The following is a 71,545-nucleotide window of genomic DNA, read 5'->3' as shown; positions in this document are numbered from 1 at the left end:
CTCTAGGAGACCGAACACATCTCCTTCCTGAGCGGTATGACAGCTGCGTGGTCCCATGGTGTTTATACTTGCGTACTATTGTTTGTACAGATGAACGTGGTACCTTCAGGTGTTTGGAAATTGCTCCCAAGGATGAACCAGACTTGTGGAGGTCTACAAATTTTTTTCTGATGTCTTGGCTGATTCCTTTTGATTTTCCCATGATGTCAAGCAAAGAGGCACTGAGTTTGAAGGTAGGCCTTGAAATACATCCACAGGTACACCTCCAATTGACTCAAATGATGTCAATTAGCCTATCAGAAGCTTCTAAAGCCATGACATCATTTTCTGGAATTTTCCAAGCAGTTTAAAGGCACAGTCAACTTAGTGTATGTAAACTTCTGACCCACTGGAATTGTGATACAGTGAATTATAAGTGAAATAATCTGTCTGTAAACAATTGTTGGAAAAATTACTTGTGTCATGCACAAAGTAGACGTCCTAACCGACTTGCAAAACTATAGTTTGTTCGGTTCCCACGGGGGGCCAGTATAAACAAATATGTATTCACTAACTGTAAGTCGCTTTGGATAAGAGCGTCTGCTAAATGACTAAAATGTAAATGTAAAGTAAATGTTAACAAGAAATGTGAGGTGTGGTTGAAAAACGAGTTTTAATGACTCCAACCTAAGTGTATGTAAACTTATGACTTCAACTATACACACAGCCAAAAGTTTGGACACACCTACTCATTCAAGGGTTTTTCTTTATTTGTACTATTTTCTACACTACAATAATAGTGAAGAAATCAAAACTATGAAATAACATATGGAATCATGTAGTAACCAAAAAAAGTGTTAAATCAAAATATATTTTAGATTCTTCAAAGTAGCCACCCTTTGCCTTGACAGCTTTGCACACTCTTGGCATTCTCTCAACCAGCTTCATGAGGTAGTCACCTGGAATGCATTTCAATTAACAGGTGTGCCTTCTTAAAAAGTTAATTTGTGGAATGTATTTCCTTCTTAATGCGTTTGAGCCAATCTGTTGTGTTGTGACACGGTAGGGGTGGTATACAGAAGATAGCCCTATTTGGTAAAAGACCAAGTCCATATTATTGCAAGAACAGTTCAAATAAGCAAAGAGAAACCACAGTTCATCATTACTGTAAGACATGCAGGTCAGTCAATCCGGGAAATTAAGAACTTTGAACGTTTCTTGAAGTGCAGTCGCAAAAACCATCAAGCGCTATGATGAAACTGGCTCTCATGAGGACCGCCACAGGAAAGGGAGACCCAGAGTTACCTCTGCTACAGAGGATAAGTTCATTAGAGTTAACAGCACCTCAGATTACAGCCCATATAAATGCTTCAGAGTTCAAGTAACAGACATCTCAACAACAACTGTTCAGAGGAGACTGTAAATTAGGCCTTCATGGTCGAATTGCTGCAAAGAAACCACTACTAAAGGACACCATTTAGAAGAAGAGACTTGCTTGGGCCAAAAAACACGAGCAATGGACATTAGACCGGTGGAAATCTGTCCTTTGGTCTGATGAGTCCAAATTTGCGATTTTTGGTTCCAACCGCCGTGTCTTTGTGAGACGCAGAGTAGGTGAACGGATGATCTTCCCACTGTGACGCATGAAGGAGGTGGTGTGATGGTGTGGGGGTGCTTTGCTGTTGACACTGTCAGTGATTTATTTAGAATTCAAGGCACACTTAACCAGCATGGCTACCACAGCATTCTGCATCGATACGCCATCCCATCTGGTTTGCGCTTAGTGGGACTATCATTTGTTTTTCAACAGGACAATGACCTAAAACACACATCCAGGCTGTGTAAGGGCTATTTGACCAAGAAGGAGAGTGATGGAGTGCTGCATCAGATGACCTGGCCTCCACAATCACCCAACCACAACGGAGATGGTTTGGGATGAGTTGGACCTCAGAGTGAAGGTAAAGCAGCCAACAAGGGTTCAGCATATGTGGGAACGCCTTCAAGACTGTTGGAAAAGCATTCTTCATGAAGCTGGTTGAGAGAATGCCAAGAGTGTGCAAAGCTGTCATCAAGGCAAAGGGTGGCTATTTGAAGATCTTAAATATAACATACTTTTTTGGTTACTACATGATTCCATGTGTTATTTCATAGTTTTGATGTCTTCACTATTATTCTACAATGTAGAAAATAGTAAAAATAAAGAAAAACCCTGGAATGAGTAGGTGTCCAAACTTTTGACTGGTACTGTATATACACACACTTTTTATTTTATTTGTATTCATTTTTTACAAACAGCTGACTGAAGACAGGACGGCTGAGCATTTGAGTCAGTTTCTGCAGTAACATTGATTCTTAATAATGTGATGAAACTCTAGCTCCTAGCTGAAACAAGCAAGGTTTTGTAACAAATGAGTCTTCGGTTGCAGCAGCAGCACAAAGAAATTGAATGAATAGAACCGGTTTGGAACCTCCCTGGCAATTTGACTGGTAAACTCATGGGTACACAGTTTGTTTGCGTACACAGATTTACAGATGTTATCGCAGGTGCAGCGAAATGCTTGTCAGTACTATGGGTACACTCACAATGGCCGCCAGTCCACTCATTATTGACTTGAATGGGGACGCCCGTTCTATTCATTCTATTTATATGGCAGCACATGCAGTCAGGAACGGAGGAGAGGAGAAAATGTGCGTCCCCCAAAAAATGTGAACGTTATTACGGAGACCGGTCATTTGGCTGGCAATTACCGTCAACGAAAAATCCATGACCGTCACAGCACTAGTTGTTGCATCTTTACATTCCCCCTCTTTCCAACTGATTTTCTGTCACACATAGAACCGCTCGCATCAGGTGCGCTGTTTAGAATGGAGTTTTCCCACAAATTGCATTTTGGCAAATGTTTTGAAAATGTTGTTTTATTGGCTGCATTGTGATTTCTGTCTTTATTTTCTGTCATTCTGAGCACAGTGGGGGGGCTTGCGGATTGGGCGTTTGACACCACTATTCTACAGACTTGGTACTGTGAGGAACTTGATTCCGTAACGGTGGTGGTCGTACTCACCGACTCTTGCCGTACGATAGACTGGAAGCAGTGATACGTGCCGCGGTACAGAGGTCTGTCCACACTCTGAACTTGGAGTCGTACCTGAAAATGGAAGCCTCAATGTTAGTGAAAAAGCACAGAAGGCAATACCGCCACATTTAATAATATCATACACATTACACAACTACACATAAAAAACGCATAGAAAAAGAGAATATAAATAAACTTTACTATTGTGCAATGTAGTGTACTACAGTATAAGAGTTGAGTGGGGTGCAATTTGGGTAACAAAAAGGAGGGTGAAATTATAATATATTGTTTTTTTTGGTGCTATTTTGTAAATCTGGAGGATATTTTTCACAAAATAAAACAGGGGAGAAACAGAAGACCTTGACCGTACTTACTAGCCAGGTCACACATCCGTGCAGAGGTTGTATATCCCTCATCTACAACACAGTGACACTTATGCTGTTAAAGACAGCCCTCCCCATTCAGGGATAAAACCAACAGTGTCCCTCTCTCCACAACTGTATTAATATAAAAAACGATTATGAACACAAAAAAATATATATATAAAGTTCTGACTCAATTGTCAAAATATCATGTACAAATATCATGATACATGTGTTATAACTTGTATGCTTAGAAATTATTAAGAGTACACAGCAAAAATATTTGAAGATTTAGTGTCTGCAAATTACTGCTCTTAGAAGACTAATCGTATGAGAAGATAAACATTTCAGTACAAGCCTCGTAAATTGTATCTTTAAAACAATTAAACCTACTGATTATTAGTTTCCACAGCTATATAAAATAAACTGCATGAGAAAGGCTATTTTGAGGCTAAATAATGAGAACTTTATGCCATGACTGGTATAACTTTACTAGAAATTACCTTAAAGTAACAAAATGCATGTTCTTTAAAAAAATACCTTGCCCGCTGCCTTGGGAAAAAAAAATCATTTTACCAGCAGGTTGGAAGTAGCATCTTGTTTACAGGGGGATCCATAGCATTCAAAAATGCAAACCCCTAAAATGTGAAACGGAAAAACAAACACAGAAGAACACCTGCCGATACACTGAGTGTACAAAACATAGACTGACCAGGTGAAAGCTATGATCCCTTATTGACGTCACTTGTTAAACTTCAAAAATCAGTGTAGATGAAGGGGAGGAGACAGGTTAAAGAAAATGTTTTAAACCTTGAGATAATTGAGACATGGATTGTGTGTGTGCCATTCAGAAGGCGAATGGGCAAGACAAAATATTTAAGTGCCTTTAAAAACGGGGCATGGTAGTAGCTGCCAGGCACACCGGTTTGTGTCAAGAACTGCAACGCTGCTGGGTTTTTCACGCTCAACAGTTCTCTTTGTCGACTCGGTTCGACATCTCACTATGGGACACGCTCTCTTTTGCGGGTCATTGGTTGAAGCCTAATTCAATCACGCCTAACAGGCCAATCAGAGCTTTGTGGGTGTAAGCCCCGAGTGTCTATAGAACACCCTGCACTGCTCTGGTTTCCTCATTCTTCGCCTCTTCACAAGTCCATTTGGTTACGATCTGGTTACTAGCCCGTTAAGCAGCTTTATTCAGTAAACTAGCTCCCAACTTAACTGTTCCTTTCGGTGTGGGTTACCACCCCACCACATAGCGTGGAGTGGCTTATTTTCTATTTTTCAGGAATTCTGCTAACTTCAGCTTCACTTTACAGAGTGAAGTTACCTCAGTTAGCAGCTCTTTTGTCGTCAGCTAGCTACAGTACACCTGTTTCCTGGCCTACACACAATTGCTGTTGTTAGCTAGCTAACTGCAATGCTTTAGCATCCCACTAATAGCAGGTTCCCACACATTTTTGCTACTTCTACCCGGGGTTTCTAGCTCTCCGTCGGTTTGTTTGGCTAGCACGAGCGGTGCGGTTTCTTCAGCGTGTTACCCCCACCATTGAAGCGCCATCCCTTTTTTATTCCCCTGTGAAAGATAACCCAGCCGTGCGTTCTACCTCAAGTTACTTGGTTTACACACCGAGTCGGCACTTGGTATCTCACGCGACGGCTTGGCTAGCATCACTCAAGTGAAGACAGCCAGCTAATTAGCTAGCATCAGTGTTGGCTCTACTTTCACTACACCGAAAGTATAAAGACAGCATTTATTTCTCACCACCCTGGTAAATAAAGCTTTCGGTTTCTGCTTAACTGGCTTAAGCTCACGTTACCGTGTCTCTCCCGACTTCACATCGTAGTAGCAGCACGTGGAGTGGCTTGCTAGCCCCCCGGTAATTCCATTTGCTTTTGTCCGTCCGGTCGAAACGAGATGTCGACAGGCTTACAGGCCAAGTCATCAGGGAAGGTGGAAAAAAAGCAGCACAAGCCTAGCAATGCTCGCCCTGGCAACTGCAGGCATTACATGTCCGGGACGGATTCCCATACGCTCTGTACTACTTGCCTCGGCGTTGAACACACTATGGAGGCTCTCGTTGACCCCGCTAGTTGTGTGCATTGCGCTCAGCTGGGCTCCGGTGTCCTTAGACGTAGAGCGAAGTACATGGAAAGTATTGCCCAGGCTTCATACTTGCGCGAGGACAACTCCGTTGACAATGAAGTCCCAGAAGAGGAGATGCTAATTAGGCATCCCCTCCGTCTGCGCATCAGGCTGATTCGGGGGAACCCCCACTTTTCCCAGGGGGTGGACCTTATTTCCGACCAATCCAGAAGTGAGGATGACGGCATGTCTCTTGCCACATCAGGTAGCGCCCTTTGACCAGGAGATGGATTACGCCACTGAAGAATGTCTCCTCTCTGCTCAGTTTGTGCTACCCAGCCAGACTGAAGAGGCAGGGCAGGAGTCAATAACTGACCTCTTCTTCGAAGCAATCAGATGCGCTGCCACCAAACTGGATGTTGAGGATGCCACGCCTCCCCCACCTTCTGGGTGGGTCATGGCGCACGCGACCGTCGTCCAGAGAGCCCTCTGGCTGAACAACGCAAGGGTGACAGAGGGAGAAGGGAAAGATCCTGAATGGACAGATCGATTCCACCAGACTGCTTGTACCAGCCATATCGGAGATACAGGCCAGGTTCGAGTCTAAGAAAAAGGAGACTGAGGCGCTGGGCTCCCTGTTACCACAGAAACAAGCCCCAGAAGCCCACATTCACCCAGGTCGTCACCATGAGACCCCCCTCCCAGAACTGGAGGATCCCCAAGAAGTCTCAGCAGCCTTCTCCGGCTGCTCCGACCCTGGGACAGACAGTCCCCTCACCGCAGTGCCTCACGCCAAGCAACGAGCAGCGGAGACCCCCTTAGCGTCATCCGGAGGGAAGGGGAAGAAATCGGCACTTCCCTCCGGATGACGCTATGGGGGTCTCCGCTGCTCGTTGCGATGCCCTGAGGCACTGAGTTGCTGGTGAAGAATCGGCACACATAGCGTAAGGCGCGGGGGCTCGAGGAGCCGGCAGAGATCCTCCGACCTCAACGACCAGTCTCCTCGGGAGTCCTGCCTCAGGTCACACAAGCTCGTTTACACACAGCAGAGGTGTAGCACAGGAGTCCCTCCCCCCAGACTGCTAAGCCCTCGTTGGGGCGGGTCAACGCCACTGGGGTAGGTCAACACCACTGTTCCCCAAGTTCAGTTCTCAAATAGAGTTCCTATCACATCCAGGCCCACGGGCCGAGGGTTATGGTTCAGAATGTTCCCATGGAAAACAATCAACCTCTCGAGGGCGCAAGGCTTTGCAGGCCCCCGTCCCTTCCACGGGGCAGGTTGCCCACATGCAGAGTGACACCAGTGGGGCGACTGCCACAGGGGAGAGGCGGGATCCCTTGCTCCTCACAGAGAGCAGTGGCGCACGTGTGCAGTCTCCCCTTGGGTCCTATGCACCATAGACCAGGGGTACAAAGAACAATTCGCAGGGGTCCCCCCCCGCATTTCATGGGAATGGTGCTGTTAGATCGCAGGGGTCCCCCCCGCGTTTCATGGGAATGGTGCTGTTAGATCCGATTCTGCCGAACGAGTGGTTCGCCACAGTAGACCTCAAGGATGCTTATTTCCACAGAGTTTATCCTGCACACAGGAGATATCTAAGGTTCGCCTTCGAGGGCATAGCCCTCCCACGAATACCTCACCTTACCATTCGGTTTGTCCCTTGCCCTACGTACATTCACAAAGTGTGCCGAACTGCCCTAGCCCCCCTACGGGAGAGAGGCTTAATAGTCGACGATTGGTTGATCTGCGCGGACACTCGGGCTCAGGCAGCGGAGCACACAGCGCAGCTGTATTCGCACCTGCTTGCTCTAGGCTTCAGGATAAATCGGGCCAAAAGCTCGCCCTTACCGACCCAGCAGAAAATATTTTTGAGATTGTCTCGGTAGCCTGTCGAGCAGCCCTCACCATGGATAGAGCGACGTCTTTTCACCACTGACTGTTTTTCCCGGCAACATCAGTCATGAGACTTCCAGCAGTGGGTGACCTCACTCTGCTTGAAACTGTCCATCCACAGGCGCGTGCTTCTCTCTGCAAATTGTCTATCGGCACTTCAATGCTGGAGAAACACATCCCTCCTGACACGGGGCTGCCCTACTGGGACAGTCTTCACACGCAAAGTAGTGACAACGGATGCATCACTACAGGGATGGGGGGGAGCAGTCCACGAAGGGCGTACGGTGAACGGCGTATGGTCAGACTGAGTACAGCCCATATCAACGTTTGAGCTCTACACTGTTATTAGCCCTCAGGCACGTCTGTCCATTCCTACAGGGCCAACATATCCTGGTCAGGTCGGACAATACGTCAACGGTGGCATATATCAACCACCAAGGAGGAACGTGCTCCCGTCAACTTCACTCTCAGAGAGATCTTGCTATGGAGCAGCGAACATCTGTTGTTGCTCAGAGCAACACGTGCCAGGCAGACTAAACTCAGATGCGGCTATACTGTCGCGGGGGAACTCCCTACCAGGGGAGTGGAGACTTCATCCCGAAGTCGTCAAGGAGGTGTGGGGGCGTTACGGCAGGGCTACCGTCAATCTGTAAGCGTCGCAGGACAATGCGTACTGTCTCTTGTTCTTCACGATGAGAGATCACAACGCTCCTCTAGGCGTGGACGCGCTAGCCCACAAGTGGCCAGACGTGCTTCTGTACGCCTTCCCTCCAGTGGGCCTGATCCCCCACCTATTCTTGACAGTGAGAGCGAACGGGCTATCCCTCATCCTGATAGCCCCGCATTGGCCCAGTAAGCCATGGCAGGTGGAGATTGTACCTCTCCTGTACGCGCAACCATGGCGCCTCCCATCGCGCAGGGATCTGCTATCCCAAGCGCAGGGTGAAATATTTCACCCTCATCCCGAGCTGATGGATCTCTGGTCCTGGCCAGTGAGAGGTCCAACTTGCCACAATTCAGAGCGCCAGAGCCCCTTCTACAAGAGGTCTTTACGACCTGAAGTGGAGGGTATGCGAGAGGTGGTGTGAGAGACGAGAGTTGGTCTCCTTTCAGTGTTCCATCCCTGCCATTCTCTCCTTCCTACAGGAACTGCTTGACAAGGGCAAGGCCTTTTCCACCATTAAGGTCTACTTGGCGGCATTCTCAGCCTGCCATGCAGGACTAGGTGAGACTACGATCGGGCTCACATCCTTGTTCGTATTTTTTATGAAGAGAGCGTATCGTCGCCGTCGGGTCTCCAAGCCACTTGCCCCATCATGAGACTTGGCGCTGGTTCTAGATGCGATCACTTTGGACCCCTGGAGACAGTGGATCTTAAGACTCTGTCTTATAAAGACGGCTCTGTTGCTCGCCTTGGCCATGGCCAATCGCGTTAGCGACTTTCATGCGCTCTCGGTTCATCCTTCATGCACTCAGTTTGCCCCAGGCTACTCCAAGGTTAGGATACATCCTAACGCCGCGTTCATTCCTAAGTTCATTCCCATGACTTCTAGTAGTCAAGCCACCGCTCTCTTCTCCAGAGCAGCAGCACCTTAACCCGTTGTGTCTGGTGCGCACACTGCGCATCTACATGGACAGGACTAGGCCATTCCGGAGTTGTCACCAAATGTTTGTTTACTTTGCCAACCCTGCTCGGGGTAGGGCTTTGTCCAAACAATGCCTCTCCCATTGGGTAGTGGAGGCTATCGCCAAGGCATACAGTTGTCAGGGATTGCAGTCTCCACTGGGTGTCTGGGCACATTCCACTAGAGGAATTGCCATGTCATGGGCACTGTTCAGAGGCATCTCAGTCTGGAGATTTGTGCGGCGGCTAGTTGGGCTTCCCTCACACCTTGGTGAGGTTCTATCGCCTGGACTTTAACTGCGCCCTCCCTGGCACACACAGTCCTTGGCTCTGGAGCAGAGTAGGATGGATCAGGCACATTCCCATGTAGCACAACAGGCTTCTCAGGAAATAGGCTATTGGCAATCGGGGCGTTTTGCAAGTGTCCCATAGTGAGATGTCGAACCGAGTCTACTGAAAGAGAACGTTGGGTTACAGTATGTAACCCCGGTTCTCTGAAAGAGATGGAGACATCTCACCAGATTGCCCCTCTTGCAAGAGGAAACCAGAGCAGTGCAGGGTGTTATATACCCTAGTCATAGACAGTTCTCTCTGCTACCGCACGGCAAGCGGTACCGGAGTGCCAAGTCTAGGTCCAAAAGACTTCTCAACAGCTTCTACCCCCAAGCCATAAGACTCCTGAACAGCTAATCATGGCTACCCGGACTATTTGCACTGCCCCCCCACCCCATCCTTTTACGCTGCTGCTACGCTGTTAATTATTTATGCATAGTCACTTTAACTCTGCCCACATGTACATATTACTTCAACTACCTCAACTAGCCGGTGCCCCCGCACATTGACTCTGCACCGGTACCCCCTGTATATAGCCTCCCTACTGTTATTTTATTTTTCTTCTGCCCTTTTTTTCTCAACACTTTTTTTGTTGTTTTATTTTTACATTTTTTGTTAAAAATAAATACACTGTTGGTTAAGGGCTGTAAGTAAGCATTTCACTGTAATGTCTGCACCTGTTGTATTCGGCGCATGTTGCCAATAAAATTTGATTTGATTGATAGACACGCAGGGCGTACACCCACAAAGCTCTGATTGGCGTGATTGAATAAGGCTTCAACCAATGACCTGCAAAAGAGGGTGTGTCCCATAGTGAGAGGTCTCCCGCATCTCCTTCAGAGAACCGGGGTTACATACCATAACCCAAAGTTTCCTGTGCGTTTTAAGAATGGTCCACCACCCAAAAGACATCTATTTAACTTGACAACTGTGGGAAGCATTGGACTCAACATGGGTCAGCATCCCTGTAGAACTTGACACCTTGTAGAGTCCATGGCCCAATTCATTTATTTCATTTCATTTTAGTCATTTAGCAGACACTCTTATCCAGAGCGACTTACAGTTAGTGAGTGCATACATTTTCATACTGGCCCCCCGTGGGAAATGAACCCACAACCCTGGCGTTGCAAGCGCCATGCTCTACCAACTGAGCTACAGGGGACTATGAAGTGTATAACTCAACTGCTTATTTACAGAGCTTTCCAATGACCTATGCTGTGGTTAGCTCATAAGGTCAGCTCCAACCCATCATGTGGCTTAGGTGTTAGTCAGAAAGATATTTGGGTTATGCATACGAGTGTAGGGGTCAGCTGAGCTTGAGGCTATGCACTCACTCATACAAAAAAAAATAGAGAATCTTGAAATGTTAACTATAACAGACAGAAACCTAGCATGCTTCTAGATAAGTTGAATTGTTTGTTGTGCGCGCGTCTGACACGGTTGCTCTGCAAGCTTCAACATGCACTGCCAACATACCATGCATAGACAACAAACAGCTCTTTAGCTCTGGTCCTTGAGCTAACTGGGAGGAGCTGTCTGTTCCGTTCCAAGAACAGACTGTGTTGCAGTAAAGACACTGGGTTAATGCCATGTGCTCTACTTTTACAACAACAGTGGGTAGATATGACCCTAGGTCAGAAAAACTGCCAAAATACCCACGTTTGTGTGGTATGAAAATAAGTGCAGTCTGCTATACGCAAGTAGTAGCCGAGAAATGCGGTTCCTGAAATGTTGGGAGAGCATGCATATTTCATACTTTATCAAACACTTTGGGTCACGGATAACCTCATTATATTCAAAACGTGCACTTTAGAGGATCCTCGATAAACCCCACGGTAGCTAAATAAGAATGACATTTCAGTGCGATTTCTATGAAAAAGATACACGTGCCAGGCATTTGCCAACCAGATAAAACATAAACCCACCTTTACAGTGTCAAAAGGATGCCCGACCAAGACACCGGCAGCACCTGGAAATTACAAAAGATCAACAATTAGTCAGCATTTGCTTGTTGGAGGAGGTTGACAAGTAATGTGGGCTAAATCCATGTGAAACTGATGTAGTAAAACAATTACAAAACCTGACAACTTGGAGAAAGAGTGGTAACTAAATACAAGTATAGGTACAGTAGAGAGCATGGAGACGCTGTTTACTGTTCAGTCTATGAGCCACGACCTGATGCAAAGTTACAACACTGTTTCAGTGGCGGCGGGTGCATGTTTGAATATCAAGTGCATTACACAAAAAACAAACAGTCTTCTCTGGACTGCCCATCAGTTGTTCACTGTACTGTACCCGCGTCCTTGACATTGTTAGCGAGAAGAAAATGCAATACTGTGTCAATACTGCGTCTGACACCACCTGTGTGCGTCGCAGGACAAAACCCTGCCTAGGGTAGTTTCAGGTTAGGTGCACTTGTATGTGTTCTGGCTTGGTGTTTGAGTGAAGTGGTTGTGCATGCGTGTGATTCTCATGAAACCAGTTTTATATCACGAGTTACAAAACCCATGATGCATCTGCAAAAATCAACTATTATTCTGTGTGTGTGTGTTGTGTATTGTTGGGTCACTAACTAAGTCTCTCTGGATAAGAGCGTCTGCTAAATGACTCAAATGTAAAATGTATTAATGAACTGTTGGAGCTAGACACATAAGCATTCCGCTGCACCTGCGATAACATCTGCAAAATTTCATACGCAACCAATACAATTTGCTTTAAGATGTCTAGTTATTGGCAAAGTGTCTTATTTTAAATACATTTGCCTGAATTATTTTACATTTTCAAACCAAATTCTCATTACTGAAATTCATCCAGACTCAATTCTCAGGTCATTTTATAACATTTTACTTCAGAAAAACCTAACTTAATTGAATAAAACACAAAATATGTTGCTGTAGTTTGTCCAGAAATCACACTTTTTTTATGTATTATTTATTTTACCTTTATTTAACTAGGCAAGTCAGTTAAGAACAAATTCTTATTTACAATGACAGCCTACACCGGCCAAACCTGGACGACGCTGGGACAATTGTGAGCCGCCCTGTGGGACTCCCAATCGCAGCCGGTTGTGATACAGCCTGGAATCGAACCATGGGGTCTGTAGTGACGCTTCAAGCACTGAGATGCAGTGCCTTAGACCGCTGCGCCACTCGGGAGCCCTAATACTAGTTGATGTGTTACTATAATATTTATGTACAAACAGTGTCTCATTTTAGTAACGCTAAGTTCCTGTAAAAACTCCAATCAGTTTTGAAATAAAGTTTTATTCACCCATGATGCATCATCTAGAGGAGTTAATTTATTCGCTTATATGCCTTCAGAATGAGGTTCTTATTCTCAAATTCCGCCTTTACCCCACTTGGCCTTCTCATTAACGAAACGGCCAAATTAGGAAGTCAGATTCATTTAATTTAACAATAAATAAAAATAAACGCTGAAATAAAAAAAATGTGCTTACATCCCTGTTAGTGAGCATTTCTCCTTTGCCAAGATAATCCATCCACCTGACAGGTGTGGCATATCAAGAAGCTCATTACACAGGTGCACCTTGTACTGGGGACAATAAAAGGCAACTCTAAAATGTGCAGTTGTGTCACACAACACAATGCCACAGATGTTTTCAAGTTGAGGGAGTGTGCAATTGGCATGCTGACTGCAGGAATGTCCACCAGCGCTGTTGCCAGATAATTTAATGTTAATTTCTCTACCATAAGCCACCTCCAACGTTGTTTTAGAGAATTTGGCAGTACGTCCAACCGGCCTCACAACTGCAGACCACATGTAACATCCACATCTGGCTTCTTCACTTGCAGGATCGTCTGGGGGGGGGGCTGATTGTGTATTTCTGTCTGTAATAAAGCCAGTTTGTGGGGGAAAACTCATTCTGATTGGCTGGGCCTGGCTCCCCAGTGGGTGGGCCTATGCCCTCCAAGTCCCACCCATCGAATCCCAGTCATGTGAAATCCATAGATTAGGGTCTAATTTATTTATTTCAATTAACTGATTTCCTTATATGAACTGTAACTCAGTAAAATCTTTGAAATTGTTGCATTTATATTTTAGTTCTGTATAAAAAAAGATGTCAGTGTTATGTTTAACTCAGGCCTTTTCATTAGGGGAGCAATGTTAAAAAAATATTAGAAATTGATTTGTTTATTACTTTGTTGGACTTCGAAAACTGCTGCAGTAATGAGAATTGTGGAAATCGTAGTTAAATGCATAAAATCTGATCAAAATACATTAAATAGATCAGTACCGATCCCTATCTCAGTGATCCAAGAGGACATTTCATGAAAAATGACACTTGAGAATTTTGTCAAACGTCAGTTTCATGAGAATGACTCATTGCAGAAAGATGACCCTAAAGAACATTTGTCTGACCCCCACTTTCAAGACATTAGTAGCCGAGACAGTATCACAATAATGATAGTTTATTTATCAATAACAGTCTTTCTGGCTAACCTGACAACATTAATATCAATTGAGATGGGATTAACTAAGGCATTATAAATCTTGATAGGAAGTTAGGAATTGACTTCCGGTGGATAAGAATTTTAACAATGTTTTAAAATCAAAGAAACTGTGGTAAATTGCTACACAGGTCCTATTTCACAACGCCACCTAGGTTTAAAACTACACATGGTTTAGTTTAGGGGAGGGAGTATTCTTTGTACCGTGAAAAATCTGAAGACTACTTAGTCTGCTTTTTATATTCATCAGTTTTGACCATGTGAAGTTGAATGTCGCTAATATAATTGGTGCTTAAGAGGGGCTGCTCATTTTTAACACTCCTAGCACATGGTTTGGAATGAATGGAATTGTCTGGGTGTGAGCGTAAACGTTCACAAAAATATATTTTGTGATTCTAATAAACCAACAGGTTTAGCCTGCTAAGCACATTTAATATAATATTTTTCACAACAATGGGGGCACGAAAGCAGACTAGACACTGAACAGTACTCGGTATTTTTCCATTCATGAAACTTGCGCCATCACTAGGCACATTTCTGCATTGGCTAGCTAGCATTGCTAGCCAAACCACTGAATCATTCATTCAAAGCGTTTCCAACCTGATGTATTTTGCAAACCCTTTACATGACTCCGTGCTGCCACGTACCAAGCATTGAAGCAATCTATCCAAGGGTGTGCTTTCTAGCTAGTTTTTAACTTACCTCCTATGCATCCTGCTGCAAAGTCCAATATAAAGTCCATTCCCTCAGGAGTCTTTGAATTAGTCAAAAGCTAGCTATCAATGAGCCCGTATTTCTTCTTCGTAGCACAAGGGAGCTAGCTAATTCAAAGTTCTGGCTTGGTGCAAAAGCTAGCTACAATCTTGTATTGCTTCAAACTAGACGAATAATTTAGCTAACTATCAGTTTTCACCTGTAGTTTGATGGCTGCATCTGTAACGTTAAAGGATAGCTGAATTGCTAGCTACAGTAACTAGCTAGCTCTCGTCTCCTCCTGAATGAAAGCGAGTTAGCGAAGGGCTGTAGATGACACTACCCAAGTGAGCTCGTTAATAAGATAGATCGCTAAGTAGCTTAATGTGTATGATTAGATTATTGAATTGAGGCGCTACCTATCTACCCCCACCAGCTGTGTCTTCTTCCTTCTACACGTTGTTTCTATTTCTGACTGTATCGTGTGAAATTCAAAGCCCATTTTAAGCAAGCATTTAGCCCAATGAGATCACTGTGATGAAGACAACACCCCTACCGCCCCGCACGCTGATTGGCTCGAGTTGATTTTGCACCGGTTGTCTTCAAAACCTCTTGATTACAGTACTTTCTGCTCCAAACAACTGGTTTATGATCAGCTCTCCCCAACCTAGTATTTTATTTTATCTTTACTTAACTAGGCAAGTCAGTTAAGAACAAATTCTTATTTACAATGACAGCCTACACCGGCCAAACCCGGACGACGCTGGGCCAATTGTGCGCCGCCCTATGGGACTCCCAATCACGGCCGGTTGTGATACAGCCTGGAATCGAACCAGGGGGTCTGTAGTGACGCTTCAAGCACTGAGATGCAGTGCCTTAGACCGCTGCGCCACTCGGTTACCCTTTACTCCTAGTACCCAAGTAACAAAACCGACCCTGGACCAGATGTTAGGGGGAAAATACGGTAAAATATTAACCAAGACACATGCAAGATTGCAACATCTGTAGCATTTGAGACATTCTGAAAAAAAATAACATCTGGAAAAAAACCTCACTGTATGTTCAATTTCTATTTTTTAATGGTTATTGTTGCATTTAAATTTTTGGAGCTGCAAAAATATTTACATTGTAGCTAGTTTACATTTGCATATTCAGCTATATTCTTGAAAGTGGCCAAAGGTACTTACATTTTTTAGCTTTTATACTATAGTTTATTTATACTTCTGTATATCTTTGTTGGGTGTATTTTATCCATTGGGATGTTGAGGCACTGGGACATTTCAACAGTGTTTGTTTGTATACCTGCCAGACGTGTAATCCTTTTGGCTTACACACCTACAGTCTGACTTCTTGAGTCACTGATACCTGACCCTCCCCTGCTTGCCATGCCCATGTTTTCATAACTGTATCCTATTTTATCACGAGAGAGAGAGAGAGAGAGATATTGTTTTTTATATTATATTGTTTATTATCTATTTCACTTGCTTTGGCAATGTAAACATATGTTTCCCATGCCAATAAAGCCGTTTGAATTGAATTGAATTGAATTGAGAGAGAGAGAGACCCCCAAACTTTCCATAACAAAGCCATCACCTACAGAGAGATGAACTTGGAGAAGAGTACCCTAAGCAAGCTGGTCCTGGGGCTCTGTTCACAAACACAAACAGGCCCCACAGAGCCCCAGGACAACAACACATTTAGACCCAACCAAATCATGAAAAAACAAAAAGAGAATTTCTTGACACATTGGAAAGAATTAACAAAAAAAACAGAGCAAACTAGAATGCTTTTTGGCCCTAAACAGAGAGTACAGTGGCAGAATACCTGACCACTGTGACTGACCCAAAGGAACGCTTTGACTATGTACAGACTCAGTGAGCATAGCCTTGCTATTGAGAAAGGCCGCCGTAGGCAGACCCAGCTCTCAAGAGAAGACAGGCTATGTGCACACTGCCCACAAAATGAGGTGGAAACTGAGCTGCACTTCCTAACCTCCTGCCAAATGTATGACCATATTAGAGACACATATTTCTCTCAGATTACAAAGATCCACAAAGAATTTGAAAACAAACCCACAGTGTGCCATTACAGCAGCAAGATTTGAGACCTGTTGCCACAAGAAAAGGGCAACCAGTGAAGAACAAACACCATTGTAAATACAACCCATATTTATGTTTATTTATTTATTATATCTGTGCAAAACCTGGTTGAATCAATGTTGTTTCCATGTCATTTCAACAAAAACATTTAATGTGAAGTTGTTGAATCAACATGGAAAACTGATTGGATTTGCAATCACTCAACTTTGAACCTAAATCCATTTTTTTTGTTGATTTCAAGTTTAATTCACGTTAGGTGACAACTCAACCAAATGTAAATCAAAACTAGACGTTGAACTGACGTCTGTGCCAGCGGGGAGAGAGATGGAGATAAGGAGCGAGAGAGGGGTTCTCTGTGGTGTTCTTGGATCTCACCTATATCCACTTTGGAAAGTCCGAATATTATCTATCATATTACTAGGAACACTGATGAGCTATGTCCTTGCCTGTTGAGTAAAAATTGTTCTGCATTATCATGACACCTTTGGCATGAGTCCTGCTTTTTGCTCCCATTTGTTTGATATAGTGATTTGGTCAATGTCATCCTGGCCCTCTTTGAAATCAAGTAGGTCGATCCATTGCTCTCTTTTTATCTATAGCTCTCTTACAAAAACTCCTGCCATACTAGTGTTTGTATTTTATTAGGATCCCCATTACTGCTAAAGCAGCAGCTACTCAAATCAAATCACATTTTATTTGTCACATGTTTCGTAGACAACAGGTGTAGACTAACAGTGAAATGCGTACTTATGGGTCCTTTTCCAACAATGCAGAGTTAAAGATAAGATAAAAAATTAAATAAAACATTTGAAACAGTGGTACAGTGATTAACGAGTAAAAATAACATGACTATATACAAGGAATACCAGTACCGAGTCGATGTGCAGGGGTACAAGGTATTTGAGGTAGCTACTGTATGTACTATACATATAGGTAGGGGTCAAGCGACTAGCAGCAGCATATGTGGTGTGTGTGTGTGTGAGTGTGTGTGTGTGAGTGTGTGGCGTCAGTATGCATGTGTGTGTGCATGTTATGTGTGTGTGGGTGTATGTAGTGTGTGTGTATGTGTGTGTGTGTGTGTGGGTAGAGTCCTGTGTGTGTGCATAAAGTCAGTGCAAGAGAGTTAGTGCCTAAAAGGGTCAATGAAGGTAGTCCGGGTAACCATTTGATTAGCTATTTAGCAGTCTTGATTAGAAGTCTTATGGCTTGGGGGTAGAAGCTGTTCAGGGTCCTGTTGGTTCCAGACTTGGTGCATTGGTACTGCTTGCCGTGCGGTAGCAGAGTGAACAGTTTGTGGCTTGGGTGGCTGTAGTCTTCCTGGGGTCCACACAAAACATAAAACATGACAAATACAAAACATCAATAGACAAGTACAGCACAAGGACAGAACTACATACTTTTAAAATAAGAATGTGCGCTTTCATACATTTATGCTTTAGCATTCCATGCATCATGTTCTACGCTCGCTTCGAGGCAAGCAACACTGAACCATGCATGAGAGCACCAGCTGTTCCAACTGTGTGCTCTCGCTCTCCATAGCAGATGTAAGTAAGACCTTTAAACAGGTCAACATTCACAAGTCCACAGGGCCAGACAAATTATCAGGACGCGTACTCAGGGAATGCTGACCAGCTGGCAAGTGTCTTCACTGAGATTTTCAACCTCTCCCTGACCCAGTCTGTAATACCTACAGTTGAAGTCGGAAGTTTACATACACCTTAGTCAAATACATTTAAACTCAGTTTTTCACAATTCCTGACATTTAATCCTAGTGAAAATTCCCTGTCTTAGGTCAGTTAGGATCACCACTTTACATTAAGAATGTGAAATGTCAGAATAATAGTAGAGAGAATTATTTATTTCAGCTTTTATTTCTTTCATCACATTCCCTGTGGGTCAGAAGTTTACATACACTCATTTAGTATTTGGTAGCATTGCCTTTAAATTGTTTAACTTGGGTCAAACGTTTTGGGTAGCCTTCCACAAGCTTCCCACAATAAGTTGGGTGAATTCTGGCCCATTCCTCCTGACAGAGCTGGTGCAACTGAGTCAGGTTTGTAGGCCTCCTTGCTCGCACACGCTTTTTCAGTTCTGCCCACACATTTTCTATTGGATTGAGGTCAGGGCTTTGTAATGGCCACTCCAATACCTTGACTTTGTTGTCCTTAAGCAATTTTGCCACAACTTTGGAAGTATGCTTGGGGTCATTGTCCATTTGGAAGACCCATTTGCGACCAAGCTTTAACTTCCTTGAGATGTTGCTTCATTATATCCACATAATCTTCCTTCCTCATGATGCCATCTATTTTGTGAAGTGCACCGGTCCCTCCTGAAACAAAGCACCCCCACAGCATGATGCTGCCACCCCCGTGCTTCACGGTTGGGATGGTGTTCTTCGGCTTGCAAGCAACCCCCTTTTTCCTCCAAACATAACGATGGTAATTATGGCCAAACAGTTATATTTTTGTTTCATCAGACCAGAGGACATTTCTCCAAAAAGTACGATCTTTGTCCCCATATGCAGTTGCAAACCGTAGTCTGGCTTTTTTTGCCGGTTTTGGAGAAGTGGCTTCTTCCTTGCTGAGCGGCCTTTCAGGTTATGTCAATATAGGACTCGTTTTACTGTGGATATAGATACTTTTGTACCTGTTTCTTCCAGCATCTTCACAAGGTCCTTTGCTGTTGTTCTGGTATTGATTCACACTTTTCACACCAAAGTACGTTAATCTCTAGGAGACAGAACGAGTCTCCTCCCTGAGCAGTATGATGGCTGCGTGGTCCCATGGTGTTTATACTTGCGTACTATTGTTTGTACAGATGAACATGGTACCTTCAGGCGTTTGGAAATTGCAATTTATTTTCTGAGGTCTTGGTTGATTTCTTTTGATTTTCCCATAATGTCAAGCAAAGAGGCACTGAGTTTTAAGGTAGGCCTTGAAATACATCCACAGGTACACCTCCAATTGACTCAAATTATGTCAATTAGCCTATCAGAAGCTTCTAAAGCCAAGACATCATTTTCTGAAATTTTCTGGAGTTGTGATACAGTGAAATAATCTGTCTGTAAACAATTGTTGGAAAGATTACTTATGTCATGCACAAAGTAGATGTCTTAACCGACTTGCCAAAACTATAGTTTGTTACCAAGAAATTTGTGGAGTGGTTGAAAAACAAGTTTTAATGACTCCAACCTAAGTGTATATAAACTTCCAACTTCAACTGTACATGTTTCAAGCAGACCACCATAGTCCCTGTGCCCAAGAACGCCAAGGTAACCTGTCTAAATGACTTCGCCCCAAAACACAGATCGGTAGCCATGAAATGCTTTGAAAGGCTGGTCATGGCTCATCATCCCAGACACCCTGGACCCACTCAAATTCACATACCGCCCCAACAGATCCACAGATGACACAATCTCTAATGAACTCTACACTGCCCTCTCCCATGTGGACAAGAGGAACACCTATGTGAGAATGCTGTTCATTGACTACAGCTCAGCGTTCAACACCATAGTGCCCTCCAAGCTCATCACTAAGCTCAGGACTTCCTGACGGGCCGCCCCCAGGTGGTGAGGGTAGGCAACAACATATCCGCCATGCTGTCCCTCAACACGGGGGCCCATCAGGGGTGCGTGCTTAGTCCCCTCCTGTACTCCCTGTTCACCCACGACTGCGTGGTCGAGCACGACTCCAACACATCATTAAGTTTGCTGACGACACGGCGGTGGTAGGCCTGATCACCGACGACGATGAGACAGAGATGAGGTCAGGGAGGAGGTCAGTGACCTGGCAGTGTGGTGCCAGGACAACAACTTCTCCCTCAGTGTCAGCAAGACAAAGAAGCTGATCGTGGACTACAGGAGGGCCGAGCACGCCCCGATCCATATTGATGGGACTGCAGTGAAGCGGGTCGAGAGCTTCAAGTGCCTCTGTGTCCACATCACTAAGGAATTAACATGGCCCACACACACCAACACAGTCATGAAGAAGGCATTACAATGCCTCTTCCTCCTCAGGAAGCTGAAAAGATTTGGCATGGCCCCTCAGATCCTCAAAAAGTTATACAGCTGTGCCATTGAGAGTATCTTGACTGGCTGCATCACCGCCTGGTATGGCAACTGCTTGGCACCCGACCACAAGGCGCTGAAGCGACCCCCCAAGGCATAGACTGTTCTCTCTGCTACCGCACGGCAAGCAGAACCGATGCACCACGTCTGGAACCAACAGGACCCTGAACAGCTTTTACCCCCAAGCCATAAGACTGCCAAATATTTGACCAAATAGCTACCCGGACTATTTGCATTGACCCTTTTTGCACTAACTCTTTTGACTCATCACATACGCTGCTGCTACTGCTTATTATCTATCCTGTTGTCTAGTCACTTTACCCCTACCTATATGTACATCAGTGGTGGTCGGTGCCATTTAAGATGAGGGAGGGCAATTTTATTTTCATGAGCATGGCCTTATTTCTATTACAGCATATTGGATGACTCATTCATATTCCATTCACCCAGTTCAATGTAACATCGATAGGTTTAGGCTACTACATGATACTCGAATTTTACCTATATCCATCATGAGGTTGCTACAACCTAGCCTATGAATGAAAGTTTACAACATAGGTGCACACAGGTCGAGAGACAAATTTGAGGTGACAGACAATGACATTCAATACCGCCTTGCACACTCTTGCCTGCATCTAGCTGATATACAGTTGCAAACGAGAGTTTCTATTGGACAAATGCAGGTATGTTTATCCCCGTTTTGTTCCGTTTGCTTCTGTTTAAGAAACGTTTTTCAACAGAAACGGCGGTATGAAAACACCCCTGATCACGGGTAAACAGAGTTCATTCTCATAACAGCCATGTTGTATTCGCTTGTGGACTTCAATGCACAACAAATCAGCTGTATGTGACCAGGCGAAAAAACCTTTCCAAGCCAAACCTCTACAAACAGCCTACATCGTTGTCACCATATTAGCTAAAGTAACGTCCTAGTCAACATAGCTAATATAACTGGCGGCAGGTAGCTTAGTGGTTAAGAGCGTTGTGCCAGTAACCGAAAGGTCGCTGGTTCTAATCCCCAAGCCGACTAGGTGAAAAATCTGTCGATGTGCCCTTGAGCAAGGCACTTAACCCTAATTGCTCCTGTAAGTCGCTCTGGATAAGAGCGTCTGCTAAATGACTAAAATGTAAATGTAAAATGTAACTAATGCGTTAGTAAACCCACTACAATCATGCAGTAACGTTACAGTGTATAGTCAGTAAGCAGTTACACCAGTGTGCCCCGGTGGCAATAAATTATTAATACCAAAAGCTTACCTTGACTTGGAAGAGTTCCAGTGTTGTGTTACAAAGTCATAGCCAGCAAGCTAACATAGCATCCCTCTGTTTGAGCAGGGTGTTTCAGTAGGCTAAACTAGCTAGCTGCATTTGCTAGCTAAGTAAGTGAAACTGAAAGTGAAAAAAAACGAAATCTCTCTCTTGCCTCTAGTTCTCTCTTGCTTCTCCTTCAGTTTGGAATAAATTACTTTTTTCAAAACTGTTCAACTATTGTCTTTCTCTCTCTTTGAGTCAATTACTCACCACACTTTATGTACTGCAGTGCTAGCTTGCTGTAGTTTATGCTTTCAGTACTAGATTAATTTTCTGATCCTTTGATTGGGTGGACAACATGTCAGTTCATGCTGCAAGAGCTCTGATAGGCTGGAGGACGTCCTCCGGAAGTTGTCATAGTTACTGTGTAAGTCTATTGAAGGGGGTGAGAGCCATGAGCCTCCTAGGTTTTGTATTGAAGTCAATGTACCCAGAGGAGGACGGAAGCTAGCTGTCCTCCGGCTATAGCATGGTGCTACCCTACAGTGTGCTGTTGAGGCTACTGTAGACCTTCTTTACAAAATAGTGTGTTTTAATCTATTATTTGGTGACGTGATTATATTTAGTATAGTCTTATCTAAAAAGGATAACTTTTTTAATGTTTTCTCAATTTCTATTTGTATTAAATTCACTGAGGAGGATGGTCCTCCCCTTCCTCTGAGGAGGAGCCTCCACTGATGTACATATCTACCTCAATTACTTCGTACCCCTGCACATCGATTCGGTACTGGTACTCAATGTACATAGCCAGGTTATCGTTACTCATTGTGTATTTATTCCTCATGTTATTCTTTTTCTATTATTTTCCTATTTTTCTCTCTGCATTGTTGGGAAAGGCCCGTAAGTAAGCATTTCACTGTTAGTGTACACCTGTTGTTTATGAAGCAGGTGACAAATACAATTTGATTTGATACTCATTATAATGGCAATACTGCATACATTTATTTTCCCATAAACGATGTTGCGATGGTTTGCTCTTCTGTTACAATTGCTTTGTCTAAGCAGGTCCTGATATCCTAATCTCACAGCATCCTTGAATCCTGATAGCCTAAACTCACAGAACCAGTTGTTCTGTAAACACCATAGAGAATCTCACAACATCAGGAACCATCCGTGTCCTTCCTTTTGACGTCAATACTATGCATAATCATGTGATTCATAGATGCTACTGAATGCAAGTGCAACACACAAAAATGAAAATTGAAATGCAATAATCAGGTGGAGTTTCACCAAAGTCGTTAACTACTGCTCAGTTCCCCTGGTGTGAACAGAGCTACATATCATATATACTGAACAAAAATATAAATGGAACATGCAACAATTTCAACAATTTTACTGAGTTACAGTTCATATAAGGAAATCAGTCAATTAAAATAAATCCATTAGGTCCTAATCTATGGATTTCACATTACTGGGCAGGGGTGCAGCCATGGGGGGGCCTGGGAGGGCATAGGCCCACCCACTTGGGAGCCAGGCCACCCACTGGGGAGCCAGGCCCAGCCAATCAGAATGAGTTTTTCCCCACAGAAGGGCTTTATTACAGACAGAAATACTCCTCGGTTTCATCAGCTGTCCGGGTGGCTGGTCTCAGACGATCCCGCAAGGTGAAGAAGCCGGTTGTGGAGGTCCTGGGTTAGCGTGGTTACATGTGGTCTGCGGTTGTCAGGCCGGTTGGATTCGTTGGAACAATGAACAGCGAGCCATCGTACTCATGTATGATGTAATGAAAGAAAAACTTTGCAAGTTTGAATTTTGTAAAGTTAGTGTGGGAGAGGTGGAAAAATTATTGTTAGCGATCAATAATGACAAACCTCCTGGTGTTGACAACTTAGATGGAAAGCTACTGTGGATGGTAGCTGACTCTATAGACATTCCTATCTTTCATATCTTTAATCTGAGCCAAAAGGAAAGTCTTTGTCCTCAGGCCTGGAGGGAAGCCAAAGTCATTCCTCTACCCAAGAGTGGTAAAGCAGCCTTTACTGGTTCTAACTGCAGACCTATCAGCTTGCTGCCAGCTCTTAGCAAACTGTTGGAAAAAATTGTTTGACCAAATACAATGTTACTTCTCTGTAAACAAATTAACAACAGACTTTCAGCATGCTTATAGAGAAGGGCACTCAACATGTACTGCACTGACACAAATTACTGATGATTTGTTGAAAGAAATTGATTTAAGAAGATTGTGGGTGCTGTACTGGTATATTTCAGTGCAGCCTTTGGTATTATTAACCATAACCTGGTGTTGAGAAAACGTATGTGTTATGGTTTTTTAACCTCTGGATTATCGTGGATTCAGAGCTATCTATCTAATAGAACTCAGAGGGTTTTCTTGAATGGAAGCTTCTCTAATGTCAAACATGTAAAGTGTGGTGTACCGCAGGGCAGCTCTCTAGGCCCTCTAATCTTTTCCATTTTTACCAATGACCAGCCACTGGCATTAAACAAAGCATATGTGTCCATGTATGCTTATGATTCAACCATATACATCAGCAACCACAGCTAATGAAGTCGCTGAAACCCTTAACAAAGAGTTGCAGTCTCTAAAACTAGGAGCATTGTATTTGGAACAAATTATTCCCTAAGTTCTAGACCTCAGCTGAATCTGGTAATGAATGGTGTGGCTGTTGAACAAGTTGAGGAGACTAAATTACTTGATGTTACCTTAGATTGTAAACGGTCATGGTCAAAACATATAGATTAAATCATTGTGAAGATGGGGAGAGGTCTGTTCGTAACAAAGAGATGCTCTGCTCCTTTGACACCACACTCCACAAAGCATGTCCTGCAGGCTCTAGTTTTATCTTATCTTGATTATTGTCGTCATATGGCCAAGTGCTGCAAAGAAAGACCTAGTTAAGCTGCAACTGGCCCAGAACAGAGCGGCACATCTTGCTCTTCATTGTAATCAGAGGGCTAATATTAATACTGTGCATGCCAGTCTCTCTTGGCTAAGAGTTGAGGAAAGACTCACTGAGTCACTTCTTGTTTTTATAAGAAACATTAATGTTGTCCTTCTGGAATGTTCTCCCATCTCCACAGAGAAACTCTGGAGCTCTGTCTGAGTGGTTATCAGGTTCTTGGTTACCTCCCTGACCAAGGCCCTTCTCCCCCGATTGCTCAGTTTGGCCGGGCGGCCAGCTTTAGGAAGAGTCTTGGTGGTTCCAAACTTCTTCCATCTAAGAATGATGGAGGCCACTGTGTTTATGGGTACCTTCAATGCTGCAGAAAGTTTTTGATACCCTTCCCCAGATCTGTGCCTCAACACAATCCTGTCTGGGCGCTCTACAGACAATTTCCTCGACCTCATGGATTGATTTTTGCTCTGACATGCGCTGTCAACTGTGGGACCTTATATAGACAAGTGTGTGCCTTTCCAAATCATGTCCAATCAATTGAATTTACCACAGGTGGACTCCAATCAAGTTGTAGAAACATCTCAAGGATGATCAATGAAAACAGTATGCACCTGAGCTCAATTTCGAGTGTCATAGCAAAGGATCTGAATACTTATGTAAATATATATTTTTTTTAAATAAAATGTTCAAACATTTCTAAAAACCTGTTTTCACTTTGTCATTATGGGGTAGTGTGTGTAGATTGCTGAGGAATAAGGCTGTAACGTAAAAAAATGTGGAAAAAGACAAGAGGTCTGAATACTTTCCAAAGGCACTGTATGTATATATATATAAGCATGTGCAAAGCTGTCATCAAGGCAAAGGGTGGCTATTTGAAGACTCTCAGATATAAAATACATTTTGATTTGTTTAACACTTTTTTGGTTACTACATGATTCCATATGTGTTATTTCATAGTTTTTATGTCTTCACTATTATTCTACAATGTAGGAAATAGTAAAAATAAAGAAAAACCCTTGAATGAGTAGGTGTGTCCAAACTTTTGACTGTTAGTGTATATATATATATATATATATATATATATATATATATATATATATGGGGATTGGAAATGATGGAGACAATTACATTGATGGAAGCTACAATTTATCTGCAATATTAAAGCTAATCTACCCCCTAAAAAATGTAAAAATAAATAATAATAATATTAAGACTAGCTGTCGCCATTGCCGTCGGCTAATGGGGATCCTAATGAATCAAATAAATCAAATAAAAAGTATTGCCAAATTCTCTAAAATGATGTTGGAGGTGGCTTAGTGTAGAGAAATGAACATTCAATTATCTGGCAACAGCTCTGGTGGACATTCCTGCTGTCAGCATGCCAATTGCTCGCTCCCTCAAAACTTACATTTACATTTTACATTTTACTTGAGACATCTGTGGCATTGTCTTGTATGACAAAACTGCACATTTTATAATGGCCTTTTATTGTCCCCAGCATAAGGTGCACCTGTGTAATGATCATGCTGTTTAATCAGCTTCTTTATATACCACACCTGTCAGGTGGATGGATTATCTTGGCAAAGGAGAAATGCTCACTAACAGGGATGTAAACAAATTTGTACAGCAAATTTGAGAGAAATAAGCTTTTTGTGTATATAGAACATTTTCTTATTTCATCTCATGAAACATGGGACCAACACTTTACATGTTGCGTTTTTATTTTTGTTCAGTATAGTCTGGAGTTGCACCTAAGTTTCACCCCTGCTAACATCATTTATAACCTTTAGACGTGCGAGTTACAATACCCTGCCCTAGGGATGGCTAACTCTGGAAACCCCTTCGGTTTCCTCAGCTAGGTAAATCTGCTTTTAGTTTCTTTGCACCCCATGTATGGAATAAACTACAGAGTTCCCTAAAAATGGTGTTCTGATGCCTCTTGGGCAGTTCAAAATGTTGATTGAGAACCTCCTTGCTGAGGAATGTGATTGTTTTCCTTTCTATTATTTAATTGTTGTTGTTTTTAATTATTTACTATTTATGTTTAAATAATATACAACATTTATATTTTCCAATTAATTCAATAGGCCTATTACAGCTCAGTGATGTTAACTCAAACCCAGAACTTGGCTCAGGCTGTTTGTTGCACCACGAGTTAAAAATCAATGTGACACAATGCCGGTGTAGCATTTTGATGTTTGACAGTAGCTAGCTAGCATAGCTGTGTAGGTCGTCCATGGTCACGTTAGATTTCTATGTAAAAAGCTTTAGTAAACATTTTCTGATGCGACGTATACGTAATTCACCTGACAGTGAATCGACGAGGAGAATAATATATCATTATTAAAAAATTGAAGGTCATGACTCGTGTTATCTAGAAAAACATCATAGCTTACTTAACTGGCTCGCAGGCAGCCATCTAAATGAATTGAGTTGACCCCCCAAGGAGAAAAATATGCATTTGGCAGATTTCGTTGCTGGTTCCGTTGGAGGTGAGCTAAATAACGTTACTGTAATGTGTTTTTGTCTGGTTGTTATCTAAATCATTTAACTTATCATAGTTATATTGCTGAGAAATTTGGCAACATGTAACTACACAGGCAAGCGAAGCTATAGGCTAGCTTACAATGTGAAATAGGTTGAAACATTTTCACTGAGTTAGTTACATAATTTACGATGTGATGAATATTACTTGTTCCTACAGGAGCCTTTGGAGTGGCTGTGGGGTATCCTTTGGACACAGTGAAGGTATGTATCTTGTTATGTGAGCGAGCTTCATAAGTTGTCTGTGCGCATTTGACTAATGTTTAATAATGTGCAGTTATCAAATTCAATAACTTTTGACTCGATTACCTTTTGCAGGTGAGAATACAGACGCAAAGGAGATTCACTGGAGTTTGGCAATGCATTCATACTACATGGAAGACAGAGGGGGTGAGTGCCTCAGTGAGGTGTTGAAACCCCCATATGAAGCTCTGTAGTTTGGACTTGGGGCTGAAAGCTTTCTCTCTCCACAGGTGAATGGATTCTACAGGGGCATGTCCATGCCAGTCACCACTGTCTCCATCAGCTCCTCTGTAGTGTTTGGCGTCTACAGGAATGTCCTGCAGTGTTTACAACAACTACGATCCACCTCCACAGGTCTGGATTTTCTGCCAGCCAAAGTGGACTTCTTCTTGTCCGGGTTGTCAGGAGGTGTTGCACAGGTAGTCTACTTATAACTAGTATATTAGTCTACACTTGTTGCAACATTACATGACATGGTGCTTGGCATGGCCAATATTGGTCAGTTTCAGTGAATTGTATTAGGGGAACTAAAAAAAAAAGAATTTTCCTCTAAGCAAAACTGGATCATATTCACTAGGAAGCTAATGGGCCGAAACACGACCTTGATGACATCATACCACAACACCTTTGAGTAGTCTTTCCCTTGTCCTCTTTAAGGTATCTGTGATGGCACCAGCTGACATAGTAAAAGTACGGATGCAGTGCCAGATGGTACACCAAGGCTTGGACGCTCAGCAACCCAAGTATCGTGGCCCAATGCACTGTCTGCTGACCATCGCTCGTGAAGAGGGCTTCCTCGGACTGTACAAGGGAGCTGGTGCCCTCGCCCTGCGAGACGGCCCCTCTTTTGCCACCTACTTCACTATTTACCACGTTATCTGTGAGCAGCTGTCCCCACCTGGGAAGACCCAGCCAGGTAAACACATAGCACCTGGGAAGACCCAGCCAGGTAAACACACAGCACCTGGGAAGACCCAGCCAGGTAAACACATAGCACCTGGGAACACCCAGCCAGGTAAACACATAGCACCTGGGAACACCCAGCCAGGTAAACACATAGCACCTGGGAAGACCCAGCCAGGTAAACACATAGCACCTGGGAGGACCCAGCCAGGTAAACACATAGCACCTGGGAGGACCCAGCCAGGTAAACACATAGCACCTGGTAATACCCAGCCAGGTAAACACATAGCACCTGGGAAGACCCAGCCAGGTAAACACATAGCACCTGGGAACACCCAGCCAGGTAAACACATAGCACCTGGGAAGACCCAGCCAGGTAAACACATAGCACCTGGGAAGACCCAGCCAGGTAAACACATAGCACCTGGGAACACCCAGCCAGGTAAACACATAGAACCTGGGAACACCCAGCCAGGTAAACACATAGCACCTGGGAAGACCCAGCCAGGTAAACACATAGCACCTGGGAAGACCCAGCCAGGTAAACACATAGCACCTGGGAAGACCCAGCCAGGTAAACACATAGCACCTGGGAACACCCAGCCAGGTAAACACACAGCACCTGGGAAGACCCAGCCAGGTAAACACATAGCACCTGGGAACACCCAGCCAGGTAAACACATAGCACCTGGGAACACCCAGCCAGGTAAACACATAGCACCTGGGAACACCCAGCCAGGTAAACACACAGCACCTGGGAACACCCAGCCAGGTAAACACATAGCACCTGGGAACACCCAGCCAGGTAAACACATAGCACCTGGGAACACCCAGCCAGGTAAACACATAGCACCTGGGAACACCCAGCCAGGTAAACACACAGCATCACTCTGGAAGAATCTTCCAAAGCATATGCTTCTGTAACTCCGCTCATGTCATCTTTAAGTGTAAATGGTTGCTTTTACAATTGGTCATCATGATTCTTGATAATTTAGTGTTGATTATTTGGTGTCTTTCCCCCCCCCCCCCCAGAGTGGAAGGTGGTTCTGCTTGCTGGTGGACTGTCAGGGATGTGTGGCTGGTGCATAGGGACACCTATGGATGTGATCAAATCCCGTTTGCAGGTGGACGGTATGGGCAAGAGGAGATACAAGGGTTTCTTCCACTGCATCGCGCAGAGCATACGCACTGAGGGGCCGGGTGTTCTCTTCAAAGGCCTGGGCCTCAATTGCATACGGGCCTTTCCAGTCAACATGTCCGTGTTCGCCATGTACGAGGTGGTTGTGCGCCTCCTCCGACCGAAAACTTGAATTTAAAGGCTTGGGTCGTTCATTAGACACCCCATGGACTGAAATAGGGAGGAACTACTGGTCCGAGAACAAATTTGAATGTTCCGTTGCAAAACGTTTTTGACACGACGTGCACTAATGAATACAACCTTGGCTTTGAAGACTTGGGTGATGGGATTCTATTTTGATGTTTCTCAATGCAGTTTTCCATGACTAGAATAACGCACAATCCATTGTGTTCATGTTGTATCACCGTTCACCATTGCCTCAGTTGCTGCTATGTGATTTTTCTATAGTGCCATACTGCACTATAAGGGAAACTACAATTCCTCAGTAAGATTTGATATATTCCTGCATAGTATTTCAAGTGAAAATGCGAATTGAAAAATGAATACTGAGCTAAAACAGTTTTATTGTAGTTCTCAGATCGTTTAGCAATAGGGCCTAATAGTTGTCACCCCTTTTCAGGAATAGCAGTACAGTAACTTACTTCATTTGCACATTTAATTTTTTATTTATTTGAAGGGAGACTTACCTACTGTCTACACAACATTCCCTCACTGACCTTAACTTAACAGGGTTGGATTTTACACCGCAGGATCACTTGATTTTAATGGCTAGAACTGAAGCTGACGGTTATTAAGGAAAGTTACTTAGCGATCTTGTTGATCCTGCCCTAAGAATTATCCCACTGTTCATATCACTCCTGTCGCAGCTCGGAAACAAGTGTCTTTGAAATAGGGCCACCAGCCAGCAAACTGCAGTATACTGGGGGGTGGGGATGAGGGGGGAATCATCAGTATTTAGGAATTGATTAACTTCTGCCACAGGCTTTCACCTCACCTTCGTTATGAAAGTGAGCGAAGCCTGGGAGCCGAGGCTAGGACTTTATCAACGTCGCTTTGAAAATGTAATTGAAAAACTTTGCTTTGTTACTGGATCCAAGCAGTATCAATTCTGATATGTTCTTGACTTGGACGGTATTTTCAATAGTACTGTCTAAACTCCCAGTTCTCAAAATACTGCGAGTCATTTTCTGTATACCACATGTACTGATGATACTGTACTTGTGATTTGGTGTTTGAGAAAAACGAACTTCAAGGAATGCATCTGATTTTGGTGTGAGTGAAATGTATAAGGGAGTTTTAACGCACACAAACATTTCTGCAGTGTAAAAAAAAAAAAAAAATGTAATAAATTATTTAATGACTGAATAAAAATTCACAAGACAGACATTTTATTCATCCAATGGTATTGCTGTTAGCACAAACCAAAATAAGACTTCCTTTGTCCATGCTTAGTAAGTTTGATGTGAAGCCATATCAGAGTTGGTTAATCATTAGACATGAACTGTTCAGCATGGGGATATGTAGTTTTGACACATTTAAGTTAATGTTTCTGGTATGCCGCATGTGACAAGACCTGGGCCACATTCAGTAGGAGGTTGTGGAACATTGCAGATAGAAATGTAATGAATAGATTAGACAAGATTCCTTTATTCTACATGTCAGAGGCATATCTATTTTACAAAACATTTATATCTGAACGTTCCACAACGTTGTGCTCTGCTGAACGCTGCCCTGCTGAGTTTTGACATGGACGACCTCCAACATTGGGTCGGGACTTAGCACATGATTAAAACTGTCTGCGCACAGGCTAGAAATTGAAATCTAGAGGTCTCGGGGTCATGAACTGCTTGACGGTCTCGTCTGTGACCTGCTTGCGTCTCTCCTGATGGGATGTGATCATTGGCTGCAGGGTCTCTATCAGACTCTTCTTCAGCTCACCGGTTAGCAGCGCTCCACTGGCGTAGTCCTGGAGAGAGAGATACAGTACACCAATGAGTGAGATTATTACTTAGGACAAAATACAGCAAAGAACATCCTTTGTTTCCAGGAAATCATTAGCCTGGTGGTCCAGTCTGTTAGTGCTTTGGCCGCTCCTCTCGGCTCGTTCTTTGCCAGGCCAAACATAGCATGACATCAATAGAATAGATGGCTACAGCACATCATGGGAGAGCGACCAGGTAAGAACTCTAGCTTTGTTTCCAGGAAATCTAGACCGTTAATCATTCGGATAAGACTTTGACACACACAAAGCATCACAGTGTTAATTTGGAGAGATTTGCGTAAACAGATGTGAATCTTGTCTGGGATAGTCAAATGTCCCGCTCTGTCCAATAGTTTTCATACCAAATAAAAAACTTAGTTTGCTTATTTCCTATAAAGATCAGGTTATTTTTCACCTGTGGGGGTAGTCATTGATAGCATGGTTGTGTGGGTTAAAAAACACCAATTCAAAATGTAGGGCAATGTAGCTAGGTAAAAAAAAAAATGATATATTGAATGTAGGACAGTGTGGCTGTCGGTTAAAATAACACCAGCCCCTAAACCTTGACAGCAATACTGTAAATATGTTGAGCCATGTCTGTCTACTGTTGACGTCCAGGCGCATTGGGTTCTCTGACAGCTGTCCGGCAGCACGCTCCCCCACCTGTCGGATTTTCTCCAGCTGCTCATCGTCCTCCAGGAAGAAGGTCAGGTACATAAAGGACACGTCCACATCGGGGTTGCCGCCATATTTCCGGTGCTCCTCTACCGTGTCCTTTCCCCCGGAGAAGGCGTGCTTGTTCACCTAAGTGATGACAGCCACAATGACAACTCAACATGAATTACAGTTTTTTCCCCCCTCTCCTTTCGTGTAAAACATTCTGATATCAATCGATCAAATGTAATGTCATTTCCATTTCAGGTGACTATATTTGACTGCCATGTGGAACTAATAAAGTAAATGTACTGTATCTAGCTATAAAGCCCTGTTTTACGTTGTCAAGTGACTTCTTTCACAATACTAAACTGGGTAAACTGGACTGTACTGTACTGTGCCAGTCTGGTTAAGCATTCACTATTGCTAGAATCGTGCTGGAAGGTAAAAATAAAATATCTGAGCCAGTATAGATTGAGTGGGCAACACAGTGTAAAAAGGGTATTAGAAAGCTTCAGTGTCACCTTATTTTTGATCTGCTTGGGCGTGTCTGTGAGGAAGATGGAGGAGTTGGCATCGCTGGCGGACATCTTGGTCTGGGCCCCCTGCAGCGCGGGGAAGAAGGTAGAGTGCAACAGGGCAGGCTTGGGGTAGCCGATCCTGGGGGCCACATCCCGGGTCATCCGGAAGTAAGGGTCCTTAAGGGGTAGAGGAGGGATAAGTCTTCAAAACCGTTATAGTGCTCTAGATGTAACGCTACATTGCTTGAGTCCCTGTAAACTTAAACATATCAGACTGAATTTAACAGTTCTTTACCATCTCAGTGACATGCTGTCAGACCCTACTACTCAGATCCTTCTGTTTTTAACCTTGCAGGATTTTATTCTGGCTAAATATACAGTCCCAAGCATAGTGTGTAGAGAGAGAAGCTGAGGTTAATCAGTTACCACTAGTCAGAGCCTTGTAGATGATCAGTCAAAGCATCCAATTTCTAAAATGAACTGGTAAATATTTATCTTTCAGAAATCTTTCTCTGTTAAAAGTTAGCAGACGGTGTCCTGGTTGTTAAAGGTTAGCAGACAGTGTCCTGGTTGTTAAAGGTTAGCAGACAGTGTCCTGGTTGTTAAAGGTTAGCAGACAGTGTCCTGGTTGTTAAAGGTTAGCAGACAGTGTCCTGGTTGTTAAAGGATAGCAGACAGTGTACTGGTTGTTAAAGGTTAGCAGACAGTGTCCTGGTTGTTAAAGGTTAGCAGACAGTGTCCTGGTTGTTAAAGGTTAGCAGACAGTGTCCTGGTTGTTAAAGGTTAGCAGACAGTGTCCTGGTTGTTAAAGGTTAGCAGACAGTGTCCTGCTTGTTCAAGGTTAACAGACAGTGTCCTGGTTGTTCAAGGTTAGCAGACCGTGTGTCCTGGTTGTTTAAGGTTAGCAGACAGTGTCCTGCTTGTTAAAGGTTAATAGACAGTGTGTCCTGCTTGTTAAATGTTAGCAGACAGTGTCCTGGTTGTTCAAGGTTAACATACAGTGTCCTGCTTGTTAAAGGTTAATAGACAGTGTGTCCTGGTTGTTAACGGTTAACAGACTGTGTGTCCTGGTTGTTAGAGATTAGCAGACAGTGTCCTGCTTGTTAAAGGTTAGCAGACAGTGTCCTGGTTGTTAAAGGTTAACAGACAGTGTGTCCTGGTTGTTCAAGGTTAACAGACAGTGTCCTGGTTGTTCAAGGTTAGCAGACAGTGTGTCCTGGTTGTTCAAGGTTAACAGACAGTGTGTCCTGGTTGTTAAAGGTTAATAGACAGTGTGTCCTGGTTGTTAAAGGTTAATAGACAGTGTGTCCTGGTTGTTAAAGGTTAATAGACAGTGTGTCCTGGTTGTTAAAGGTTAATAGACATTGTGTCCTGGTTGTTAAACGTTAGCAGACAGTGTCCTGGTTGTTAAAGGTTAGCAGACAGTGTGTCCTGGTTGTTAAAGGTTAATAGACAGTGTGTCCTGGTTGTTAAAGGTTAATAGACAGTGTGTCCTGGTTGTTAAAGGATAATAGACAGTGTGTCCTGGTTGTTAAAGGTTAATAGACAGTGTGTCCTGGTTGTTAAAGGTTAGCAGACCGTGTCCTGGTTGTGGTGTGAGGCTTGACTGACCTGGTCTATGGCACAGGGAATGAGACACTGGATGTCTTTTCTGCCCTTGAAGATCTGAGGGAAAGAGTTACTGAACGACGGCGCGGCCTGGATGGCAGGGAAGGCGATCTTTCCTGGGGTGGGTGAGAGAGGGAGGAATACTTAGCTGTTCAAAAGCATTCAACTGTGCCGTATTCATTAGTGCACACCGTAGTAAAACAACGTTTTACAACAGAAAATGGAAATGAGCATTTCTTATTGGACAGTTAGTCCCTCCTTGTTTGAGTTTTTTTCCCCGTTTGGTTTCTAGTGAAAATGACCCTGATCACATTGTAGCAACACTATGCTAGTCAGAAAGAATTAATAGTGTTCATTCATAATGAAAGTGAAAGCCCAGCATTTGTATAATTGCTCAACAGGTGTTGACTCAATTCCTACAAGTCATCTCTCTTACCGATGCAGTCACTGTCGCCAAATCCGAAGATGCCTTTGACCTGGTTGAAAGTCACATGCTTCTGTATTTTCACCACATTCCTGTAGAAGTCTGGGGACGCCCTGTAGAGACAAAACAATCAAGAAGGTTAAGAACAATCATCAAAATAGGCAACATAGCTGACATGCCAACCTCATACCACTAGCAGGACTACGATGCACTTTGAATAAGTAAAGTATGTCACTGTGAGCTACTTCTATTGAATGACAAGCATCGGCTTTTAGTATCTCAGGCTGTTGAGAATAACCCACACAGCAAATAATTATGGTGAAGAATTATGATGACAGAAGGCTCCTGCGAGAGAGAGGTTGAGAGCAATGTAGCCTACTATCTAAATATTATTTTAAATGACTGCACTATAGCGCCACCAGTGAACAGACGTGTGATTAAGAGACATTAAAAAAATAAAAATAACTATTCTTTAGTATTCCCATGATGTATAAACGCTCAAAGAGCATGATGAGGGAATTCTGAAACGACTAATATTTAATAGTACTAAAACACACAGTAGTCCCGGCTCCTCTTAGGTAAACGAGGCCCGGGGCCCGTAGCCACAAAGTGTCTCAGAGTAGTAGTGCTGATCTAGGATCAGCTTTGCCTTTTAGATCCTAGCGAGTAACATGACATGGACAGAGGGGGACCTGATCCTAGATCCGCACTCCTACTCTGAGATGCTTCGTGGATAAGTGCCCAGAGACGTAGTGAGACAGAGGGGTCCGTGGTTAGTTAGGTACCCCATGTAGTCCAGGTCAGAGAAGATGAAGGTCTTGTTGACGTCGAAGCCACAGGCGATGATGTCCTTGGCGTTCTCCACGGCGTAGCGGTGACAGTCCTCCAGGGACAGGTCCTTCCACAGGTACTTCTCATCGTCCGTCAGCTGGATCACCAGCGGGATGTCAAACGTGTCCTGCAGCCACCTGGGAACAGGTGGAGCGCAGCCCTTTACTCTCAAATCTCACCTGAATCCATTTCCATACGACCCTCTGACCTGAATCCACTTCCATACGACCGGCCTTAAGCCACGAAGTCAGTCTAACGTAGACCCTTCTTCTACAAACCTGACTTGAAACGCTGGGGCTTAGGTGTTTTTGACATGATGCAGTATCTGTTATTATAGGCAGTTTGTTATACAGTATCTGTTATTATAGGCAGTGTGTTATACAGTATCTGTTATTATAGGCAGTGTGTTATACAGTATCTGTTATTATAGGCAGTGTGTTATACAGTATCTGTTATTATAGGCAGTGTGTAATACAGTAGGTAGGGTCTAGAGTGTTTCCTGGTCTGGGACAAGGTCTGGGATGTACCATAGTGTAGGGAGAATAGATGGAGTCTACTCAAATGTTTGAACTTTTGGTGGTTCTTAATAGTGTCAAGTCTATCCATCTCACTAATACTAATCAGGGTTGGGGTCAATTCCATTTAAATTCCAGTCAATTCAGGAAGTACACTGAATGTCCAATTCTCTTCTATGCTTTTCACAGGAAACATTAGTGTGGTTTACTTTCTGAATTGACTGGAAGGGAATTGGAATTGACCCCAACCCTGGCTACTAATACTAACAGAGATAAACAGTATACAGTGGGGAAAAAAAGTATTTAGTCAACCACCAATTGTGCAAGTTCTCCCACTTAAAAAGATGAGAGAGGCCTGTAATTTTCATCATAGGTACACGTCAACTATGACAGACAAATTGAGAAAAAAAAATCCAGAAAATCACATTGTAGGATTTTTAATGAATTTATTTGCAAATGATGGTGGAAAAAAAGTATTTGGTCACCTACAAACAAGCAAGATTTCTGGCTCTCACAGACCTATAACTTCTTCTTTAAGAAGCTCCTCTGTCCTTCACTCGTTACCTGTATTAATGGCACCTGTTTGAACTTGTTATCAGTATAAAAGACACCTGTCCACAACCTCAAACAGTCACACTCCAAACTCCACTATGGCCAAGACCAAAGAGCTGTCAAAGGACACCAGAAACAAAATTGTAGACCTGCACCAGGCTGGGAAGACTGAATCTGCAATAGGTAAGCAGCTTGGTTTGAAGAAATCAACTGTGGGAGCAATTATTAGGAAATGGAAGACATACAAGACCACTGATAATCTCCCTCGATCTGGGGCTCCACGCAAGATCTCACCCGGTGGGGTCAAAATGATCACAAGAACGGTGAGCAAAAATCCCAGAACCACACGGGGGGACCTAGTGAATATCCTGCAGAGAGCTGGGACCAAAGTAACAAAGCCTACCATCAGTAACACACTACGCCGCCAGGGACTCAAATCCTGCAGTGCAAGACGTGTCCCCCTGCTTAAGCCAGTACATGTCCAGGCCCGTCTGAAGTTTGTTTGAGTGCATTTGGATGATCCAGAAGAGGATTGGGAGAATGTCATATGGTCAGATGAAACCAAAATAGAACTTTTTGATAAAAACTCAACTCGTCGTGTTTGGAGGACAAAGAATGCTGAGTTGCATCCAAAGAACACCATACCTACTGTGAAGCATGGGGGTGGAAACATCATGCTTTGGGGCTGTTTTTCTGCAAAGGGACCAGGACGACTGATCCGTGTAAAGGAAAGAATGAATGGGGCCATGTATCGTGAGATTTTGAGTGAAAACCTCCTTCCATCAGCAAGGGCATTGAAGATGAAACGTGGCTGGGTCTTTCAGCATGACAATGATCCCAAACACACCGCCCGGGCAACGAAGGAGTGGCTTCGTAAGAAGCATTTCAAGGTCCTGGAGTGGCCTAGCCAGTCTCCAGATCTCAACCCCATAGAAAATCTTTGGAGGGAGTTGAAAGTCCGTGTTGCCCAGCGACAGGCCCAAAACATCACTGCTCTAGAGGAGATCTGCATGGAGGAATGGGCCAAAATACCAGCAACAGTGTGTGAAAACCTTGTGAAGACTTACAGAAAACGTTTGACCTGTGTCATTGCCAACAAAGGATATATAACAAAGTATTGAGAAACTTTTGTTATTGACCAAATACTTATTTTCCACCATAATTTGCAAATACAATCATTAAAAATCCTACAATGTGATTTTCTGGAATTTTTTTTCTCATTTTGTCTGTCATAGTTGACGTGTACCTATGATGAAAATTACAGGCCTCTCTCATCTTTTTAAGTGGGAGAACTTGCACAATTGGTGGCTGACTAAATACTTTTTTTCCCCACTGTATAAAAGCAGCGCCTCACTTTGTGAAGATGAAAGGTATGAGGTGGCCCACGTGCATGGCCTCTGAGGAGGGCCCTCTGCCCGTGTAGAGGTAGAAAGACTTGTTCTTCTCATACGCGTCCAGAACCTGGTGCATATCTCTGGAAAAGACAAACGCAGAGTTAAAGCACATGACACATTCTAAAATGCCTTCAAGACAAGATGAGAGCAGATTAAGACTAGATGTTTACTACCTGGGATCAATTGCTCATGCTCAATCACAGACAGATAGACATAAAGGCAGACGGACAGACAGATGGACCGCCTTCTAGAGTACATTCAAATAAATTCATAGGAATGACGAACTCGGTGATGACAAGCACAGCTGTCATACTAGAGGAGTGAACAATCTGGTGACTGTGTTGACTAGCGTCACTGACCTGTGAGAGAAGAAGATTCCTCGGCGTAAAAACCGGTGTGCCTCCTGTCCCGAGACTCTCTCTATTCTGTCCACCAGCTCTTGGTCAATCTTGCTACTGCCAAACCTCACTGGAAAGAAACACACGGTAAGATGTTTTACGGCAGTGCACAATTTACCCATACCATGAATTATGCTCTGACTAAATCAAAAAAGAGTTTGACATTAGATAACGTCCATATGTTTGAAGCGAGTTTACAGCAACGTGTGAGATATTTTAGATATCTCGCATAAAGGCTCATTCATTTTCACAGAGGCCCAACTCCTAACTTGAGAATTCGTACATAACTCTAACAATTCTTCCATCAATGCATGATTCACACGATTGTCGAGTGAAGAGTGCGCTGTGCATGTGCCCAAATTAGGATTCTACCCAGAGATCTAACATTATGCTTTCCCCTCTGACCTATCAGCTTGTCGTAGTCCACTCCTTTAGCGCTGGTGGTGGAGACGTTCCAGGGGTCGACCATGTCCTCCCCATCTGCTGCTGGCCCATTGTCTTGTGAAACAGAGCATTCCGAGGGTGGACATCCAGCCTTGTAGTCCTGACCTGTTACCTGCTTGTAGTCCACTTTGAGCTTCAGCAGCAACTGTAGAGCAGCATCAATATCAGCCTGCGATCCAAAACCAATAGAAGATACAGGTATTACAATAACATCATGGTGTCCCATTACCATGGTCATGGAATAATTCACTACATGAAGACGATATGACCATGTTGTATCATGACTGTATTGCACAACACTTAGCAACTTATTATGACATGATACAGTATAAGAACACACTGTTTGTGTTTTTAACCAATAGAAACATCCCCATGTGAAGATATTTGTTTTATTAGTTGTAGCAGTAGTTTTGTTAGTGATGTGGTTTATTCCAGTTAAGCATAGTAAGCATAGTTAATTACATCATGACAAGCTAACAATGTATGGTTAAATAATTAAGCACAACATAACAAGAAGAGGCCTGAAACAGAGCAAGGAAATAGCTCAGGGAATTGTGAAACAGAGCCAGGAAATGGGGATTTGTCAGTGGACTATGGGATGGACATGGTTCATCAACAAACACGGAGCCAGGGTTAAACATGGATACATCTCTGTTGATAAGCAAGAACATAATTGGTTTCTCTCACTGGGTTTAAAATTGGTTATAGTAAAATGATAATGTGATAGAATTGACATTCCAAATTTGGGTCCCCCTTTCATAGAATAAAAATATTCCTGCAGGTTATACAAATATGGATTAAGTGTGTTTGGAAATAGCATTGTGTGAATGTGATATGAGAGTTGTGTGAATATGGTAATGAGTTTTATAGTTTGGATAATAACATATAGAAATATGTAAAATAAAATGATTGAGATTTGGATAATAAGCTTTTGACATAACGTTATCTTGGGGTTCCGTACATTACTGCCCATCATAGAATATCACAGGGAGGTATTGAGAGCGGGATGTTATGTTAGAAAGTGGGTCCGTGTAACTAAAAGTTGTTTTTGGTTCCGCTGGGAGTAGACTGTGATAAGGGGATGGTTCCGCTGGGAGTAGGCTGTGATAAGGGGATGGTTCCGCTGGGAGTAGGCTGTGATAAGGGGATGGTTCCGCTGGGAGTAGACTGTGATAAGGGGATGGTTCCGCTGGGAGTAGACTGTGATAAGGGAATGGTTCCGCTGGGAGTAGACTGTGATAAGGGGGATGGTTCCGCTGGGAGTAGGCTGTGATAAGGGGATGGTTCCGCTGGGAGTAGGCTGTGATAAGGGGATGGTTCCGCTGGGAGTAGGCTGTGATAAGGGGATGGTTCCGCTGGGAGTAGGCTGTGATAAGGGGATGGTTCCGCTGGGAGTAGGCTGTGATAAGGGGGATGGTTCCGCTGGGAGTAGACTGTGATAAGGGGATGGTTCCGCTGGGAGTAGGCTGTGATAAGGGGATGGTTCCGCTGGGAGTAGGCTGTGATAAGGGGATGGTTCCGCTGGGAGTAGACTGTGATAAGGGGATGGTTCCGCTGGGAGTAGACTGTGATAAGGGGATGGTTCCGCTTGGGAGTAGACTGTGATAAGGGGATGGTTCCGCTGGGAGTAGACTGTGATAAGGGGATGGTTCGCTGGGAGTAGGCTACTGTGATAAGGGGATGGTTCCGCTGGGAGTAGACTGTGATAAGGGGATGGTTCCGCTGGGAGTAGGCTGTGATAAGGGGATGGTTCCGCTGGGAGTAGGCTGTGATAAGGGGATGGTTCAGCTGGGAGTAGACTGTGATAAGGGGATGGTTCCGCTGGGAGTAGACTGTGATAAGGGGATGGTTCCGCTGGGGAGTAGGCTGTGATAAGGGGATGGTTCCGCTGGGAGTAGGCTGTGATAAGGGGGATGGTTCCGCTGGGAGTAGACTGTGATAAGGGGATGGTTCCGCTGGGAGTAGACTGTGATAAGGGGATGGTTCCGGCTGGGGAGTAGACTGTGATAAGGGGATGGTTTCGCTGGGAGTAGACTGTGATAAGGGGATGGTTCCGCTGGGAGTAGACTGTGATAAGGGGATGGTTCCGCTGGGAGTAGACTGTGATAAGGGGATGGTTCCGCTGGGAGTAGACTGTGATAAGGGGATGGTTTCGCTGGGAGTAGACTGTGATAAGGGGATGGTTCCGCTGGGAGTAGACTGTGATAAGGGGATGGTTCCGCTGGGAGTAGACTGTGATAAGGGGATGGTTCGCTGGGAGTAGACTGTGATAAGGGGATGGTTCCGCTGGGAGTAGGCTGTGATAAAGGGGATGGTTCCGCTGGGAGTAGGCTGTGATAAGGGGATGGTTCCGCTGGGAGTAGGCTGTGATAAGGGGATGGTTCCGCTGGGAGTAGACTGTGATAAGGGGATGGTTCCGCTGGGAGTAGACTGTGATAAGGGGATGGTTCCGCTGGGAGTAGACTGTGATAAGGGGATGGTTCCGCTGGGAGTAGACTGTGATAAGGGGATGGTTCCGCTGGGAGTAGACTGTGATAAGGGGATGGTTCCGCTGGGAGTAGACTGTGATAAGGGGATGGTTCCGCTGGGAGTAGGCTGTGATAAGGGGATGGTTCCGCTGGGAGTAGACTGTGATAAGGGGATGGTTCCGCTGGGAGTAGACTGTGATAAGGGGATGGTTCCGCTGGGAGTAGACTGTGATAAGGGGATGGTTCCGCTTGGGAGTAGGCTGTGATAAGGGGATGGTTCCGCTGGGAGTAGGCTGTGATAAGGGGATGGTTCCGCTGGGAGTAGGCTGTGATAAGGGGATGGTTCCGCTGGGAGTAGACTGTGATAAGGGGATGGTTCCGCTGGGAGTAGGCTGTGATAAGGGGATGGTTCCGCTGGGAGTAGGCTGTGATAAGGGGATGGTTCCGCTGGGAGTAGGCTGTGATAAGGGGATGGTTCCGCTGGGAGTAGACTGTGATAAGGGGATGGTTCCGCTGGGAGTAGACTGTGATAAGGAAATGTGTGGCAATGGATAATCATTAAAAAACGCGAATTGATTGGTTGATGTGAATATATGACGATATGGTGAATTCTATGTGCGTGTAATCGATTACTAGAGATTTGATAAAGTAATAAGTGGAATAATATTTATATACTAACTTGCGCACCCAAAACGTAGACGTACGTGAGGGGTGGGAAACAATACAGATAAGGTTAAGCATTATATGACTGTCTCTCATTGCGGAGCTAAGGTGGTGTAGTAAAGGAATTTGATTGTGTCGCAAGGGAAAACATAATCCATTTGATTAAACTCGTCAGACCTATTTCCAAATGAATAAAGGTGGATTGGACACGTATGAGGTAGATATGTGGAAGGAAAGAGAGAACAGATATAAATGTAGGTACAGGGAAACAATAACAGAAGCTTAATTAGAAGTGTCTATAGTATCGAGAGACTTCCAGTGGGTTATTCCAAAACGAGCGACAGTAATCAGGGAACAAATAGGCACTAATAGATTTACCCAAATTGGTACATGAAATTCGAAGGTGGGGGCGCAGACCGGGAGAAAAGATAACAGTCAGACCACGATTATTAAAACAGTGGTGGGCGCAGGAAACAGTAATAACATAGAAGGTAGGAGAATTTAGAATATGGACTAGCCGTCCAGATATAAACCAGTAAAAGAGAATAATAATAATAATAATAATAATATGCCATTTAGCAGACGCTTTTATCCAAAGCGACTTACAGTCATGCGTGCATACATTTTTGCGTATGGGTGGTCCCGGGGATCGAACCCACTACCTTGGCGTTACAAGCGCCGTGCTCTACCAGCTGAGCTACAGAGGACCACAACAGCACTTACAGTTGACCGGGGCAGAAATTTGACGAACTGACCTGTTGGAAAGGTGGCATCCTATGACCGTGCCATGTTGAAAGTCACTGAGCTCTTCAGTAAGGCCATTCTACTGCCAATGTTTGTCTATGGAGATTGCATGGCTGTGTGCTCGATTTTATACACCTGTCAGCAACAGGTGTGGCTGAAACACTAATTTGAAGGGGTGTCCACATACTTTTGTGTATATATTGTGTATCTTTCTGCTGCCGCAAAGGTCTGACCTAGTACAAATGGCTTTTGTGGGCTTAGTCAGAATAAAAAGAGTACTAAAAACACAAGGGATAAAAACTCATTGTTGGAAAGAAGCAGAGTATGAAGATATATTATGGAGAGAGATACCATTAACTGAGGAATAGAAAAACTTTTTGCTGAGAAAGCTAACAGAAATAATTGACCTTGCATCCTAACATAGACACAGAACCAAACATAAGATTAGCAACAGGAAGGCCAAGAATACAAGGAGTAGAGATGAATCAGGAAAGTGAATAACGATGGAGAGCGGACAGAGAACGTGAAGCAAAGTAGCAGAAAGAGAGGAAGAGAGTCAGAGAGAGCGAGAGGGGACAAGAAAGAGAGGAAGAGAGTCAGAGAGAGGGGACAAGAAAGAGAGGAAGAGAGTCAGAGAGAGGGGACAAGAAAGAGAGGAAGAGAGTCAGAGAGAGGGGACAAGAAAGAGAGGAAGAGAGTCAGAGAGAGGGGACAAGAAAGAGATTATTCTGTCTCTCACTGTTCAAATAAACCTACCATTAAAATTATAGACTGATCATTTCTTTGTCAGTGGGCAAACGTACAAAATCAGCAGGGGATCAAATACTTTTTTCCCTCACTGTAAGACTATTTTTTATGACGTATGGATACACGTTTTTTCTTTATGGAGTTACTAAGGCTAGTGATTATTATTCGATTTGTTTTAAACCAGTAGCAGGGTTGTTGTTTTTTAAACATTACTCTCATTATGAGTCATGTGTCAAAGTAGGGGAATTACCAGTCCTCTGAGGTTTTTGGATTGAGATGTACACACCTTGAGTGATATGTAAGAGTGTATCCAGTGATATATGAAGGAGTGTATTGTTGGGTTTATTCTGTTGTGTTTCAATGTAAATCTCACCAGATTGGGTCTGCTGGATTGTTGGGATTTCTCCCAATGGGTTAGAGTTCTAACTTCCTGATCCTATGACTGAGGTGAAATCCGAAGGGTGATAGAGGGGAGTATATTAGAAATTGGTATTAAGAATAATTGGTAAAAATAATAATTTGTCATATAGTCAATGCTTATCTGGATTTCCTGAATCAGAAATGAACTCCACTAAACTGTTCTGATCTTTACTCTCTCAAGGTTACTGCAGATGGTGTCTTGATGCATAGCAGGGATAAATCGGTCAAGAACGGTGTGAACCTCAATTTTAAAAACTAACCGGCTGAAGAGGAGCAACAAAGGCGTTGAATAGGGTCTTGTCCAGCACCACTTCTACCAAGAGACCTGAATCAGAAACAGCATCCAATCGAAGCTATCAACTGGCTTTTCTCTCATGCCTTTCCTCTCAGGAGTGTGACAGGAGTCCATGTGGAGTGGGCATGAAGAGAGATCTGTTCAAATATAACATCTCTCATGATGCTGGTATACTGGTTGGCAAATGGACAAAACATAATGGGGGTAGAGGTGGTGGCGGCTCAGGTGAGACATTGAAATTGGGACATTATCATGGGCCATCCATTTTGAACTATAAAGCTATCTGAAAATGAAAATGAAGAGACTCCAGAAGATTGAGTGGCGGGGAAGGAAGGGGTTGGTCGACTGTGCCCGTAATTGATTTGACTGTGCCCGTAATTGATTTGACTGTGCCCGTAATTGATTTGGACTTGTCCAAAATCATTATTTGGGGTATCAGGTTGATTGAGGAGGTCTACACCCCGGCTAAATTTATAGTAATTTAGGATAAGAATGCATTGAGATACTGATCTGTAGTTATTCTCCTTATGAGGAAGCTTATACTAGAATTATGGATAATTATACTGTATGTTTAATATAAATGTGCATTCTGCCAGTGTCAATGGGTGCTAAGTTGAGGGTTTTAACTTTGAGTGATAGGACTAACGTGAAATCACTAAGAATTGTCATTCAACATTTTTTGGGGGGGATAATTAATTTGATTATGATTGAGTTGTAAGGTGACTGATTGATTTGAGTAAGTTATTAATATGTTAATAACTAAAGATGTTGACACTGCAATGAATGTATTAGATATTGATTCTTGTGATTGTTATACTACTTGTGATATGGGTAGAGAAGCTATGTGAGCTAAAGATGTTGACACTATTCTCAACATGTCATGAAAATGTACGCACTCACTAACTGTAAGTCGCTCTGGATAAGAGCGTCTGCTAAATGACTAAAATGTAAATGTATTGCGTATACAATCGCAAGATAACTGCCTTAAATAGATATTATGGTTAAAACAATGCTACGTTAGTTTTAATGAGTTAGGATACACGTATATTATTTATTTAGAGTAGAAACTTTTAAATCTTACTGTTTGACAATATGATCTTAATGCAAGGATTGTGCCTTAAATCATTAACATGTTGATTTTTATGTCACAGTATTCATATATTAGTCACTATATACATGTGAAGTATTTTGATGTATTGATATGGGACTATTAAGTTCCACAGGGGGGATTGATGTGTTTTTTTTTCTCCAGTTAAGCATAGTTAATTACATCATGACAAGCTAACAATATATGGTTAAATAGTTAAGCACAACACAACAAGAAGAGGCCTGAAACAGAGCAAGGAAATAGCTCAGGGAATTGTGAAACAGAGCCAGGAAATGTCTCTGTTAGATTTTAACCATATGATGAGGATTTGTCAGTGTACTTTGTGATAGACATGGTTAATCAACAAACACGGAGCCAGGGTTAAACATTTTGATACATCACTGTTGATAGGCAAGAACGTAATTGGTTTCTCTCACTGGGATTATGTGTTTGTTCTCTGGTCATCTGACCGGTCTTCGGTTGTCTTATCTTATCAGTGACTGAAACCAGGCTGAACCCTTCGTCTCTCCTTGAGTGTCTTCCTGATTAAATTATAGCGTGACGGGCTGGGACAGAGGGGTTAGGCTTGGGTATGTTTGAGAGATGGATTGTGGGCCTGCCATGTTGTCCACAATCCATCTCCAGGTCAAGTCAGGGTGAGCCAGGGTTGAACAAAGTTCAAACTGAGCATGTTTATTTTTACATGACAGGGCTGTTATTTGTGCATGACAAAGCTTGATTGGTCACACCACCATTGTTTCCAAACTGAATAGAAGTCAGATTTCGCCACTATAATAAACAAAGGAAGTGAGCAGAGCGGTCAAGAGGTGGAAACTGGAGACAGTGGTGGTGGAACCCAAGAGGGAGGGGTTAAGATAAAAATGTATGTAAAGTGACTATATAAACTGAGAGCTGAAAGTGAGATGCTCTGCAGACCACCTCGGCTCTATTGCTTGTGTAATAAAGTCTATCTTAATTCAACAAAAACTCTGAAATACTTTGTGTTTGACTGAGGACAAAGACAATTTGCTACGACATTATTTGTAGGCCTATTATTAGCTTTACAACTTTTTTATGCAGTTTTATTTGTATTTCGTTGTTATTATTAGACAGTAGTTGCCATATTATTATTATTTAATTGTTAATATTATTAGACAGTAGTTGCCATATTATTATTATTTAATTGTTAATATTATTAGACAGTAGTTGCCATATTATTATTATTATTTAATTGTTAATATTATTAGACAGTAGTTGCCATATTATTATTATTTAATTGTTAATATTATTAGACAGTAGTTGCCATATTATTCTTGTTACTAAGTATTGGTTTTTTTGGACACTTGAAAACGAGATGGTGCATCTCAAGAGATTTTATCCTGCAACATTTCAAATAAATAAATACATCGAAAAGCTTACTTTAGCAGCCTTTTCTGTTTTCAGAGTTCGGACTGTCTCTCCTTGTAATGTTAGTTTCTCATATAGGTCCATTGGGGTCATATCCCCAGCCCCGTCTCCCAGACAGTCTGTCATCTTCAACCTGGTCAGGACCTAGGAGATACAAGATTATGTGACAATTTCATATACAGTAGCTTACGCCAAGTAGCATATATGCCATTGCATTAGTTAACAAGCTATCTGTTATATCTAGCCTAGTTGTAAAAGAACGGACATCTGCACAGTTTCACATTGAACATCACTCTGTCGTTTTAATGACATGTGCCACGCATTCTGACAACCCATTCATCCGTAACGCAGCACACTGTCGTAAACCATAACAACGTACAGTACGACGTACAGCACGTCGTACCATACATAACATTTCCCCCCCCTTTCCAAAACCAGGGACTGGTACCATATATAAAATGTCCATAGGGCAAGAACCTAGAGTGATACCTGTAAGAAATAAACATTAACCCTTAAACGGATGGACTCTCCAAACTAGCCAGTTCAGTCCATTAACCTGGAGGTTGACTAAGACACCTAACGGAGCCTAAGAATGAAAAGAGGTTAAGTAGTCCCCCAGATAAGCAGGGGCGAGTTCGTGCCCGCATAGGCCTTTCTTCCACCGTCACCGCTTGTGGCTCTGGCCCTTGGGGAACCCACAGAGGCTGGGGCTCAGGTGGTAGTGGTGGAGGAGGTCCATCCGGTGGCGTCTCTGGCCTGCATGTCTGTTTTGTGTGCCTTCGTGTTCCTTGAGGGGCAGGGACTTTTCTGAGGCGGCTGGCGTGCCAGCGTGATCCATTGCTCATCATGAATGTGGCGGGCCCCAGTTGTCGACTGACCTGCAAGGGGTCCGACCAGAATGAGGCCATTTTGTTGCACCGCTGAGGCCGTCGGGCTCGGACCCAGTCTGACACTTGAATGATCGACTTCTTCACCCTGTGTGCCTTGTCAAAACGCTGTTTCATTGCTCTTTGGTGCCCGGTCACTGCCTGCTGTTCTTGGGTGCGCCTAGTCGCCGGTTCTGCTACTCTCTGTGTTCTGAGTCTGTCCAGTGGCAGTTCCATCTCACGACCTAGCATGAGGGATGCCGGGGAGACCTGTGTTGTTGTGTGTTTGCTTGCTCTGTAGTGCATTAGCGTTTGATTCAAAGCAGTTTGGAACGTGCACCCCTGGACCAGGTGCGCTCTGATGCCGTTCTTCAGCGTTTGGTTGAAGCGTTCCACCCCTCCGTTAGCTTGTGGGTTGTAGTAGGCCGTGCGGATGTGTTTGATTCCCTTGTTGCTGAGATATGAGGAGAACTCGGCAGAGGTTAGCTGGGGCCCATTGTCCGTGGTAAGGGTGAGGGGTAGGCCCCACCTTGTGAACAGGCTGTCTAGGATGTCCACGATGGCCTGTGCTGTGACAGTTCCGACAGGAACCACTTCTGGCCACTTAGAGTGGAGGTCATACACCACCACCAGGAAGCGCTGATGGTGAGGGACTGCGTGTCCATGGATCTCGCCACAGATGTCCAGTTGGATGTGCTCCCAGGGGTGGGACGGCCATGCGAGAGGCTGCAGGGGTGGGGCGGACTGTCCTGTTTTCCCACTGAGGAGGCATGCAGCACAATCCCTGACCAGGGCTTCAATGTCGTGGTCGATGCCTGGCCACCACACAAGGTCTCGACATCGCTGTTTGACCTTGACTATGCCCAAGTGACCCTCGTGCGCCATGGATAGAACACGCGCACGCAGGCCACTCGGGACCACAGTGCAAAACCCTCGAGAGACACAGACTTCTTCCCAGCAAGAAAGTTCGTGCTTCACTCTGGCGAAAGTCGCCAGCTCTTCCGGCACATGTGCTGGCCATCCAGTGCGTATGTAGGTGCGCAGGGTAGACAGTGTGGGATCCTGTTCCGATGCTTGCTTCAGCTCCTCCAGTGAGACGACTGACTGAAGAGGAGCGTAGAGCATTTGTACAAGCTCTGTTTCGTTGTCGTCTGGCAAGACGGTTGGAGTAGGAGCGTCAAAGGAGCGTGAGAGGAGGTCTGCCACCACGTTATCCCTCCCCGGAGTGAACTTCAGCTGATAGTCATACTGTCTGAGGCGGTCGGCCCATCTGTGCAGCCGAAGTGGCTTGTGGCCAGTTCCTGATGCTGACAGTAGCGTTGTGAGGGACTGGTGGTCGGTTCGGAGTGTGAACAGACGGCCATATAGGTAGAGGTGCCACCTTTCGCACGCCCAGACACAGGCCAGTGCTTCTCGTTCGCCCACAGAGTACCGTTGTTCTGTGGGGCTCAGGGCCCCTTGAGGCGAAGGCGACGGGCCTCTCAATGCCATTCTGCAGCTGTGAGAGGACAGCTCCTAGTGCTCCAGCTGAGGCGTCACATGTGACAATGGTGTGGCAGACGGGGTCAAAGTGAGCCAAGACTGGGGCTGTGGTGAGCTGGCTCTTCAGTGAGCGGACCGCGTCTGAGCAGGCTGCCGTCCAGGCCCATGGCTCATCCTTCTTGAGGAGCTGGCGAAGGGGCGCTGTGGTCTGAGAGTAGTGGGGCAGAAACCGGAGGTAGTAAGCTGTCATGCCCAAGAATGAGGCCACCTGAGAGGCTGAGGTCGGTTCCGGGATCCGGTGGACGGCTTCAATGTTCGACATGAGTGGGGCAATGCCTTTGGCCGACAGGCGGAAGCCCACAAACTCGACGGCTGGAGCTGCAAAGGTGCACTTTCCACCGTTCAGGGTCAGGTTGTTCCGCAGTAGAGCACTGAATACTCTGTGGAGTCGATAATCATGGATGTGGAGGTCAGGGCCGTGGACCACGATGTCATCCAGATAGACCGCCACCCCAGGTATTCCAGCGAGGATGGTGCTCATCACCTTCTGGAAGCAGCTGGGGGCGGAGCTAAGTCCAAAAGGCATGCGTGTATATCTGAACACGCCAGCGTGTGTGACAAAGGCCGTGAGGTCTCTGCTAGCTGCATGGAGGGGTACCTGAAGATAACCCTGACGAAGGTCAAGCTTCGTGAAGATCGTGGAGCCATGGAATTGTGCGGTCAGCTCCTCAGCTGTAGGCAAGGGGTACTTATCCGGGGACAACGGCCTTGTTCACAGCACGGAGATCCACACAGGTCCGGATTCCACCGGACTTTTTGGTTGCAATGACCAAGTTTGAAATCCAGGGGGCAGCGTTGACTGGCTCAATGATGCCTGCATCCAACTGTGACTGGAGATCTTTTGTGACATCATCACGCAGTGCAAAGGGAATGCGCCGCAGGGGCTGCATGACTGGGGTCACTTCCGGATTCACTAGGGGCCTGTGAGTAAAAGCTGTGAGGCAGCCCAGTCCATCAAACAGAGTCGGCCAGTTCTGTTGCCATGTGCAGGTAACCTGGTAGATAGCTGACCCACTGTCATCTCTCAGTGTGAATCCCAAGCCTGTGAAGAGGTCGAGGCCCAGGAGGTTGGCACCCCGCTTTGCAACATGAAATGTGAATGATGGCAGATGTTTGGTGCCGTAGTGTACTGGGACCTGGAGGGTGCCTACAATGTCTATCTTAGATCTACCGTACCCACACAGGGCAGTGGAGGGCTGTTGGAGTGGTAGGTGACTGAAAAACTTGTAGTAAGTGACAAGGTTGAGCAACGACACCGCAGCGCCAGTATCCAGCAGCAAAGGCAAACCCACCTCACCCAGCTGCACAGTGCATGTCCTGAATGACACATGGTTGGTGGAGACGGTTCGGATTTCCGTGTGTTCATGTTGAGAGTGAGATGAAACGAAGGGCCTGTTCTGGGTGGAGCTAGTAGCAGGGGCAGAACGACACACTTTCGCAAAGTGATTGTATTTTGAACAGTTCTTGCATATTTTCCCACGGGCTGGGCAGTTTGAAGCCCTTGAATTGTGAGAGCTAGCCCCACAGTTGCCACAGCTAGTTCTGTTTGTTTGTCTGTGTGCCTGCTGCACGGGCATGTCGGTGTCTGTGTCCATGCAGCTATCGACGCGGGAGGGCGTGCGCAGCGCGTGATCGTTGTAGTGCGCCTGCTCCGGCTGAAGCTGCTGTGTGAGAATGGCTGGGGGCCGAGTGTATGCTGCAGAGCTGTCTGTTAGCATAGAAGAGCATTCCAACGCTGCTTCAACCTGGAGTGCTATTTTAATAGCTCCATCTAGTTGTAAATTATCCGATTCCAAAAGCAGTTTCTCCCTTGTCTTTTCACATAACGTCCCCTCTATCAACTGATCCCTGATGATCTCGTCCTGAAGTGTCCCGTAGTTACAAGAGCTAGCCAAATCCCTCAGATTAGCCACGTAGCTTTGAATGGACTCACCCGGCCGTTGGTGTCTCTTCCGTAGCCGGTAGCGTCGGAGGAGCACTCGCTCTTTCCCGGCGAAGTGGTTCCGTAAGAGGCTGACTGCAGCAGTGAATGTAGGAGCCGATCCAAGCGCTCTGAAAATCCTCTGTACCAAGGCAGTGACGGGGCAGTGCTGTCCTCCGCTTGTCGGAGATTGTAGAAAAAGTCCATAGCTTCTAAATAAGTGTTAAAACTATCAAGCCAGTTATTCCACGGGACTGGAGGTTCGCCAGGCACGGCGAGGAATGGTGCTGGCGGTGGTAAACTGAATTCAGCCATCTTCGTCGCCAATGTTATATCTAGCCTAGTTGTAAAAGAACGGACATCTGCACAGTTTCACATTGAACATCACTCTGTCGTTTTAATGACATGTGCCACGCATTCTGACAACCCATTCATCCGTAACGCAGCACACTGTCGTAAACCATAACAACGTACAGTACGACGTACAGCACGTCGTACCATACATAACTGTCATAAGATCAGCAATAGCTATCTGGTTTTGTTATTGTCCATGAAGCCACCTGAACAGAAAGGAAGGTTCAAGGCGCATATGTTGTGATTCAAGAACCTCTCTCTCCACTGCTAAAGGTAGCTTAGCCTTGGTGGTTACCCCATATGTTTGCCATACCGTTGTTCTGTTCTGATCTACTCTACCACGCCATGACAGTGGCTTTCGGTTGATAGGACATGTTTATCAAATAAACATGGTTACATCAAACAAATTCACACCCACCGTTCAGATTCTATGACACCGCTTACAATCCACTCATTCAACTTGCATCAGCCTGCTTGAAGAGGGGAAGTGTTCAGGGCAAATGTATCACCTGAGAAACAAGTACTTGATCTATAGAGTTCCACTATGAATTTATTTACCGTAATAAGAGAGGTTCTAATATTTTCATGTCAAAGAGTTAGAGAAAATCCAGTTACTTCGAATGAGAAGGACATAAAGAGAAATGCATAAAAAACAATGCAAGTATGTTTAAAACGTCGACGATGCCGAAAATGTTTTGATTCCGACTGACTGATTTCAAAATAAAAGTTGTCAAGGGCTGTGCGCTACTTTAAAGAGCGTGAGATATAATTACAACTTTTATTTCTAAGATGTGCATTCATTGGTTCCTGCACAGGCTTAATTTACATTTACATTTTAGTCATTTAGCAGACGCTCTTATCCAGAGCGACTTACAGTTAATGAGTGCATACATTTTCATACTGGCCCCCCGTGGGAAACGAGCCCACAACCCTGGCGTTGCAAGCGCCATGCTCTACCAACTGAGCTACAGGGGACTTCACACATTTGGAGCTGGACAAAATTGATGATTTACATACATTTACTGTACTTTCTCCTGAACCACTGAATTGTAAGTAACGTTAGCTACAGCAATCATTTCCCCCGTCATAGTACTTGTGACATATATGTTGTAGTGGCATATCTGCTGTAGACACAGGAAGAGAGATGTTGCTATGCAGCTTCTTAATTGAGTTGCAAAGCGAGCTAGCTAATGTGGCTAACCATAGAGCCAAATATTTTTTATAACTAACCCATAGCTCATTGTTCTACTGTATCTGTGATACAGCTGTTGTGCCTGTCTTCAGCGCATAGCCAGCTTGCGGGTTCATGTGCGCTAATGCTACGTTCATAACCAAGTGGGAAGGTGGTAATTACCAGTTGTGAAGTTGTAAATACGAGTTGGGTGCGTTCACGTTTTGGACTGGGAAATGCCGTCAAAGGTCATTAGAAGCCTTGTGATTGTTTTGCTCAGTTTTTGCTCATAAAACAAGTATATCCAGATCTGCTTTCACTTTCTAAATCAAGAGGAAGATGAACAGAATCCATTTTGTATCAACAATTTGTATTTAGTTCTTACCATAAACAGCAACTGTGCCACCATGCTTTGTCTATTTGTTGACAAGGATGTCAGAGCAATGCAGGTGAAACTCGGAGCAGGCGGATAATAGACGAGTTGCCCACCTGTTGGAGGGCCGTTCAACAGTTTTTTCCCCAGTCATGTGGAAAATACCACCTTCCTACTTGGTTATGAACGCAGTGTAATAGCCAGCTAGCTAACTAAGGTGAATGGGGCAATGGACAGAGGGGATTCTTCTTTTTCTTCTTTAAGATTGGGTTGGCGGATCGCATCCAACTTTTAGGTGCATACACTGCCACCTACTGTACTGGAGTGTGAGGCCAGTCACGGCCTACCTACATTAAATTCCGGTAATACAACATTGGGAAAAAGGAAAAGGACAATTATCCTGCCAGCTATTAGCCCTCACAACAACAAAACATACATAAAAAATAAAACACCCCATTCCACTATTTAACTCTATCTAATCCTACTCCAGGCCAACAGTCTAGGAGGACAGAACACCACTACTCAACAACCCCTGCAGTAAAACCTTGCAATCCCAAGTACTTCTCTGAAGCTGCCACCACAACCTCTATTTTCTGAGACTTACGTTCCATTTCTGTAGTACAGTTGTCAACCATGGCTATGAATCCTAAGAAAACCACCTTACTGAAGCACATATTATTCCCAGCCCTCTCTATTGGTCTCTGCCTACTCACAGGAATCCTCTCAGGATCCCTCACCCTGTACCCATCTTCCTCTACCACGCTTTTCACTGCTTCAGCATACGACAGCATATGGATCTGTACCACTCTGACCATGGCAACCTCAACCTGCCTTTCTCTCACCGGACACCTCCGATCTCCAGCCCCTTGGGCAACCCCACAGCTTACACACACACACCTTCCTCCACCGATACTACACATTCCTTCGTCTCATACCCTCCTGCACACTTCTCACATCTAGGAATCTCCCTCCCAAACACTGCTGCAACATGACCATAAGCTTGGCTCCTAAAACACTATAATTTTCAGAACAAAAGCTCTCATGGGATAACTAACACATCCTAACCTGACCTTGTCGGGCAAAGACTCTGCATCAAAACTCAGCAGGACAGACAATGTTTCCGTTTCACCACGGTCTACTGGGTCTGCATCCCACCAAACGGCGGGCATCACAGACACCAGGAATCTTACATTTCAGCTGATCCTCCTCAACACTTAATGCCACCCCTGTTAATCACTCCTTCCAACGGCGCCCTGCTACGTAGAGCAAAGCAAATAACAGTTATTGCCCCTAGTCACGTGGTCTGGAGCGCCTGCTCCCTCTGGACTGAAGAAACACAATAAATCATCACGAGTCCACTCGACAGTCCCCGACCTCTTCTCCACTCAACCTGACACCACATATGGATCAGCCAGAATACCAGAATCCATTCTCTCCACAAGTCTCACTCCCACTGGGCCAGAATCGTCCTTGTCATCATTGGGACGAGGCTCGAACTCGGTGGTCCTCACCGCAGGTACTTCATCCTCACTCTCGTCACGTTCAACTTCCTTCTCTAGCTCTTCCAAAAGTTATGTGTGATCCTCCATTCTATATTAATTCAAAACATATTCCACTTTCCTCCTTTTGTTCTTGTCTGCCATCTTCCAATAGTTTCTCCATATTGTATTCATCATGGTTGCCCATAGCCCTTGATCATGACTCTCAGTTCCATTACATTACACATAAGAGTCATTGGACGAAGGCGTCTTCTGTAGGAGGGAGTTTTGTTAAGAGCCCCTATGCTCGGTCTGAACATTAACACGCATTGCTTGTGGTAGGGTTTTGGAAGCACAAGGTCCTTATCTTTTGTTCAAAAAACAAAAATGTTAAATTGTAACCGACCGGCTTGATTCGGTCTTATGTAGCAACATTTGAAATTGTGTTTTTTACATTGGATAAACGTAAAGACTCAGAGGCCTCCCGAGTGGCGCAGCGGTCTAAGGCACTGCATCGCAGCGCTAGAGGCGTTACTACAGACCCGGATTCATTCCCGGGCTGTGCCGCAACCGGCCATGGCCGGGAGTCCCATAGGACGGCGCACAATTGTCCCAGCGTCATCTGGGTTAGGGGAGGGTTTGGCCGGGGTGGCGGGCTGGGTGCCTGCAGGCTGAACGTGGTTGCCAGTTGAACGGTGTTTCCTCCGACACGTTGGAGCGGCTGGTTTCCGGGCTAAGCTGGTGGGGGTTAAGGAGTGAGCTTAGATGGGTCACGTTTCAGAGGACGCATGACTCCACCTTCGCCTCTCCCGAGCATGTTGGGGAGTTGCAGCAATGAGACAAGATTAAAAAGGGGGGTAAAATATATACACTTGTTTTTCAACAGGACAATGACCCAACACACCTCCAGGCTGTGTAAGGGCTATTTTACCAAGAAGGAGAGTGATGGAGATGACCTGGCCTCCACAATCACTGCAACTGTGCTGCTGGCGCCCTTGAGCAAGGCACTTAACCCTTATTTGCTCAGGGGGCCGTACTATATGGCTGACCCTGTACAACAGGGGTGCCAAACTCATTCTATGGCGGGCCGAGTGTCTTTGGGTTTTTGGTTTTTCCTTAAGTTAAGACCTAGACAACCAGGTGAGGGGAGTTCCTTACTAATTAGTGACCTTAATTAATCAATCAAGTACAAGGGAGGAGTGAAAACCTGCAGACACTCGTCCCTCCGTGGAATGTGTTTGACACATGCGCTGTAAAAACAACACATTTCACGGCACGTATCCGTTGTATGAGACAATATATATATTTTTTAAGACCCAATTACTAGAATTGATGTGCACTGTATTAGACTACATCAAAACCAGTGTGTGGAAATCCAGCTTTTCAGCTGTCTGACATGTGGACAATGACCTAGACAATGGACACTGTCCTAGACAGTTCCTTGACACGTTTCTAGACAAGTCTACATTTTAAGATTTACATTTAAGCCATTTACACTGAACAAAAATATAAACGCAACATGTAAATTGTTGGTCCCATGTTTCATGAACTGAAATAAAAGTTCCCAGAAATGTTCCATATGCACAAAAAGCTTATTTCTCTTAAATGTTGTGCACAAATCTGTTTACATCCTCTTAGTGAGCATTTCTCCTTTGTCAAGATAATCCATCCACCTGACAGGTGTGGCATATCAAGAAGCTGATTAAACAGCATGATCATTACACAGGTGCACCTTGTGCTGGGGACAATAAAAGGCCACTAAAATGTGCAGTTTTGTCACACAACACAATGCCACATGTCTCAAGTTTCGAGGGAGCCTGCAATTGGCATGCTGACTGCAGGAATGTCCACCAGAGCTGTTGCCAGATAATTGAATGTTCATTTCTCTACCATAATCCGCCTCCAACATTGTTTAAGAGAATTTGGCAGTACGTCCAACCGGCCTCACAACAGCAGTCCACGTGTATGGTGTCGTGTGGGTGAGCGGTTTGCTGATGTCTACGTTGTAAACAGAGTGCCCCATGGTGGCGATGGGGTTATGATATGGGCAGGCATAAGCTATGCACAACGAACGCAATTGTATTTTATGATGGCAATTTGAATGCACAGAGATACCGTGACGAGATCCTGAGGCCCATTGTTGTGCCATTCATCCGCCACCATCACCTCATGTTTCAGCATGATAAGGCACGGCTCCATGCCATAAGGATCTGTACACAATTCCTAGAATCTGAAAATGTACAGTTGAAGTCGGAGGTTTACATACACCTTAGCCAAATACATTTAAACTCAGTTTTTCACAATTCCTGATATTTAATCCTAGTATAAATTCCCTGTCTTAGGTCAGTTAGGATCACCACTTTATTTTAAGAATGTGAAATGTCAGAATAATAGTAGAGAGAATGATTTTTTTCAGCTTTTATTTCTTTCATCACATTCCCAGTGGGTCAGAAGTTTACATACACTCAATTAGTATTTGGTAGCATTGCCTTTAAATTGTTTAACTTTGGTCAAATGTTTCGGGTAGCCTTCCACAAGCTTCCCACAATAAGTTGGGTGAATTTTGGCCCATTCCTCCTGACAGAGCTGGTGTAACTGTGTCAGGTTTGTAGGCCTCCTTGCTCCCCCACGCTTTTTCAGTTCTGCCCACAAATTGTCTATAGGATTGAGGTCAGGGCTTTGTGATGGCCACTCCAATACCTTGACTTTGTTGTCCTTAAGCAATTTTGCCACAACTTTGGAAGTACGCTTGGGGTCATTGTCCATTTGGAAGACCCATTTGCGACCAAGCTTTAACTTCCTGACTGATGTCTTGAGATGTTGCTTCAATATAGCCACATCATTTTCCTTCCTCATGATGCCATCTATTTTGTGAAGTGCACCAGTCCCTCCTGCAGCAAAGCACCCACACAACATGATGCTGCCACCCCCGTGCTTCACGGTTGGGATGTGTAACGGTCCCGGCAGTCTGAGTCGGGTCCTGTCTGGTGACTAGTGTTTCTGTCCGTGATCTCCAGTTTCCCGAGGGTTCGGGAACGCTCCGGGGAGCGCTCTTGATTTCCGCACCTGCATCCCATCAGCAATCTGCACACCTGGTCCTGATCATCACCCTTCTTAGGCTCTGGCCTAACATCCAGTTCCTGCCGGATCGTTAGCCATGAACAGTATGTTTGTCAGCGTATCAGCCTCTGAGCTACTAGTGTTAGTTTTGTTGTTTTGCACCTTGTTGGCTTGCCGTGTACTTACCTCCGTTTGTTTCTATCTGCAGTCTCTCACCCGGAACCTTCTCCCAACCTCTGCCTGATGGTCGGCGGCTGCCGAGCCATTACCGGACCAACCACTGCACCCTCAACAACCCATCCACGCCACCCGCTCTGTTCCCTGGATTATTCAGCCTCACTCGGAATCTGTTAAATAAACACTCACCTTTGTCTCAACGTACCTTGTCCTGGTCTGCTTCTGGGTTCTGGCTTAGTAAACCGTGACAGAACGATCCGGCCAGTAATGAACCCAGCGGACCTGGACTCTGTTCGCCATGCCATTACCCAGCAGGAGAAGATGTTGGGCCATCATAGCACGGTACTACGGGAGATCGCGTTGTCAGTTCGGAACCTTTCTACCGGTCTGACGGAGGTCCAGAACCAACGCAAGTGTCCGGTGGAGGATCCACTACCGGTTTCACCCATCTCGCCTGCCGCTTCTGAAGTTGTGTCCCTCCGTGAGCCCAAGGTTCCGACGCCGGATAAATATGAGGGGGAGCTGGGAAGATGCCGTTCCTTCCTTATGCAGTGTGGATTAGTGTTCGATCTACAGCCCTACTCTTATGCCACAGACAAGGCTAGGATAGCCTTTGTGATTGAGTTGCTGCGTGGTCGAGCGCTGGAGTGGGCTTCAGCCGTTTGGGAACGACAGGATCCCTGCATGGCTTCATACCAGGGGTTCACGGCCGAGATGAGGAAGCTCTTCGACCATTCCGTCCGAGGGAGGGACGCAGCTAGGCGCCTGTTTTCACTTCACCAAGGAACTCGCAGCGTGGCCGACTTCGTGATCGAGTTCAAGACGTTGGCTGTGGAGAGTGGGTGGAACGAGGAGTCCTGCAAGCGGCCTTTACCAGGGTCTGTCGGAGCAGCTCAAGGATGAGTTGATCTCCTATCCGGAGCCTAGTGACCTGGACAGCTTGGTAGCCTTGTCTATTCGGGTGGATAATCGAGTCCGAGAGCGAAGGAGGGAGAAGCAATGGGGTCGGTCCAATCGATCAGCTTCTCAGTTCCCAGTCGGGTCGGGTGGTGGACCAGAACACGCGATCATTCGCCACCACAAAGGATTAGTGGAGAGGACCCTCTCCCGATTCTGAACCCATGCAAGTGGGGCTGCACGGGTTAACCAAGGAGGAGCGTCAACATAGACGTAAGACCAACTGCTGCTCTACTGTGGTCGCCGGGACATTACATCTCCACTTGTTCCCGGCGGTCGTCAAACTGCCCGGCTCGCTAAAGTTGGGAGGACTTTTAGCGAGCCAGTTTCAACCTCTCAGTACCTCTGTCAGACCCCGTTTCCCGGCTACCCTTGTGAACAGGAATCAAAGCTTAGCGATTAACGCTATCGATTCAGGTGCCGGTGGAAGCTTTCTTGATGCCGAGTTGGTGGAACAGCTGGGGCTTTCCAAGGAGCAATTGCCGGAAGCCATTGAAGCGTACCACTCTGAACGGCAGTAGTCTGGCACGTATCACGATGAGGACTGAACCGGTTAAGATGCGGTTGTCGGGAATCATTCTGAGATATTTCATTTTCATTCTGCCGCTTCCCATGTTCCTCTGGTCCTTGGATACCCGGCTGAAGGAACACAATCCAGTTCGATTGGGTGACGGGAAGGTAACGAGTTGGAGCCTTGATTGTCATGCTAACTGTTCTCAAGACTGCCTGTCCCCATTCGGTTCCCAGTCAGGTGATTGAGGCTAAACCCCCAGATTTGTCCCTGGTTCCCGAGACATATCACGATTTGGGGGAAGTGTTCAGTAAGCAGAAGGCCGTCACCCCTCCCCACCGACCATATGATTGTGCCATCAACCTGTTCCCGGGAGCTGTCTACCCCAAGGGAAGGTTACCACAGTATCTCCCGACCTGAACGTGAGGAGTTGGAGACCCACATCAAGGAGTCCCTAGCGGCTGGTCTCGTTCGTCCCCTCGTCATCACCCCCTGGGGGGCAGGATTCTTCTTTTGTGGGTAAGAAGGATGGCTCTCTTCGACCGGTATTGATTATCGGGGGTTGAATGACATCACGGTCAAGAACAAGTATCCCCTGCCCTTGATGAGTTCTGCCTTGACCTTACAGGGTGCTACGGTATTCACTAAGTTAGACCTACGCAATGCGTATCACATGGTCCGGATCAGAGAAGGGGACGAGTGGTTGACGGGTTTCAATACACCGATGGTCACCAGTATCAGGTGATGCGTGGACTGACCAATGCTCCAGCGGTATTCCAGAGTATGGTGAACGACGCCTGAGAGATATGACTCGGTCTCTTTGTGTTTGTTTACCTGGATGACATTCTGATCTTTCTCGAAGGAACCTTCCGACCACGTCCAGCATGTCCGGCAGGTTCTGCAGCGATTGTTGGAGAATCGCCTGTTCGTGAAGGCCGAGAAGTGCGAGTTTCACGCCCACACGACATCCTTTCGGGTACATCATCTCCAGGGGAGAGATTAGGATGGACCAGGAGAAGGTTAGAGCGGTTCTGGAATGGGCCCAGCCCGGTACGAGATTGCAGCTCCAGAGATTTTTGGGGTTTGCGAATTTCTACCGCAGATTCATCCGGGATTACAGCCGTGTGGCCGCCGTAACTGCCTTGACTTCCAGTATCAGGACCTTCAAGTGGAATCCGGAGGCGGATCGAAGCGTTTCGGATTTGAAGAGGCGATTCACCAACGCACCGATTCTCTCTCAACCGACACGGCCCGTCAGTTCGCCGTTGAAGTGGACGCGTCTGATGTGGGAGTTGGCGCCATCCTGTCGCAGCGATGCTCCACGGACAGTAAACTCCATCCCGCGCCAACCGGCTGCGGAGAGGAATTACGATGTGGGTAACCGGGAGCTCGAGGTGAAACTTGCCTTGGAGGAGTGGCGCCACTGGTTGGAGGGGGGCGGAGCAAACCGCTTAGTCTGGATGACACAAGAATCTTGCTTACGTGCAATGGCTAAACGCCTCAACTCCCGCCAGGCCAGGTGGGCGTTGTTTTTCGGACGATTCAAGTTTTCCCTGAGTCGACCTGGATCTAAGAACGAAGGGGATGCGGATGTCCAAGACGGAGGAGAGTGGGTCCAAGACCGTGACAATTCTCCCCCGGAAGGGGGGAGAAGAATGTGGAAGATTGAGGAGGAGGTGCTGGCGGCCCTTGACTAGCCCGGTCCCGGTAACGGTCCACCCGGTCGGCTGTTTGTGCCTGAGTCGGGTTCGGGCCCTGCGTCCCTCAAATGGTCCCACGCCAGCAAGATGGCTTGTCACCCTGGCGTGGCTCGGACAATGGCGCGCAGACGGGGGAGGCATGGCGAGGATACTCGGTTTTGTTGCTGCCGTCAGTGTGTGCGCAGAATAAGAGTACCAATCGCCCAGCTCTGGACTACTCACCCCCCTCCTATTCCCGGACCATGGTGAGCCTGGCCCTGGACTCGCCACTGGGTTGCCCGCTTCTGAGGGGAACACGGTCGCTCTGACTATCGGGACAGATTCACAAGTCGCCCACTTTGTGCCAATTGCCAAGCTTCCTCTGCCTCGAGACGCCGAGATCGGTTAGGGAGGTTTTAAGGTGAGTGATATCAAGTTTCCGACCGTGGCCCTCAGCTTTACTCTGCTGTCTGGAAGTCCTTGTTTGGCATTGAGCTACAGTCAGTCTCACATCTGGTTTTCACCCCCAATCCAATGGTCAGGCGGAGAGAGCCAACCAGAAGATGGAATCCACGCTACGCTGTTGGTCTTTCCAACCCCACCTCCTGGGTCTCTCAGTTGCCTTGGGTTGAGAGGCCACAATATCTCCCCTACATCGCCACTGGGATGTCCCCTTCCAGTGCCTGTATGGCTACCAACCTCCCCCGTTCCCTCCTCAGGAGAAGGAGCTCTCAGTGCCTTCTGTCCAGGCCCATATTCCAGACGGCATGGGCAGAAAGGCACCCTAGAGCGAATAGCTCCAGGCGATCGCCGCCGATCCCCGCCTCCCACCCCCATACCATCGGAGATAGGGCTTGGCTGGCCACACGGGACCCCGCTACGGAACCAGAAGTTGTTACCGAATTGGTCGTTTGGGTGGAGAAGGTGATAATCCAGTGGCAGTTCGACTCAAACTACGAGGACCAGAGTCATCCCACCTTTCATGTCTCCTGCCTCAAGCCGTCTCCTCAGTCCTCTGTTGCCTCCCCCCTCCTCCCCCTCGGAGTGATCGGAGGGGGTTGCCTACACGGTGGCGCATATGGATTCCAGACGGGGGGGGGTTTCCATGTGGACTGGGAGGGGTATGGCCCTGAAGAGAGGATTGGATTCCGCGGCGACAGGTCCTAGATGCTGACCTCATCAGTGACCCCTAGCTCATCCTGGCGCGCCGGGAGACCGTGGGTGGCCGGAGGGGGGTACTGTAACGGTCCCGGCAGTCTGAGTCGGGTCCTGTCTGGTGACTAGTGTTTCTGTCCGTGATCTCCAGTTTCCCGAGGGTTCGGGAACGCTCCGGGGAGCGCTCTTGATTTCCGCACCTGCATCCCATCAGCAATCTGCACACCTGGTCCTGATCATCACCCCTTCTTAGGCTCTGGCCTAACATCCAGTTCCTGCCGGATCGTTAGCCATGAACAGTATGTTTGTCAGCGTATCAGCCTCTGAGCTACTAGTGTTAGTTTTGTTGTTTTGCACCTTGTTGGCTTGCCGGTACTTACCTCCGTTTGTTTCTATCTGCAGTCTCTCACCCGGAACCTTCTCCCAACCTCTGCCTGATGGTCGGCGGCTGCCGAGCCATTACCGGACCAACCACTGCACCCTCAACAACCCATCCACGCCACCCGCTCTGTTCCCTGGATTATTCAGCCTCACTCGGGAATCTGTTAAATAAACACTCACCTTTGTCTCAACGTACCTTGTCCTGGTCTGCTTCTGGGTTCTGGCTTAGTAAACCGTGACAGGATGGTGTTCTTCGGCTTGCAAGCAACACCTTTTTTCCTCCAAACATAACGATGGTCATTATGGCCAAACAGTTCTATTTTTGTTTCATCAGACCAGAGTACATTTCTCCAAAAAGTATGATCTTTGTCCCCATGTGCAGTTGCAAACCGTAGTCTGGCTTCTTTATGGCGGTTTTGGAGCAGTGGCTTCTTCCTTGCTGAGCGGCCTTTCAGGTTATGTCGATATAGGACTTGTTTTACTGTGGATATAGATACTTTTGTACCTGTTTCCTCCAGCATCTTCACAAGGTCCTTTGCTGTTGTTCTGGGATTGATTTGCACTTTTCGCACCAAAGTATGTTCATCTCTAGGAGACAGAACGCGTCTCCTTCCTGAGTGGTATGACGGCTGCGTGGTCCCATGGTGTTTATACTTGCGTACTATTGTTTGTACAGATGAACGTGGTACCTTCAGGCGTTTGGAAATTGCTCCCAAGGATGAACCAGACTTGTGGAGGTCTACAATTTGTTTTCTGAGGTCTTGGCTGATTTCTTTTGATTTTCCCATGATGTCAAGCAAAGAGGCACTGAGTTTGAAGTTAGGCCTTGAAATATATCCACAGGTACACCTCCAATTGACTCAAATGATGTCAATTAGCCTATCAGAAGCTTCTAAAGCCATGACATTATTTTCTGGAATTTTCCAAGCTGTTTAAAGTCACAGTCAACTTAATGTATGTAAACTTCTGACCCACTGGAATTGTGATACAGTGTATTATAAGTGAAATAATCGGTCTGTAAACAATTGTTGGAAAAATTACTTGTGTCATGCACAAAGTAGATGTCCTAACCGACTTGCCAAAACTATAGTTTGTTAACAATAAATGTGTGGAGTGGTTGAAAAATGAGTTTTAATGACTCCAACCTAAGTGTATGTAAACTTCCGACTTCAACTGTATACTCACCAGACATGTCACCCGTTGAGCATGTTTAGGGTGCTCTGGATCGACATGTACGACAGCGTGTTCCAGTTCCCACCAATATGCAGCAACTTCGCACAGCCATTGAAGAGGAGTGGGACAACATTCCACAGGCCACAATCTACAGCCTGATCAACTCTATACAAAGGAGATGTGTCGTGCTGCATGAGGAAACGGTGGTCACACCAGATACCGAATGGTTTTCGGATCCACGTTTTTTAAGGTATCTGTGACCAACAGATTAGTATCTTTATTCCCAGTCATGTGAAATCCATAGATTAGGGCCTAATGAATTTATTTCAATTGACTTATTTCCTTATATGAACTGTAACTCAGTAAAATCTTTGAAATCTTTGTGTTCTTGACACACTCAAACCGGTGTGCCTGGCACCTACTGCCATACCCCGTTCAATGGCACTTACACCTTGCACACCCTCTGAATGGCACACATGCACAATCCATGTCTCAATTGTCTCTCAAGGATTAAAAATCCTTATTTAACTTGTCTCCTCCCCTTCATCTACATTGATTTGAAGTGGATTTAACAGGTGACATCAATAAGGGATAATAGCTTTCACCTGGATTCACCTGGTCAGTCTATTTCACAGAAATAACAGGTGTTCCTAATGTTTTGTACACGCAGTATAGAATGGATTGTAGACTAGTGTGCTATACTTCACTCCAGCAGGTGTCACTCTAATACTATCTCTTATGAAGTTATTGTTTATCCCGAGTGGATGGAATTGGAGAGGGAATTGTAGATGGACAGAGCTTGTAGTAGACCAGGATTATTTGACACTGCTCTAAACCTGTCTCTGTGTTCTTTAATTGACATCCCAAAGGGTTCTGGGAAAGGACAATGACCTCATTAGTGGCCTATGATGATTCTGACCAGGAGGAGGAGGAGGAGGAGGAGGAGGACGGGGCACTCCCTCCACTTGCCAACTCTCCCATGGATGATATCAGGCCGTCCCAAAGAAACCAGAAATCGTTGGGTTCTAACTTCCATGGACCATTACACAGCCCCCACTACAAACTACTTGAAATAGGATAATGCGTTGGTGGTGGTGGGACAGTGTTAGAACCTCACTGGGAGAATTATACCCCTCCATTGGGTCTCTCGGGGATAGCAGTTCAAACTCAAAACCATACCCTACTCCCCCAACTCCATGACAATGTTAATTCGACCACAGTGAAGAGGCATCAGGCTGCAGCACCTGGAGAGACAGAAGAACCAACGTCTTTGGAAACCAAATCCACTGTCTCCAGGCTGCTGATGGAGGTCTCTGAGTGGGGTGTGTCCGTACCTGGGGCCCAGGCCTGGCCTTGAGCCTGGCAGGGCAGAGGTGCCCAGGCGCATGAAGCTCAGCCTCCTGGCCCACCAGGGTCCAATCAACATGATCCAGTGGTGCCCAGCTCAGCCATTTCCTTTTGTCTGCCTCCATGGACAAAACTGTCAAGGTAACTGTGAGGCTGAGGATAATGATGATGATGATGGGAATGGATGTGGTAAAGTGTGTGTGTGTCTGTGTGTGAGTATCTGTGTGTCTGTGTGCGTGCGTGAGTATCTGTGTGTCTGTGTGCGTGCGTGAGTATCTGTGTGTCTGTGTGTGAGTATCTGTGTGTCTGTGTGCGTGCGTGAGTATCTGTGTGTCTGTGTGCGTGCGTGAGTATCTGTGTGTCTGTGTGCGTGCGTGAGTATCTGTGTGTCTGTGTGCGTGCGTGAGTATCTGTGTGTCTGTGTGCGTGCGTGAGTATCTGTGTGTCTGTGTGCGTGCGTGAGTATCTGTGTGTCTGTGTGCGTGCGTGAGTATCTGTGTGTCTGTGTGCGTACGTGAGTATCTGTGTGTCTGTGTGCATGCGTGAGTATCTGTGTCTGTGTGCGTGCTTGAGTATCTGTGTGTCTGTGTGCGTGCGTGAGTATCTGTGTGTCTGTGTGCGTGCGTGCGTGAGTATCTGTGTGTCTGTGTGCGTGCGTGAGTGCTCCATGTTTTCGGTCATGCGCGTGGCATAATGACACACAGTATAATTTCAGACTTGTGTCAGTCCAAGGGGCAGGTAAGTGGGTAATCACAGTGCACAGGTTATCTGACATTCAATTGAAGTGGCTCACCGCGTTACAGATGGTAAGCTGGATGATAACCCCCTAGGACTAGCTGAACTTTCTCAATAAGAAATGTTCAGTTTTGTTTTCTGTTGCAAAACATTTGGCTCCCGGCTTGTGCCATCAAAGCCCTGCAACTTATCCAGAACCCCACAGCCCACCTGGTGTTCAACCTTCCCAAGTTCTCCCATGTCACCACGCTCCTCTGCACACACCACTGGCTTTCAGTCGAAGCTCGCATCCACTACAAGACCATGGTACTTACCTATGGAGCAGCAAGAGGAACTGCCCCTCCCTACCTTCAGGCTATGCTCAAACCCTACACCCCAACCTAAGTACTCCGTTCTGCCACCTCTGGTCAATTGGCCCTCCCACCCCTACGGGAGGGCAGCTCCTGCTCTGCTCAGCCCAGTCAAAGCTCTTCTCTGCCCTGGCACCCCAATGGTGGAACCAGCTTCCCCCTGAAGCTAGAACAGGAGAGTCCCTGCCCATTTCCCGAAAAACTTCTGAAAACCTACCTCTTCAAAGAGTATCTTAAAAGATCCCACTGCACCTCCCCTTGGAACCCCCTCCACCTCTCCCCCGTCAAATAAAATAATTCAATAAATAACACCCTTGCCTTTCGTGAACTAACACTCGCACTTGACTTTTTTCCCCCCTACTAGCACTGACTTTGCTGATAGCTACACTACATAGCCAAAAGTATGTGGACACCTGCTCGTCGAACATCTCATTCCAAAGTCATGGGCATTAATATGAAGTTGGTCCCCCTTTTGCTGCTATAACAGCCTCCACTCTTCTGGGAAGGCTTTCCACTAGAACACTTACAGTTTACCGGGGCAGCCCTAGCAGGGCAGATATTTGACAAACTGACTTTATTTAGCAACATTTTACTTACTATGACTGAGATACACTATATACACAAAAGTACCCTTCAAATTAGTGGATTCGGCTATTTCAGCCACACCCATTGCTGACAGGTGTTTAAAACCGAGCACACAGCCATGCAATCTCCATAAACAAACATTGGCAGTAGAAAGGCCTTACTGAAGAGCTCAGTGACTTTCAACGTGGCACCGTCATAGGATGCCACCTTTCCAACAAGTCAGTTCGTCATATTTCTGCCCTGCTAGAGCTGCCCCGGTAAACTGTAAGTGCTGTTATTGTGAAGTGGAAACGTCTAGGAGCAACAACGGCTCAGTGTGGTAGAACACACAAGCTCATAGAACGGGACCGCTGAAGCACGTAGCGAGTAAAAATCATCTGTCCTCGGTTGCAACACTAACTACAGAGTTCCAAACTGCCTCTGGAAGTAACGTCAGCACAATAACTGTTAACTGCTAACTGTAAATCACTCTGGATAAGAGTGTCTGCTAAATGACTAAAATGTAAAATGTACGAGCGCCCCAATGAATAAGACCCAGGAAGACCACCACCAGCTAGCTATTCATCTTCTCAAAGGTCAAGTGCTGCAGGTGCAGACAACAAAATATTTCGATATTTAGATCCAGAGGAAATTGGGTCTCCCGCACAGTACCAGAGAGAATTAGCTGCCTGCTACCCAATGGGCTCGGTATAATTGACAATTTAAATATTCATGATGAGTCTTTCCTATTCATGCAGGAGTAGAAATGTACTGCTGCTAGGCTCCCTTCTCCACTGGCACCCGGCAGACTAGCTTAGAAACAGATGGCACGGCTTGTGAGGTAGTCTTGTGTCTGTCTCTGGGCATCAAATCAGTTAATGACACTATATTCATATTGAAAACCTATTCGAGGATGGAAATACATTTGCGAATTGATTGAACTCTCAGATCAATATTTATCGTTTGTATGATAAACTGTCTTAAGTCAATCAATCTCACAAATTATTTGAATGGGGCACCCAATTGGAATATGCAATGTGTAAACATGTTAATGTTCATCAAATGAAACCCAAACAAAAAAAGATGTGAGCCAAGCTGAGGAAGGGTCGACAGATCCTTAAAGGATACAGGCAGTGGTGGAAAAATTATAAATATTTTCTAATTCCTTATATTAAGCGAACCAGACGGCACCATTTTCTTGTTTTTGTAAAAATGATTTACGGATAGCCAGGGGCACACTCCAACCCTCAGACGTCATTTACAAACGAAGCTTGTGTGTTTAGTGAGTCCGCCAGATCAGAAGCAGTAGGGATGACCAGGGATGTTCTATTGATAAGTGTTTGAATTGGACCATTTTCCTGTCCTGCTAAGCATTCAAAATGTAACAAGTACTTTTGGGTGTCAAATCTATGGAGTAAAAAGTACATTATTTTGTTTAGGAATGTAGTGAAGTAAAGTAAAAGTTGTCAAAAATATAAATAGTAAAGTAATGTACAGATACCCAAAAAAAACTAGTTAAGTAGTACTTTAAAGTATTTTTACTTAAGTACTTTACACCACTGGACACAGGTAGGTCAGAAGGTTACTGTTTGTCATTTGACTGCAGGAAAGTTTATAGCTGTAGACAGTCACCATGGTTACAGCAGGTTTTTTGCCAGTGTTTAGGTGGATAGCATGAATACCAATTTTATTTTAATTACTTAGAGCACATTAGGAGGCTGATTTAAAGAATGAGTCACTTACAAGGACTTGAAGTGACCAGTAAAATGGAAAATGTTGCAAACCAAACAAACACATGCACACGTACTGTCAGAATGTATTCTTAAGGCAGTGTTTCCTTTACAAAGATGAGTTTGCGGCATGTTACAGTTTTTTTTAATTATGTTACTGTTGCTGTTGTTCATGTAGTTATTCTACTCCAGTTATTTCCTGCTCTATTTGTGTCTTACATTTTTGCTCAGGCATTCCCTCAAAATGTCCTTATTACTGCTTTAAATTTCCAAAATATTCAACCCCCTCGCCCCTAAGGTTCTTGGGAATTCTGTTTGGAATAGCTTGTTCCTAGATGGACACGTCAAACATCCTGTTGACTCTCTCTCTCTGTATGGGAGCTGTCATACCTTTCTCCTTTTATGCTCCGCGCAGTACAGTACGTTGTTCAATCGTGAAATAGAGGGAGACGGAGCTGACTCACAGATCTTCACAGCCCCTCTGTGGGTCTGGATATGCCAGTGCATAGAAACTTCTCATCATTAGTTTTGAACTTCACACACGAGACCACCCACTCAACTTCAGAACGTTGCCCCGGTGAGATTAGACCAAAGGGGCTGGCAGATGCTACCTTTTGTACCACTGACACTGGTACAGTGCATTCGGAAAGTATTCAGACACCTACCCTTTTTCTATATTTTGTTATGTTACAGCCTTATTCAAAAATGGATTAAATTAACATTTTCCTCATCAATCTACTCACAATACCCCATAATGACGAAGCGAAAACAGGTTTTTAGACATTTTAGAAAATGAAAAACAGAAGTATTCAGACCCTTTGCTATGAGACTCAAAATTCAGCTCAGGTGCATCCTGTTTCCATTGATCATCCTTAAGATGTTGGACATGATTTGGAAAGGCATGTGAGAGCTAAAACCAAGCCATGAGGTCAAAGGAATTGTCCGTAGAGCTCTGAGACAGGATTGTGTCGAGGAACAGATCTGGGGAAATGTCCCAAAAAATGTCTGCAGCATTGAAGGTCCTCAAGAACACAGTGGCCTCCATCATTCTTAAATGGAAGAAGCTGGCCGACCGGCCAAACTGAACAATCGGGGGAGAAGGGCCTTGGTCAGGGAGGTGACCAAGAACCCGATGGTCACTCTGACAGAACTCCAGAGTTCCTCTGTGGAGATGGGAGAATCTTCCAGAAGGACAACCATCTCTGCAGCACTCCACCAATCAGGCCTTTATGGTAGAGTGGCCAGACGGAAGCCATTCCTCAGTAAAAGGCACATGACAGCCCACTTGGAGTTTGCCAAAAGGCACCTAAAGGACCCATCCCTACGGAAGCATGGTGGTGGCAGCATCATGCAGTGGGGATGTTTTTCAGCGGCAGGGACTGGGAGACTAGTCAGGATCGAGGGAAAGATGAATGGAGCAAAGTACAGAGAGATCCTTGATGAAAACGACCCTAAGCACACAGCCAAGACAACACAGGAGTGGCTTCAGGATAAGTCTCTGAATGTCCTTGAGTGGCCCAGCCAGAGCCCGGACTTGAACCCGATCGAACATCTCTGGAGAGACCTGAAAATAGCTGTGCAGCGACACTCCCCATCCAACCTTACAGAGCTTAAGTGTAAGGGTTGGGGTGAGGTGTGACCCAGGTGCGGTGCAGGATATACAGTAGGTAGAGATGGTGAAACAAGGATCTTTACTGGTGGTCCCGAAGCCAAAATACAAAATAACAGACTTATCACGATAAAAGAAAGGCGGAGCAAATAAGTCTCCAAAAACCGGCTGACAGCCAAAATGCGAAATACTACCTAAGACTGAAACAAATAACGAAACAGGGAGAACACTTCTCAAGTACCTGTACATAGGTCTCCGATCAGACACTGAGTAGTACTGCTGGACATAGAGAAACTAGTAGAGAAAACTGAGCAAGGGAACACAGGGAAGTGAGGGCATAAATACACAGGTGAACCGATAGACACAGGTGACACTAATAGGATGATGATTAGTCCCGACTGTGAGTGAGGAGGAGCCTAAGGTTTTCGGAGGATGACACCTAGTGGGTCGCTCCGGAACTGCGACCCCCTCCTGTAACACTTGAGAGGATCTGCAGGATCTGCAGAGAAGAATGGGAGAAACTTCCCAAATACAGGTGTGCCAAGCTTGTAGCGTCGTACCCAAGAAGACTTGAGGCTGTAATCGCTGCCAAAGGTGCTTCAACAAAGTACTGAGTAAAGGGTCTGAATAGTTATGTAAATGTGATAATGGGGTATTGTGTGTAGATTGATGAGGGGAAAAAACAATTTAATCAATTTTAGAATAAGGCTGTAATGTAACAAAATGTGGAAAAAGTAAAGGGGTCTGAATACTTTCCGAATGCACTGTTTGTCTTCCATAGCACCGACAGTTATCCCCCCTGCCCCCTGCTTGAATCAGGGTTTGAACAGGGTTTGTCATATTGAACAAGCCATTAATTCAACTCCAAAGGGCCAACGCTACTTATTTTAACCAACACCACTTCAGTCACCACTTGTCATTTGGTTCCTGTACAGATGTAGGATCTTAATTTGACCAACAACAAAAAAAATCTCCCTTCCTCTTGTCAAGCAGTGGAAACACAAAGGAGTGAAGCATTGAACAACACAATCACACTTGTGACAGCTGCTGCACTCTTTTCCTTTGTCTCTTTACGACCTGGATCAGAGAAGCCTGCAAACAAATCGCAAAATCATGAAGATATTTCTTGCTAGAGATTCTTATCTAGTAATTAGCTAGATAAGCTGTCTTGCTTTTTAAACCCTCAAAAAATACATCATTTCCAAATAAATTAAGGTGAATTTGCCAGTTTTCTTAAAATAAAACACTTTTAAAGGTATAGTTCACCCAAATTACACAGGAGAGACTGCAATCCAGACCTGGGTTCATGATGAGTACTATTTGAAATCTATACTTTCATAGTACTTTTAGCGTTTGATTTAGCCTGTCTGGATTGTGTCCTAGGTGGGAAGGGTTTTCAATTTTTCTATTGGTTCCATTTCGCTAGGCAAGCTCAATCAAGCCCAGCTGAAGTATTTGAAATAGTACTTGAGCCCAGGTCGGCTGCAATCCAAACATTTTGTGTGTTAAACGAGCCAATCTCATCAATCGCTAACGTAAGCATTTTCTAGACAAACACCAATGGAAGTCAATGTACCCGATATACA

At 45.1% G+C, this 71,545-nt stretch overlaps 3 protein-coding genes across 9 annotated transcripts in view; 1 reads left to right on the top strand and 2 right to left on the bottom strand.

Annotated features, from left to right (window-relative positions):
- The window catches only part of LOC121539011 (mitochondrial basic amino acids transporter), a 17,930-nt gene extending 2,869 nt beyond the window's left edge, over nt 1-15,061 (bottom strand). Inside the window, exons 1-4 of one of the 7 annotated variants that reach the window (XM_041847177.2) lie at nt 14,524-15,061; nt 11,278-11,321; nt 3,428-3,469; nt 3,042-3,125 (exon numbers count right to left, since the gene is read on the bottom strand). In XM_041847177.2, the coding sequence (XP_041703111.1) occupies nt 3,042-3,125; nt 3,428-3,469; nt 11,278-11,321; nt 14,524-14,563 (210 nt within the window). In that variant the 5' untranslated portion in view covers nt 14,564-15,061. Of the gene's footprint in view, nt 1-3,041; nt 3,126-3,427; nt 4,171-11,277; nt 11,322-14,523 lie in introns of those variants that run through there. The other 6 variants (XM_041847178.2, XM_041847180.2, XM_041847181.2 and 3 more) reach the window with 6 other exon arrangements.
- Nucleotides 15,062-27,036: 11,975 nt separating this feature from the next.
- slc25a47b (solute carrier family 25 member 47b) lies at nt 27,037-30,942 on the top strand. The gene is made up of 6 exons (XM_041847187.2): nt 27,037-27,337; nt 27,550-27,593; nt 27,708-27,779; nt 27,863-28,051; nt 28,290-28,548; nt 29,568-30,942. Exons 1-6 carry the CDS (start codon nt 27,301-27,303, stop codon nt 29,843-29,845), a joined length of 879 nt encoding a protein of 292 aa, XP_041703121.1. The 5' UTR covers nt 27,037-27,300; the 3' UTR covers nt 29,846-30,942.
- Nucleotides 30,943-31,044: 102 nt separating this feature from the next.
- On the bottom strand, nt 31,045-52,030 carry LOC121539013 (tryptophan--tRNA ligase, cytoplasmic-like). The gene is made up of 11 exons (XM_041847186.1): nt 51,928-52,030; nt 46,839-46,970; nt 38,957-39,164; nt 38,513-38,621; nt 38,114-38,233; nt 35,647-35,829; nt 34,874-34,974; nt 34,441-34,553; nt 32,833-33,006; nt 32,318-32,458; nt 31,045-31,639 (listed from the first exon to the last, which is right to left on the bottom strand). The coding sequence occupies exons 2-11, from the start codon at nt 46,950-46,952 to the stop codon at nt 31,481-31,483; spliced, it is 1,422 nt and encodes a 473-aa protein (XP_041703120.1). The 5' UTR covers nt 46,953-46,970; nt 51,928-52,030; the 3' UTR covers nt 31,045-31,480.
- Nucleotides 52,031-71,545: the final 19,515 nt, after the last annotated feature.

Source organism: Coregonus clupeaformis, chromosome 21 (assembly GCF_020615455.1).
Source record: "Coregonus clupeaformis isolate EN_2021a chromosome 21, ASM2061545v1, whole genome shotgun sequence".
Lineage (NCBI taxonomy): Eukaryota > Metazoa > Chordata > Actinopteri > Salmoniformes > Salmonidae > Coregonus > Coregonus clupeaformis.
Note: the sequence above shows the minus strand (reverse complement) of the source record. Positions and strands in the feature narration are given on the sequence as shown.

What these genes read in the sequence shown, in the direction of transcription:
- LOC121539013 (XM_041847186.1), bottom strand. Translation starts at nt 46,952, where the DNA reads ATGACAGACTGTCTGGGAGACGGGGCTGGGGATATGACCCCAATGGAC. An exon ending in GGAATCTTCTTCTCTCACAG is followed by an intron (nt 38,234 to 38,512) that starts GTCAGTGACGCT and finishes TGTCTTTTCCAG; the next exon opens with AGATATGCACCAGGTTCTGG. An exon ending in ATACCTTTCATCTTCACAAA is followed by an intron (nt 35,830 to 38,113) that starts GTGAGGCGCTGC and finishes ACCTGTTCCCAG; the next exon opens with GTGGCTGCAGGACACGTTTG.
- slc25a47b (XM_041847187.2), top strand. Translation starts at nt 27,301, where the DNA reads ATGCATTTGGCAGATTTCGTTGCTGGTTCCGTTGGAG. An exon ending in ATCCTTTGGACACAGTGAAG is followed by an intron (nt 27,594 to 27,707) that starts GTATGTATCTTG and finishes TACCTTTTGCAG; the next exon opens with GTGAGAATACAGACGCAAAG. An exon ending in ACCTGGGAAGACCCAGCCAG is followed by an intron (nt 28,549 to 29,567) that starts GTAAACACATAG and finishes CCCCCCCCCCAG; the next exon opens with AGTGGAAGGTGGTTCTGCTT.